The sequence below is a fragment of the Glycine max genome, chromosome 18 (assembly GCF_000004515.6).
Source record: "Glycine max cultivar Williams 82 chromosome 18, Glycine_max_v4.0, whole genome shotgun sequence".
Classification (NCBI taxonomy): domain Eukaryota; kingdom Viridiplantae; phylum Streptophyta; class Magnoliopsida; order Fabales; family Fabaceae; genus Glycine; species Glycine max.
This window is the reverse complement of record NC_038254.2, coordinates 22234906-22306994: the sequence shown is the minus strand read 5'-3', so window position 1 is coordinate 22306994 and position 72089 is coordinate 22234906. Positions and strand designations below refer to the sequence as shown.

The 72089-nt window shown below is 36.5% G+C and overlaps 2 protein-coding genes, 1 long non-coding RNA gene and 1 pseudogene across 3 annotated transcripts; all 4 read left to right on the top strand.

The window, feature by feature from the left end:
• The first annotated feature begins 9497 nt into the window (after window positions 1-9497).
• Window positions 9498-10617, top strand: LOC106796815 (uncharacterized). The gene is made up of 2 exons (XR_001386021.3): window positions 9498-9694; window positions 10201-10617. It is a non-coding gene; the product is annotated as an uncharacterized lncRNA (long non-coding RNA).
• An 8323-nt stretch (window positions 10618-18940) lies between these two features.
• Window positions 18941-19558, top strand: LOC102670120 (uncharacterized). The gene has a single exon (XM_006603267.1). It carries the CDS (start codon window positions 18941-18943, stop codon window positions 19556-19558), a length of 618 nt encoding a protein of 205 aa, XP_006603330.1.
• A 42193-nt stretch (window positions 19559-61751) lies between these two features.
• LOC100775582 (probable receptor-like protein kinase At5g24010) lies at window positions 61752-63098 on the top strand (annotated as a pseudogene).
• A 5616-nt stretch (window positions 63099-68714) lies between these two features.
• Window positions 68715-69575, top strand: LOC121173935 (uncharacterized). The gene has a single exon (XM_041011786.1). It carries the CDS (start codon window positions 68715-68717, stop codon window positions 69573-69575), a length of 861 nt encoding a protein of 286 aa, XP_040867720.1.
• The last annotated feature ends 2514 nt before the right edge of the window (window positions 69576-72089 follow it).

The following is a 72089-nucleotide window of genomic DNA, read 5'->3' as shown; positions in this document are numbered from 1 at the left end:
ATTAACAAATCTAACACAACTAACAAAATTAACAAAACCAACAAAACTAGCAAAACCAAAGAACGCTCCCCCCATATTTAAACAACACATTGTCCTCAATGTGGCACAATTAAAAGATTAAAAGCAATTAAACCATCAAATAGAATCGGACAAGTGTAATAAAAGCAAAGAAGGAGATAGGAAAAGAAAAACTCCCTAAGTCATGGTGGAGGAAGAGTAGGGTGGAGCAAGAAAGTCCCTTCCACCACTACATCCTCTAAAGAAGGGTTTGTGAGGAATGGCTTAAGTCGGTGTCCATTGACCTTGAAGCTCTTGTTTGTGGAGTCACTTTTGATCTCAACTGTACCATAAGGAAAAATATTAGTAACAACAAAAGGACCAATCCACTTAGACCTCAACTTACCACTCATGAGTCCAAGCCTAGAATTATACAATAACACTTCTTGCCCAACCATGAAGTCCTTCTTAATTATCATGCTATCATGGAACTTCTTGGTCTTTTCTTTGTAGAACTTGGCATGCTCATACGCTTCTAGGCGAATCTCATCTAACTCACTCAGTTGCAACTTTCTTTTCTCACCAGCTTGATCCATAGAGAAGTCGCAGGTCTTCACTGCCCAGTATGCTCTGTGCTCAATATCCACTGGAAGATGACATGCCTTTCCAAAGACAACCCGATAAAGAGACATTCCTATGGGTGCTTTGTAGGCAGTCCGATGTGCCCAAAGAGCATCATCAAGCCTGGTACTCCAATCTTTCCTGCTTGGCTGCACAATCTTCTCTAAAATTCTCTTGATCTCCCTATTAGAAATTTCTGCTTGTCCATTGGTTTGGGGGTGGTATGGTGTGGATACCCTGTGTACAACCCCATACTTTTTAAGCAAGGCATGCATTGATTTGTTGCAAAAATGGGTTCCTTGATCACTAACGATTGCTTTAGGTACTCCAAACCTGCAAAACAGATTAGATCTGACAAAATCTACAACAACCTTAGCATCATTAGTTCTAGTGGGCTTGGCTTCCACCCATTTTGAAACATAATCAACTGCAAGGAGAATGTAAACATAACCAAAAGAGACAGGAAAAAGGCCCATGAAATCTATGCCCCAGACATCAAACACCTCATTGAATAGCATAGGTTGCTGAGGCATTTGTTGTCGCCATGTAAGTGCACTTCCTGCTCTCTGACACTGCTCACAAGTGCTACAAATCTTCCACGCATCTTTAGAAATGGTGGGCCAATAAAAGCCACAGTCAAGTACTTTGCGAGCTGTCCTTTGAACACCCAGATGACCTCCCGGTGCGGAAGAATGACAGAACCGCAGGATTGAGTCAGTCTCATGATCTGGAATGCATCATCTAATGATCTGATCACTGCACAATTTCCACAAGTAGGGATCATCCCAAATAAAATGCTTAGCATCACTTTTAATTTTATGCTTTTGAGCTTTAGATGCTAAGGGAGGAAAAACAGAAGCAACTAAATAATTGACAATGTTAGCAAACCATGGAGTAGAGAGAGAATCAGAAATACTATACAATATATACAAATGATCATCCGGGAAATCATCCCGAATGGGTGAATCCTCATTCTTTGCCTCTTCCATTTTTTTTGTTGGAAATTGCTCTTGGAGGGAATGGAAGAGGGATATGCTGCTTCTGTAAATCAGAATTACTAGTGGAAGATTCACCTGCATAGAAATTGTTAGGTAACTTACTCTTTAAATTTTTTTCATCATCTTTTTCTGGAGTAGAGTGAAGTTGGGTAGGTTTATTTGCGGATGAGGAAGATGTTGCTGGTTGAGGTCCTTGACACTGCTTTCCTGACCTCAATGTAATGACACTCACATTTTTGGGATTCTGGACAGATTGAGAAGGTAATCTGTCAAAATTCTGGGACTATTGTTGATTTAACTATGTAGCCAAATGTCCCATTTGATTAGTTAAGCTCTGAATGGAGGCTCTGGTTTCTTTTTGAAACTGCATGTTTTGCATAGTCATTTGCCTCACAAGTTCTTCAAGGGAAGGTTGCGGAGGAGCCTCAACTGTTTGTTGTTTCTGGGGTTGTTGTTGCTATTGTTGTTGCTGGATTGGTGGAGGAACGTATGGTCTGCTTGGGCCAGCAACATTCTGAAAATAAGGTTGTTGTTGTTGTTGTTGCTGCTGTTGTGAAGGATTCGACCATCTAAGGTTGGGATAATTCCTCCACTCGGGATTGTACCTGTTGCTGGAGAGGTCATAATTGTTATGTTGTGGCTGATTTTGCTGTTGAGGTTGAGGAGGTTTATTGTAGATGTTTGCAGCATAAGCTTCAGGCTATTCAATTGCTTCAAATTGTTGCACAAAAGGGCAAAGGTCTGTGTGGTGGTCGGCAGAGGAGCATAAACCACAAAGTCTGGCGACAAGTGCAGATTTTTTATTCATGGCCAGTTGGGTTACCAGGTTAACCAAGGCATCTAGTTTACCTTCAAGCTTCTTAGTCTCAGCTGATGAAGATGAATTCATGGCTACTTCATGCACTCCTCTAATGACAATAGCATCATTTCTGGCACTAAATTGCTGAGAGTTTGAAGCCATCTTCTCAATTAAATTTCTAGCTTCAGCAGGGGTTATGTCTCCAAGGGCTCCACCACTGGCAGCATCAATCATACTTCTCTCCATGTTACCGAGTCCTTCATAAAAATATTGGAGAAGAAGCTGCTCAGAAATATGGTGGTGATGGCAACTGGCACATAGTTTCTTAAATCTCTCCCAATATTCATATAGGCTTTCTCCACTGAGTTGCCTAATGCCTAAAATATCCTTTCTGATGGTCGTGGTCTTGGAAGTAGGGAAATTTTTTTCTAAGAATACTCTCTGGAGGTCATCCCAGCTCGTGATGGACCTTAGAGCAAGGTAATATAGCCAGTCCTTTGCCACTCCCTCTAAAGAATGAGGAAAAGCCTTCATAAATATGTGATCCTCCTGGACATCTGGGGGTTTCATGGTGGAGCAGACAATATGGAATTCTTTCAGATGTTTGTGCGGGTCTTCACCTGCAAGGCCATGAAACTTTGGAAGCAAATGGATCAATCCAGTTTTAAGAACATATGGGACATCCTCATCAGGGTATTGGATGCATAAGCTTTTATAGGTGAAATCAGGTGCAGCCATTTCCCTTAGAGTCCTCTCACGGGGTGGAGGTTGTGTCATGTTCTCAGAATGTTTAAAATCAGAATGCTCAAAATTAGGATGCTCAAAAGGTATAAAATGATGCCTAACTAATCTATGAAATGTCCTATCTATCTCAGGATCAAAGGGTTGTAAGTCAGATGGATTGCCTCTAGTCATATACTACATTCAGCATGCACAACTAGTTGCCTTCTTTTGCAAGTAACAGTGTAGGTTTGAACTACAACCACCCTCAAATGATATCCAAATGACTTGAAATTTTTTGAACAACACCCTAAAATCATGAAAAGATGGCACAAAAAGTTTTAGGCAAAAATTCAAAGTCTAACTATGGAAACTACCTAAGGAAAGTTTAGAAAAATAAAACAATAAAACTTGAAAAATAAAAAAAAAACTAGTAAACAAGCGATTATGGATAGCTAGAGACCTCAGCCGGCCTTTGGCGGGCTGCCAAGATATGGGAAATTTTTTTCTACCCCAAGTACATATATAATAATAGTTATTCTGATACCCGGAACAAAAGTTATGGCCGTTTGAAGTTTTGTTAAACAAAAGTTCCCAAATGTTTTTGAATCTCTCAAATCTGGCCACACCAAGTGTTCCTGGTATTTTTCACACAAAATATGAGTCAAAAGAACCTACCACACCAAAATTCAGCCAAAAATAACAATCCTAACTATCAAAACAAAAATCGCTAATTAAATTGTCAACAACAGTCACTAATTCAGTCACTAATGGATTTGCACCACTACTCCGTTTCCCCGGTCAGCAAAAGTGGTCGCTAAATCCGTCGCAAAGCACTATTCACAGCAAAACAACAGGGGAAGCCCTGAACAGAAAAACTAAAACAAGACACCACGCTAAACAAAATAATAAGACACTAAACAACACTAACACAACACAAAAGCATAAAACAACTAAACATAAAACATGAATCACTAGCTATTATGAACCTTTGGACACTGCTCCCCGGCAACGGTGCCGAATCAAATAAACATTAAAAATGCAGTGTCTAGGAAGTCATCCTAGGTCGTCTCCCAACGAGCAATGGTCAACCAAACGTTCATAACAAATAGTAGGAAAATAGTAACGAATTGGGGGGGGGGGTTGTTTGCTTTTGTAAATTAAACAGCGAATAAATGTGAATTAAAAAAATATCAGAATTAAAATACATTGTTTCCCCTTGATTCACAAGCAAGTCTCTTATCCTCGGTTACGAAAGTTTATCCTTTATCAGTTCAACCACTTAATCCAACCCTAAATTAAATTACTAAGCGAAATTTAACACAAGGCATTCATTATGTGATTAAGCAACACATACACCAATTAATCATGAATGATCATTAAGCATGAACGTAAATTAGACGCAGAGACAATTAATCAAGAACTAAGCATGCATGAATTAATAGTAACAAATACAAAGTAATTGGTGAAGAGGAAAAATTGATCAGAATTTAATAGTAATAATAGAACCTCAAAGAGAACTGTTAGAACCTTAGTGTTGTTATATATTTTTTCAGCCCTAAATCTTACAAATCTATTTTAAATCCAAGCCCATAAATAAAATAAAATCTAGATGAAATAATATCTAGATGAGATCAAATCTAAATAATATCTAGATAAGATAAAATTTGGTAGAATAAAATAGTCTGTCCTCTTCAAGTCCATGCCCAATTCTGGATTCATGCCCAATGTTTCCTTAATTCCTGAAATTAGATTAAAAACATCAAATTAGTTGAATGAGCCCAAATAATAAAACTGCCTAATTAATTTGACAATTAAGACTAATCAATAATTAAAATGGTGCAAAAAGGTTTAAGAAATAGGAGAAAATAATGGCACATTACATACTTTATTTTAGTTGGAGCAATGATTTTTTTTTCGAATAAGCAACAAATTTTTATGTTAACATAACAAATAAACAAAGGTACATGTTCAATCATCATTTAAGTCAACATAGTCTCTTTTGTACGACATCAAGCTTCTATAATGCTGCATTCTACTAATATATGGAGTTGGCCACTACTTCGCCTGAGTATGACAATTGGTGGACCATAACAATGCTATCGGCGGCAAATGACAACGATCTTTTAAATAAATCTGTCATACATGCAAAAATAAATAAGTATTAACTCAATTGTACACAACTGATTGCATAAATATAAAAAAATTTTATATCTACAATGTACCTGAACAAAATGATTGCCATAGACGTGACCGTTACAAATTATGCGATGCACCGAAGGATCTCCTGATGGTTGACTTCTAAGAGGAAAGAACGTCATGCTTTGTTGGTGAGACAAGGATACAAAGATTACATTATACCTTGATGCAATCACATATCCCATGTCGGTTATATCCATCCACTTATCCATAGTGACCTGAATGAAACAAATATAGACGTCAAAGTTTATTTTAAAGTTAAGTCTTAAAAATCAAAAACACAAATTAAATACCGTGGTTAACCCATCAACATGTAGTGACATCCTTAAATCCTCAAATCTATTTGTGCCACCAAAGATCTTGATATAGTCTTCTGCGAATTTGGCAAGTTCTATAAGCAGATGGGTGTGGACCAACGACCAAGAGTCTTCACCCATACCTAATAAACCGGCAACCGCTCGATATCCACAATTTCCATCAGCTTCGACATCAACAATATTATCAATGAGGTCGTGGATAAATGGCTAAAATTGATCCAACACAGGCATCATCCTTCTTGGATTGGGTTGGTCAGAAGATGATGAACTACGCCTCACTGACGAATTGCTATTTTGCTGAGAATGCAAAGCATCTACATACTCCAAGTAAGATGGATCACGCTTTGTTGACCTTGGGTTTCTTTTCATCGATTTCTTCGGTGCACCTTTTGTGTTAACCTTTGCTGGAGGAGGACACATCGAATTTTGATCAGGATACGCAATTCCTCGAAGCTTTGTCTTTAGAGTAAACTTACCACAAACATCAAGTTCATCAAATCTTTTGTATATTGTTTCCATTTCTTCCTTGATGCTCACCTCGGGCTCAGATATCCCTTGATATGAAAAACTGAGTCTCCTCCAGAACATATGGATTGATTCCAATGGGATGCAACCAACAACATATTTGGATAGCTCACAAGCCCAAGGAAGACTGTGTGTCATTTTCAGCACACAACCACAACTGGAAGGATTGTTGCCAGCATAGTGAACACGCACAAATTCAGCAGCAATTTGATTTAAAGCATACCTTAAAACCATTCCAAGAAGACTCTTGTATAAGGTTTTTTTGAATACATGTCCAACGACATGTGTACTTATTTCAAATGATGCTCTAATTTTTTAGTGCTGTAGCATCACCATGTTGTTCATGGAATCCCAGACACTGCATAAGTCTCCAAGGCTATTTTGTAACACTCTTTTTAAAGCCCAGTGAGCATATTCAACCCTACATTTCAAATACACAAATAACAATAAACATATACAACAATAAAAATCCATCAATTGATCAACGTTAATTGAAATAAGTCAACAATTTCATACCTGCTTGTTGTTGTGTTCCTTAAGTGCATCACCTTATTTGTCCACGCGGTAACAAAGTTTTCCTTGTGTGAGATTATCCACGTATCCTTCACATAATCAACAAAAATTGGCCAAGGTGAACAAATCATTTCAAACCTCTTCAGGTACTCATCAAACTGCTGCTCCGAAGGACAATCAACAAGAGTTCCCCAGGCATTCATGACATATTCCCAAGCATTTCTTTGACCAATTAACGATTTACATTTTCCCTTCACGTTCTTGTTTATGTGAAAGGTACACAATAAATTTGTACACTCAGGAAATACAGTTTTCACTGCATTCATCAATGCTATGTCTCTGTCAGTGACAATAACTCCAGGAAGGACATCACGTCTTAAAAATATACCTCGAAAGTGTTCTAAAGTCCAAACCACATTATTAAGACGTTCACCCTCTAGATATGCAAAACCGACAGAGAATGTCGTCCCAGTTGGTGTCACCCCAACAAAATCAAGCAGTGGGAGTCTATACCTATTTGTTTGGTAGGTATTGTTTATCAAAAATACCAAATTACATGCGTTTACTAACTTCACTGCATCAGGATGACACCAAAAATATCATGAACCACGTCTTCATCATTTAATCTGTGCCAATGAATATACTGATCCCGTTCAAGAAGCTTCATTAGGTGTTGCATTTCAGTATCCCTTCCTCTTATGGAAAAACGGTATGCACTTCTTGCATTGTATATTTGTTTGATGGTCGTACAACTATTGTCATTGTGCTCCTTCAGAGTCAGCAAAATGTTTCTTGGTTTGACCATTGACTTCGTCATATCAGCAATAAGTGTCTTTTCAGCTTTACTCAATCGCTCGACATATGGATGTCCAACTAATGACTTGGCAAATTCATGATTATGAATCCCACAAATCAACTTCACCATCCAGCCTTGTCCTCCAACCACTGGCTTGCCACAAAGCTTGAAGGGACACCCACATTTCCTAGTCCCAGTGTCTCTTCTAACGAATTATTTCTTCCTACACCTATACTCGTCACTCCTTTCACACCCAATTAACACAAACAAAGTCCTTCCTCTACTACCTGTGTTTGTGTTAAACCTTACAATCACCGCCACAAATCCATTTTCATAAGCAACAGATCGAGCCCATCGCAGAACATCCTCTCGGCTGTCAAACACTTACAAACCAATCCACATAATTTTAGCTTCCTACGACATATTCATTTTATTAAATCACTCACAGTGATGAACATTATTACCTGAGAAGTATTGAACGCATCTGAACAATCAACATGTGGTTCATTCACACCACATTCTTCTTCATTTTCATAATCCATATCCACTTCTTCAGGCATTATACCTTCATACATCCACTGATCCTCATCCATCTTAACAATAAATCAAAAATTTAAACACAAACATAGAAAAACCCTATTCAAATAAAAATACACAAATGACATAGTAATAATTTAAAAACAAATACACAAATAACATAGTAAAAAGCCAAAACCCTATTTCATTCTACACATATAAACAATTCGAATACAAAATAACAATACAAATAAAGTAATAAATTAAAAACAAAATTAAATTTTACCATTTCAAAAAACAAAGCCTTTTGCGGATCAAGTTGATCCGTAAACTTCTTACGGATCAACTTGATCCCCCCGATTTGCCGTACACCAGAATAGAACACACCCAACACTGTGTACCTCGTATGCTGCCATCAACCACCGCAACGCCTTCACCTTCACCTTCATGGAACCTAACCGTTCACCGAACCAAATCAATCGCAACGAAACGAAAAAACTATGGGGAAGAAGCACTGTGCATGGAGGAGAAAACAACGAAAGAATACGTAAATGAAGCATTGTGCCGTTTAAAAAAGCTTGGTGTCTGATGCAAATTACTGTTCATGACGACACTGTTCATCGACAAGACGAAATGCAGAAGCAACAGAGGAAAGGATATTTTAGTCATTTAGAAAATTTGTTAGATACACCAATAATAATACTAGGTGCACCTAACAAGTCCTTTTTACTTAAAAAAAAATATTATAGCTTATTAATAATCAATAAAACTTATTAAACTCAAATAAAAAGCTTCTCTAAAAAAACTTGAAAAGCGTGAAATTGGATTGGAAAGCGTTGGAATTAGTGTAAAAGCAGAAAAAGTGAGAGATGATGACCGGAATAGTGACATTAAGTTTAAGTCTGTATGCGCGGTTCCCTAGACCGGGTTTGAACCGTTTTAAAACTAATTATTTTCGCGGGAAATGCATTTAAACCGTTTAAATCACTCAATTTGGCTCCAAACCGGTCAAAATCGGTGTACTCGGTCACCGGTTTAAGCAGTTTTCACGGCACTTACTTTTTGCACGCACACTTTTCAATGTCTCTACAATTGGGCCGCTGCAGACTGATTCTACACTCTACACTGACTGCCGCACGCCTATACAATAGCAGTACACTATTGTATAATTTATAATTGTAGAAATTGATTTATTACACATTTTAATAATTAAATTCTGAAAGTCTATTTATTTAGTTTGAGAGAAACATAATTATAAATACTAATTTTTTGGAATTTTAATTTCTGAATATACAAATAGTGTTTCAAATGTTTAGTTCATGTTCAGAAAGAGGTGCGTGTGGCATGTTTCTGAATCGCGAATTTGGAAATTACTTTATGTTAACAGGAGAAAAAGTGTTTTAACAAAAATAATTTTAAAAAATTATATGACGGTGTCTTGAAAAAATAAAATAGTGGAAATGTGAAAAGTAATATAATAAAGAAAACAAGGCGAACAGATCCAAGGGGTCCAGTTTGGAAAGACCAGGTTATTTGAAAACGAAGAGTGAGTGAAACTGAAACATATATGTCGTAAAATCTGAAAGAGGAAAAAATGTTCTAGGATTTAGTGTTTTGACCTTCAAGCATCATAGGAAGAGTGATAAATAAAATTCTATTAGTGTCGATCAAAAGGTAGGGAGCAAGTTCTTTGGTAAGTCACAGCTTCTTTCAGTTTTTTCTTTTTTAGTGTAAAGCTTTCAGTTTAGTTTACTATTCACTTAAGAATGTTGAATTTCAAGTTCTCCCTTGGTTGGATTGTGTCTCAGCTATGCTTTTGGGAACCAAACAGGAACCAAACAGAGAATGGTGACAACATTTTAATGTTTTATAAAAAGGATATCAAATTTTCTTTGTAGAGAGACAAGTTTTCTTACTTTCTTCTGTCTATGACTTTGTTTTTTGAATACTATGCAAATGCATTTTTTTTTTGTATATGCCATATTGCAAATAATTCCACTTTTACATGATTTTGACTATTTTTATGTTGATATTTTTGCTGTCATTTGTGTGCAGTTGTTGTTATATCTATAACAGAAATAGTGCTTATGTATATCCAAAGAAAATAAAAATAAAGAAATAGTGCTTATGTAACTATTGCTTACGTATAATAGTTAACATGGTGTTTTTTTTTTTTTCCCCCTTTCTTTTGTATTTCAGGTATTTACTGGTCAAAATCATAGCAGGGTGAAATTCAGTGACAATGTAGCTTCAACCTTACACAAATGACAATGGTGATGATACTAGCAAGGTAGTTATCACCATTTAGATTAACCCCAGTAGTTCAACGCTCAACATACCTGCATGTTATAGAACTTCATTTAAATTTTAAACCTTTATTTATACTGCCCATACTGGTTCAGGATGGAGGAGGATGAGTTGAACTTTTTTAATCCACCTATAAGCAAATATGTGCTTAGATGCTATTTTTAGAGATGGATTTTATACTAATGGGTTGCATTACAACTTGAGTTGGTTATATTGTAATAAGGTATCATGACAGTAAGCCTTGTTGCAACTATAAGACTGCTGCCTTGTAACCTTATGGTTAATTGGTTTTGGGTTCTAGTTCTAGAATTAGTCTCTTCATTTACAGAGGTAAGCTGTTTACCACTAGCACTCTCCAAGTCCTTAAATGATGGGAATGGGAGCATGGTGTGACTGTGTGTACACTGCACTGGGTCACCTTTTGACAAAATATATCGTGCTTTCAGAGAGAAGAAAATATTACGTATTTGGAAGACATTTACATGAATACATGCATATCATCTATATTACTTATAAGAATTTTGGCAGAACATTCAGCATCACTAGTTATTATTATCAACTATTTAATTACTTTTAATATTTGTCAACTTTACAAATTGATAAGTATGTCTTAATTAGAACCACCACCATGTTTAGTGATTTGAGAGTCTACATGTGCTATTGAATTTCTTCCCCCCCTCCCCTTTACTGGCTGCTTTGTGATTATGCTCTGTACCAAGATAAAAGGAAAAAAGCTTTAAAATTATGTAAAAGAAAAGAGAAAAGCTTTATAAAACGAATCAGTTGCTGCACAAAAAATGTTAGAAACTGGTTCATTTTATTTTGACAGCTTTCACATATTTAAGAGTATCATGATAGGACAGAAAACTAGATAACTGTTTCATTATATTTTTTGACTCATTGTCTAGGTGTTAGTTGGATAGGGTTGTCATTGGTCAGCTGTGATCTTTTTGCTCAGTTCAAAGGTATGAATTGATCATAACCAAATTTTTTAAAAAATTAGTCAATAGAATGGGCCACATAAATTCAGGAATCTTATGTTTTAAAGAAAACTAACGTTTAATCGAATACCATAGACTCTTGCTTAAGGTTTTACACCCTGTTACCTATCGAGCTAATTTTATTGCTTAATGTTGTGTTATTTTTCTTAATAAATGTGAGGAAAGGCATTTGTCCTTTAGGCTTGGTTTAAGTCTTTTCTTACCATCATTTGTTTTTTGATGTGCCATATTTTGCTTAATCCAACTTTCACAAATGTCAAATTAAATATTTTATAAATTCATAAAGTAGAATTACTGAATATGGGATATAATTAATTGGAAAAAAAAATTGGGTGTTTCTAGATTGACAGCCTACTTTTGCCATACACAACATCTTTCATATCAGTTTTTCTATCAATGTCACCAACCCATGTCTATACATGCATGTGTCATCATTATGATAAAAGTATGGTTTATGTAGCTTTAGTTCCTCATGCAACCGTTTCCCTTATCTTCCAATGTTTTGTTCCATTCTTTTCAAATTTCAATTTAGCATCTCTTACTCCATTCCAACAACAATCATCTGGTAAATTTTAAACGGAGTAACATCAACAATAGACATCAACAACATGGATAATCATGAATATACAAACAAGTCAAATTCAACAAAAGCCAGAATGAACATAAAATGTATCATGCAACAAAAATGACATGCTCAAACTTAGCTTCCTGTACACGCAACTGTGCATCCAGCTTCACAATATACAAAAGATCATAGTAAAAAATTATATATACCATGTTTCAGATTGAAATTATCAACTAACATTACTTAAATACAATATTCCAAATTTTGTACCCTTCACCAGGATATTTGTTATAAATTTTTTGTTATGCAAAGACAACCAAACTATAAGTTGCAAGCAACCTAGAACTAGATTTACACTTATTTAAGTTATTATGGTCATGCATGTCACTTAATTATTGTATTTAAATTATGGTCATAGATTTCACTTAACTTTGATTTATTCCTATCTTTAAGTAATTGTTTTTGATTCATCGGAGGATGTCAATTCTGAATCAACACAAGGTATTGCTAAAAAATTTCTCAATCCAATTGTTTTCTCATAATTAACATGTAATAAGTATATCTAACTACAATTTTTGCAGGATCAGGTTCCATTTCTTTTGTTGGAGATAAAAATTGTCAATTCCCAGTTAATGACCCTACAATTAACACATAAAGTAACAATTATAATTCTAAATCACTATGTTAGTAACTTCACCTAGAATGGGTTTAATTTTCCAAAACCATTTGTATTTATCATGTAATAATTTACATGTTTTTCTAGAAATGTTATCAATTGTTATCATCATGTTGTCGTATCTCATTAAACAATTTCAGGATATTTTAAACTTGGTGATCAACTCATGCAATGTAGACATTGTAATGCAAATATGTGATATAATGAAAGAATATCAAAATGTAAAAATAGTTCAAGCCCGAGGTTCAACTTATGTTGTGGAGATGGTAAAGTTGAACTTCCATTATTACAAAATCATCCCAAACATTTACAGCAACTTTTGTTTGAACATCATGCAGCTGATAGTAAAAATTATCAGCAAAATATACGGACATATAACATGATCTTTGCATTTACTTTTGATTGTATTAAGCTAGATAAATCAATTAATGATTCAAGAGGATCTCCTACAATTAAAATTCAAGGCCAATTATGTCACAGGATAGACAACCTATTACCAATGCCTGAAAAAGAACCTTTGCACAATTATATATCTTTAACACAGATAATGAAGTGCAAAATAAAATTAATGTCATAAGGTAATAATTCTTTTATTCTTATTATTATAAAAACACATCATTAATGAAGCATGTTTGATTTTAAAATTTTTTGATTCTTTATTTTTCATTGATGTTCTCTAAATTATATATGTATTTTAATATTCCATTTTACAGTTATCATAATGAAATTGAAGCACACATTGTTTCAAGTTTAAGTCAAATGTTGGATGAACACGACACCCATGCAAAAAGTTTTAGAATGGTAGGAGATAGATTGACACATAGTGAAGTACATAATGTCAGGCTGAAATTGATCGCTAATTGTGAAAAAGATGGTCGTACATATAATGTATTTACTATTTCAGAAGTTGTTGCACTTATTGGAGGTGATTTTGATATGAATTCAAGAAGAGATATTATTCTTGAGACTCAGAATGACCAATTACAAAGGATGCATGAATTGCATTCTAGCTATCTAGGTTTACAATACCCTTTATTATTTTCTTATGGTGAAGATGAATATAGAGTTGACATACTTCATCGTGCTACATCAAGTGATAAAAAAAGAAAGATATCATCTTATAATGCGGGAGTGGTTTGTGTGACATCCTAGAATTTCTATCCGGAATTTTGTAAGTGTTACATTTAAATATATATATATATATATATATATATATATATATATATATATATATATATATATATATATATATATATATATATATTCTTGGTAGAAGTATGTACATTGGGGGAAAGATACGCGGGTTAGACTAATTAACAAAGAGTAACCCATAACCGGACGGTTATAGATCAATTCGCAATTAATTAGTCTAAAAATTATCATTTTGCGTGCAACTTAAAATTAAACAAAATCAACCTTTGAACCACGCTCAGGGTCTCATTCTGAGCGTTTTGATATATATATTGCCTACTTTTGAAAATGGGCTCCGACGAGTGCAGAGAAACGTGAGGAACTGGAATCAGAGAGGCAATACGCAAATCGAGGCAGAATTTCAACATCTAAAAGGTCAAAATTTTTTCTCCTTTATGGATGAGTATGAGGTCAAATCAAAGGAAAGGGGTGGACCCTTTTGCTCCACTTAAAATAAGACATGTGACAATTGCTTTTAGAAAAGAAAATGAAAAAGAAAAGAAAATCAGTTTTCTATAAAAAGCCCAAATCTTCTCTCTCTTCCTTCAGAAAATTTCAGCAGCTTCTTTCTCCCTCCACGTTGCTTTTCTTCTTCTCCACCATTGTTGCCTCCCTTGAAGCTCCAAATTCCTCCTCATTTCTACCCCAAATTGTAAGGAAAAGCTATTTTCGGAGTCCTGGAGCCTACCTCTACTTCGTGGGGCTTTAAATTTCAGGTAAGGGTGGACTTCTTCTCACTTGAAATCTGTGGGTGTTGGGTTTTTGGGAGCTATAATGGGTAGTTCTACTAGGTTATATCCTTAGGATAGTTATTTGTGAAAGAATTTGTTGAAATTATGCTAAACTTGACATGTTTGATGTGAGCAAAACTACCCATGTTGATTTAGGATTTAATAATGATGCTTTGTGATATATGTATGCTTAAAATGTTGATAGAAAACTGGTAGAGAGGATGGGGAGAGTTAACTTAGAGTTAAATGTGAAAATGGTAGTGTTGTAGGTGGAAAAGTGTGAGATTTTGAGGGTTAGAAAAGCCAAACTTGGGGTTAGTGGAAATTGGAGTCTAAAGTGAGTTGATTTTAGTTTAGAATGTCAATTAGGACTTGTAGGAGAGTTTGGTCAGAGCAAATGAGAAAAATGAATGACAAATGTGGAAGAAAAGAGCCATTTCTAGGGTAAATTGGGTGTTGAGAGACCAAATTTTGAATAGGTGGAGATTTCACCTTAAAACCAGTTTGAGCAAGTTTAATTCAATGTTATAGACTTGATGAAGATGAGAGCTTACCCTAAAATTACCCAATTTTCATTTTCACCTTTCAAACCTTGAGAATGCACTAAATTAGTGGGTTTTGGAGACCTATATTTTGCTTTACCTTGGTTTGAAGTTTGTTTTTGGTTTGAACATCATTTATACACGGTTTAGGACTTCTAGGATCCAATTTGAGTGAAATTGGATACAAGCAAGCTATAATTCGAAATCTGCCAAATTATGCAGCAAAAGCTGTCAAATTGTGTAGCAAATTTTGCCTATTATGCAGAAAAATGGTTGTGCAGTGCTAGTCACGGGAAAGGTAGTACATCTCGTGTTCTAGATATTTTCTAGCAGATCCCAACGGTTAATACTTAGATTTCTGTATTAGGAACCCCCAGTTAAATTTTCAAGGCGATCCAATGTTTAACGAATCGGAACGAAGAGAATGTTACTAGGGTATGTGAGTAGGAAAAATTGTGGAATTTGAATGAGTTTTGTGCAGAGTTTTCTGCCTCCACTCTGTTTTTCTTGGTTTAGGGTAGTTTCATGACAAATGAAATTGAATTTTTTGGATATTGTGAAAGCTTGGAGGGGTTGATGAGGACCCGATGCTGAGAGGAACAAGGATAAGGGCTACGTATGAGTGCGTGAGCTCAATTTAAAGGTGGGCAACTGGGGATGGTGTGCTTATGCCTGACTTGTGGAAATGGGAGAGTTAATTTGCGCCATCGCCCGATCGCCACCTAGTACCACATATGACGGTTGCCCCATAATCCAATAAGCTTGATGTGAGAAAACGTGGAAGATTCAGTCTTCGTACTTTTGTTTGTTGACCACAGAGTGGTACCTGGAGATATGCCGCGGGGGTCAGGAGACCTTGGGGACGTTAGGTGGGGTGCTATTGCCCAAAACCAAGCTTGGCTAATCCCGACCCAACCTGGGCATAGTCAGTCAATGAGAACCTGTGACGTACCTAAGCAGGTGAGCTTCTGGAAGTCAACCAATAAAAGAACAAAGTCCACGAAGCAAGGAGGCTTGTGTGGCGGCTGACCAGCTATTTATCTTGGGTGTTATCTGAAAAATACCCTCTGGTAATCGATTACCATTCGTGGGTAATCGATTACAGGGGTTAAAAATTGAGACAGAATGTTAAATGGCTTCTGGTAATCGATTACTAATTGAGTGTAATCGATTACACAGGGTGATAGGGTACTGGTAATCAATTACCAGTTGGGTGTAATCGATTACATAGTGTCACCTGCTACTGGTAATCGATTACCTTTTATGTGTAATCGATTACACAGTGTAATTTTTAGTTTCCAATGTGCAAAGGCTGTGTAATTCGTTTTTGGGCACTGGTAATCGATTACATACTTTGGTAATCAATTACCAGAGAGGAAATCCCTTGGAAAAAAAACATTTTGACTATGCGTAGCCGATATGGGACGCATTGTATTGTTACCTGTGTAGTTAGATTTCTTGTGAAAGAGTCCACCCTCTTTCTTTTATCTCTTGTAGATCGCGATGGCAGCGCAGTTGATCTATGATCGCGTTGTGATGGAGTGCCTAGAGGGTGTTTGGGAGATCCTCGAAGGCAATGAGAGGTGCCGATTCCGTGGCACAATTCGACTCACTGCTACTTCATTAGTACATCCGAAGGAACCCGCACGCACACTTCAGCAGCCTGTGGAGTGGATACTACCTACACCTACTCCATATCGACTAGTTGAGCCGGTTCAAGTGATAGAGGTGTCATCCTTTGAAGAGGATCTTGAAGAGGACCCAGAGGAATTACCTCCTGAACCTGCTATGGACGCCCTTGACTTACCAGAGGATGATGAGGATCCACTCCTTGATGTTGATTCTCCAGGGGACATTATGTCAGCATCTGAGGCAGACTCTACAGAGGAGAATGGCCCTGGAGGGACAGCGAATAGTGACGACTCTTCATCGTAGCAAACGACTCCTTAGACTAGGCGTACATACGTTTTGTAGGTGGGTGTATCTAGTTCAGACTGCTAGGTTTACTCTTTTTGAAATTCTGATACCAATGACAGATGTCGTACCGGATGTCACGACATCACGCTTCAGAACATGCAGATTATATTTGACAGTATGAACAGATTAAACAAGTAAATAACACAAGAGAATTGTTAACCCAGTTCGGTGCAACGTCACCTACATCTGGGGGCTACCAAGCCAGGGAGGAAATCCACTAAAATAGTGTTAGTTCGAAGATCTAACAGCCACTGTTTACAACCTTCTCACCTAACCACTACCCATGCAACCTCTACCTAAGAGCCACTCTTAGATATGAGAACCCCTCTCACTCCCTCTCAATCACTCTCCCGTGTTTACAAATAAATCAAAGACACAACAGAGATTGCTCTCTGAACAATAGAGATCAACTCTACACACTCAGGTCCAACACTTGATGTTAGGGTAACATCAAGGTGGCTCACAAAACACTCAAGTCCCAAAACTCACAAAATAACTCTTCAATCTCGGACTTGGTAGAAAACTCGTGCAGCCTTCATGTTTATATAGCAGTGTGCGTATCTGGGCTGCAACAACTTGCGCTGGATAAGATCTATCATTCTCCTGAAAAATCTGCACTTAAAGATCTAAAAGATAAAGTTTGATCTTTTAGTTTTTATCTTTAATCTTTAATCCCTGAACGAACTATTCAAGTTTGTAATTCGAACTTTAATTATCTTTTAATTCGTTCCTAAAGATAGATCGCCAAATCTGTTGCTAACTGCACATTAATCTGTTAAAGATATAACAGATTTATGTGTCCAGTATTTTCGGGCAGGATGTCCTGGACATCGTATCCGACATCGTGGATCCTGCAGCTTCAATTCTTCATTTGACATTTTATCTTGCCTTGTGCATTGTGCAGCCCCAATCTGATTCCTTGACATAACGTTGGACATCATGTGCAGCAACTCCAGCTTTCCTTCATTGTCTAAGTGCTTATGTTTTAACAAAATTTTAGCCAATCTTTTAAAACTCAGTAAAGCTAAGCACTAACACTTTTGATTTTTGGGTGGATAAACTTATTGTATAGAATTTTTGATGATTGTATATATTGTGGCTGAAGTCACCACAGTTGTTACCTTTGCTCTGGATGTCACTATGTTATTTTGCAAACTCCCATATTTTGGACAGTTTTAGATGATAAAAACAATTATGTTTTATCTTGTTATTTGAAAAGGAAATGTTAACGAATTTTAATTGAAAAGAGTTTACCGACCGCACCTTATTATTTTTCACGTGACGACCTAAAATGATGGCTGGTATATTTTTGAAAGAGAAAAATAGTTTGGAGGTTATGAGTTCAAAAAGAAATGAATCCGAATAGAGTTGTGAACTGGCCATTCAAGACTCTATAGTGATAATTTTCCTTTTGAATTTAATTACCGGGAAATGAATAACAGTGCGAAAAAAAAGAGAGAGAGAAAAGAAAAAAAAAATTTCCCATGGTTTCTGCGATTTGATTTATTACTATTAAACCAGTCATTATTTAGGGACGCTACAATGGGTGGTATCAGAGCCAGGTTGGATTCTAGTGAACCCGTCCATGGTCTTACTGTGTGAATGCTGTGTATCTCTGAGACTTGGAAGTAGGTTTCGGGGAGTGACGTTAAGTCACAAATTGTGTGTAATTCTACTTTCTTGTATTAAGCAAGAATGTGCAATTGATGTAGAAAAATTGTTGTGTATATATATATATATATAGAGAGAGAGATATATTGTTATAACTGTCATAGCCTATATGGTACACTCTCTCAGTAGAATTTCTTGGATACTAATAGTTTCCCTACAGGTTAGGTATGGCAGGGCGTGGTAGGGATCAGAACCGTGATGTCCTAGACTGCATCACAGTTGTGCTGGAAACTCTAGTGCAGGAATGTGATGTGGAGCCGGCAGAGTATCGGGGACTCATGGCTTTCCGTAAAAACCACCCGCCGAAGTTCAGTGGGGACTATGATCCAGAAGGTGCTAGGTTGTGGTTAGCTGAGACTGAGGCGATTTTCGAGGCGATGGGTTGCCTCGAGGAGCATAAGGTTCCTTATGCGACGTTCATGCTCCAAGGAGAAGCTGAGAACTGGTGGAAGTTCGTGAAACCTACATTAGCAGCACCTGGAGGCGTGATTCCTTGGAATGCCTTCAAGGACAAATTCCTAGACAATTATTTTCCACGAGATCTCAGGAAGCGAAAAGCGAGAGAATTTCTGGATTTGAAGCAGAGAAACATGTTCGTTGGAGAATACACGGCCAAATTTAATGAACTTCTACAGTATTGGCCTCAATACCAAGATGCTCGGAACGAAGAAGACTTATGTGCTCAGTTTGAGAATGGGCTTCGACTGGAGATTCAACAGGCAGTTAGCTACATGCAGATCACAAATTTCAATCAACTGGTGACAAAGTGTCGAATATTTGAGGACAAGATGAAAGAGAGGCAAGCCAGAGGCTTTGGAGGACCACAAATAAGCTACCTTTTTAGAGGAAACAATAATAAGAGGATGAAGCCATATTCCTGCAACAAGGGGAAATAACCTATGACTACGTCTAACATGAGCCTGTCAAGGGGGACTGGGGTACAGTGCTTTCAGTGCGGAGGACCATTCCTGCCCACAACTCCAGCAGACACAGGAAAATCGTTGCTATATTTGTGGCAAAGTAGGCCATTATGCTCGGGAGTGTAGAATGACTGGGAGACCGACGGTAACTGCCAATTCTAACACAGTCAATCGTGGATCTACTAATCCCACAAGGAGCGGTAATGTTAGCAACAACAACAACACTAGTGGTGGAAGACCAAAGGTACCCTCCCGGGTATTTGCTATGAGTGGATCAGAAGTTGCTGCCTCCGACGATTTGATACAAGATAAATGTTTGATTGCTGATAAACTGCTAGATGTACTCTATGATTCGGGTGCCACACATTCGTTCATATCTCATGCATGTGTGGAGAGGTTGGGGTTATGTACGACGGAGTTTCCATATGATATCGTGGTGTCTACTCCGACTAACGAGCCTGTAACCACCTCTCAGGTGTGTTTGAAGTGTCCTATAATTGTTGAGGGTCAATCTTTTATGGAGGATTTTATTTGCCTACCTTTAGCTCATCTAGATGTGATCTTGGGAATGGACTGGTTATCTACTAACCATATCCTTCTAAACTGCAAAGAGAAGATGCTAGTATTTGGTGGAAATGTAATTCCAAATGAACCATTGAAAGAGAATGCTGCCAACGATGGAGTGGGGGATGTTCGAACCTACATGGTGTTGTTCTCCATGAATGTGGAGGAGGTCTCTGAAGTTAGCAGTATACCGGTGGTGTTAGAATTCCTAGAGATCTTTCCTGATGACATTTGTGAATTACCACCTGAGAGAGAAGTAAAATTCATTATTGACTTAGTGCCTGGGGCGAATACAGTGTCGATCGCGCCCTATAGGATGTCTTCAGTAGAACTAGCAGAGGTGAAGGCACAAGTGCAGGATCTCTTAAGTAAACAATTTTTTCGCCCAAGCGTATCACCGTGGGGAGCGCCGGTCTTACTAGTTAAAAAGAAGGATGGAAGTATGAGGATGTGCGTAGACTACCGACAGCTGAACAAGGTCACTATCAAGAACAAATATCCCCTACCGAGGATAGATGATTTGATTGATCAATTGAGGGGAGCGACGGTATTTTCGAATCCGAGTTAAGAAGGAAGATATTCCAAAGACTGCGTTTCGGACTCGGTATGGGCATTATGAGTATTTAGTCATGCCATTTGGAGTGACTAATGCTCCAGCTATCTTCATGGACTATATGAACCGTATATTCCATGATTACTTAGATTAGTTTGTGGTTGTGTTCATTGATGATATCCTAGTGTATTCAAGGAATATGAAAGAACATGAAAAGCACTTGAGAATTGTGTTGCATATCCTGAGGGATAGGAAATTGTTCGCCAAATTGTCGAAATGTGAATTTTGGTTAGAGAAAGTGCAATTCTTGGGGCACGTGATTTCTAAAGATGGGGTTGCAGTGGACCCAATTAAAGTGGAGTCGGTTATGGAGTGGCAACAACCGAAAACTCCAACAGAAATTCGAAGTTTCTTGGGGTTGGCCGGCTATTATAGGAAATTCATTGAGGGATTTTCTAAGTTAGCACTACCCCTAACTAAACTGACTTGTAAGAATGAGAAGTTTGTCTAGAATGAGAAATGTGATCAAAGCTTCCAAGAGTTGAAGAGGCGATTGACAATAGCTCTAGTGTTAATTTTGCCCAACCCTAAGAGACCATTTGAAGTGTATTGCGATGCGAGCGGGCAAGGCTTAGGGTGCGTATTGATGCAGGAGGGAAGGGTAGTGGCTTATGCTTCACGCCAATTGCGTCCTCATGAAGTTAACTATCCGACCCATGATTTGGAACTAGCAGCTGTGGTCTTTGCCTTAAAGATTTGGAGGCACTATTTATATGGTACTCGTTTTGAAGTTTTCAGCGATCACAAGAGCCTCAAATACTTGTTCAATCAGAAGGAACTCAATATGAGGCAACGAAGATGGATGGAGTTCCTCAAGGATTATGATTTTGGTCTTTCCTACCACCCAGGAAAGGCTAATGTAGTAGCCGACGCGCTGAGCCGGAAGTCCTTATATGTTGCGACCATGATGATCCTGGAACAGAGATTGATAGAGGAATTTCGAGATCTAAATCTAGCAATCAAGATGCGACCCAAGAGCTTATTTGTGGGAGCGTTGCAGATCACCAATGAATTCGTAAATCACATACGCGAGGCTCAACAGGATGACCAGTTTTTGCAAGGCAAAGTGTTAGATGCAATGGGAGATAAGAATGTGGAGTTTAAAAAGGACACAACCGGGTTAATTAGATTCAAGAGAAGGATATGTGTACCGCCATTAGATGATTTGAAAGTTAAGATCTTGGAAGAAGCACATAAAAGTCGTCTTAGTTTCCATCCAGGGATGACTAAGATGTACCAAGATTTGAAGAGAAGTTTTTGGTGGCATGGCATGAAGAAAGATGTAGCTGAATATGTAGCAAAATATTTGATGTGGTGTCCCTAAATAATGACTGGTTTAATAGTAGTAAATTAAATAGCAGAAACCATGGGGAATTTTTTTTCGCATTGTTATTCATTTCATGGTAATTAAATTCAGAAGGAAAATTATCACTATAGAGTCCTGAATGGCCAGTTCACAACTCTATTCGGATTCATTTCTTTCTGATCACTCATAACTTCCAAACTATTTTCCTCTTTCAAAAATATACCAGCCATCATTTTAGGTCGTCACGTGAAAGATAATAAGATGCGGTTGGTAAACTCTTTTCAAATAAAGTTCGTTAGCATTTCCTTTTCAAACAACAAGTTAAAACATAATTGTTTTTATCATCTACAACTGTCCAAAATATGGGAGTCTGCAAAATAGCATAGTGACATCCAAAGCAAAGGTAACAACTGTGGTGGCTTCAGCCACAATATATACAATCATCAAAATTTCTATACAATAGGTCTACCCACCCAAAAATCAAAAGAGTAAACCTAGCAGTCGGAACTAGATACACCCACCCACAAAAAGTATGTACGCCTAGTCTAAGGAGCCGTCTGCTATGATGAAGAGTCGTCACTATTCGCTGTCCCTCCAGGGCCACTATCCTTTGTAGAGTTTGCCTCAGATGCTGACATAATATCCTCTGGGGAATCAACATCAGGGAGTGGGTCTTCATCATCCTCAGGTAAGTCAAGGGCGTCCATAGCAGGTTCAGGAGGTAACTCCTCTGGATCCTCTTCAAGATCCTCTTCAGAGGATGACACCTTTATCACTTGAACCGGCTCAACTAGTTGGTATGGAGTAGGTGTAGGTAGTATCCACTCCACAGGGTGTTGAAGTGTGCGTGCAGGTTGCTCCGGATGAACTAGTGAAGTAGCAGTGAGTCGAATTGTGCCCTGGAATCGACACCTCTCATTGTCTTCGAGGGTCTCCCAAATACCCTCTAGGCACTCCATCACCACGCGATCATGGATCAACTACACTGCCATCGCGATCTACAAGAGATAAAAGAAAGAGGGTAGACTCTTTCACAAGAAATCTAACTACACAGGTAACAATACAATGCGTCCCCTAACGGCTACGCATAGTCAAAATGTCTTGTTCAAGGTATTTCCTCTCTGGTAATCGATTACCAAAGTATGTAATCGATTACCAGTGCCAAAAAACGAATTACTCAGCCTTTGCACATTGGAATCTACAAGTTACACTGTGTAATCGATTACACACAACTGGTAATCGATTACCAGTGCCTGTTGGACAAGTGGCCTCAGATATCTTAAGAAGGGGGGGTTGAATTAAGATATTACAAATTATTTCCCCAATTAAAAATTCTATTTAACTTTCTATTCAAGTTATAAATTCCCTTAATAATGAATTTCTTAAATGTTGATTCAAATAGAACAATTTAAATATGAATATAAAACAATAATAAATAAAGGAGTTTAAGGGAAGAGAAAGTGCAAACTCAGATTTATACTGGTTTGGCCACACCCTTGTGCCTACGTTCAGTCCCCAAGCAACCCGCTTGAGAGTTCCACTATCTTGTAAATTCCTTTTACAAGTTCTAAACACACAAGGACAATCCTTCCTTTGTGTTTAGAATCCTTTCACAATAAGAGACCCTCGGTCTCTTAATCCCTTTTCAGAATGAAGAAGAAGAAAAGAAGAAATCTCTCTTGAAAGAGATATATTGAACAATTTGAGCACTCAAATAATTCCTTATTGAATCACAAGTAATTTGGCCAAGGAATTTGTAAGAGAAGAAAACGATTTTGCTTTATAAGAGGATAAGACCTTTTTGTTCTGAAAAACTCTTAGCAAATTCGTGTCTCAAGTCACATATATATAGGCCTTTGATAGCCATTCAAGAACCACATAAAAAGATGTGACTGTTGAGAATATTTCCTGAAAATCTGCTCTGGTAATCGATTACAGTATATGTGTAATCGATTACAAGCTTTAAAATTTGAATTAAAACGTTCAGAAACTGCTGGTAATCGATTACCATATATGTGTAATCGATTACATAGTGCAAATTTTGAATTCAAATTTTAATAACTGTTGTAAATCAGTTTTGGCCACTGGAAATCGATTACATCCTCTGGTAATCGATTACCAGAGAGTAAATTTGTTTGAAAAAGACTTTTTAACTTAAAATTCTTGGCCAAACCTTTTGCTACTTCAGTTGGAATTCCCATCCTATTTAATATACCCTTTCTAAGACTCTAGAGACTGTCTTGATCATCCATCTTGAATATCTTTAATTTCTTTGTCTTGAATAAAGCTTTGAGAAACTTTGGCATCATCAAAATATTCAACTTGATCCTTTGTCCACAGTGCCCTATCATACTGTGTAATCGATTACACACAATTGGTAATCGATTACCAGAAGCTACTTAACATCCTGTCTCCATTTTTAAACCCTGTAATCGATTACCCATGAATGGTAATCGATTACCAGAGGGTAATTTTCAGATACCACCCAAGATACATAGTGGTCCAGTTGCCACACAAGCCTCCTTATTTCGTGGACTTTGTTCTTTTATTGGTTGACTGACAATAGCTCGCATGCTTAGGTACGTCACAGGTTCTCACTGGCTGACTATGCCCAGGTTGGGTCGGAATTAGTCAAGCTTGGTTTTGGGCAATAGCGCCCCACCTAACGTCCCCAAGGTCTCCTGACCCCCGCGACATATCTCCAGGTACCACTCTGTGGTCAACAAACAAAAGTAGGAAGACTGACTCTTCCACGTTTTCTCACATCAAGATTATTGGATTGTGGGGCACCCATCATATGTGGTACTAGGTGGCGATCGGGCCATGGCGCAAATCAACTATCCCATTTCCACAAGTCAGGCATAAGCACACCATCCCCAGTTGCCCACCTTTAAATTGAGCTCACGCACTCCTACGTAGCCCTTATCCTCGTTCCTTTCAGCACCGGGTCCCCATCAACCCCTCTAAGCTTTCACAATATCCAAACAATTTAATTCCATTTGTCATGAAACTACCCTAAACCAAGAAAAATAGAGTGGAGGCAGAAAACTCTGCACAAAACTCATTCAAATTCCACAGTTTTTTCCTACTCACATGCCCCAGTAACATTCTCTTTGTTCCAATTCGTTAACCATTGGATCGACTTGAAAATTTTACTGGAAGTTCCTAATACAGAAATCTAAATTTTGACCGTTGGGATATGCTAGAAAATATCTAGAACACAAGATGTACTACTTTTCCTGTGACTAGCGCTGCACAACCATTTTTTCTGCATAATTGGTAAAATCTGCTGCACAATTTGACAGTTTTTGCTGCATAATTTGGCAGATTTCGAATTCTAGCTTGCTTGTATCCAATTTCGCTCAAATTGGATCCTACAAGTCCTAAACCCTGTCTAAATCATGTTTAAACCAAAAACAAACTTCAAACCAAGGTAAATCAAAATATAGGTATCCAAAACCCACCAATTTAGTGAATTCTCAAGGTTTGAAAGGTGAAAATGAAAATTTGGTAATTTTGGGGTAAACTCTCATTTTCATAAAGTCTATAACATTGATTTAGACTTGCTCAAACTGGTTTTAAGGTGAAATCTCCACCTATTCAAAATTTGGCCTCTCAACACCCAATTTACCCTAGAAATGGCTCTTTCCTTTCACATTTGTCACTCATTTTTCTCATTTGCTCCGCCCAAGCTTTCCTACAAGTCCTAATTGACATTATAAACTAAAATCAACTCACTTTAGACTCCAATTTCCACTAACCCCAAATTTGACTTTTCTAACCCTCAAAATCTCAATCTTTTCCACCCACAACACTATCATTCTCACATTTGACTCTAAGTTAACTCTCCCCATCCTCTCTACCAATTTTCTATCAACATTTTAAGCATACATATATCACAAAGCATCATTATTAAACCCTAAATCAGCATGGGTAGTTTTGTTCACATCAAACATGTCAAGTTTAGCATGATTTCGACAAATTCCTTCACAAACAATTACCCTAAGGCAATAACCTAGTAGAACTACCCATTATAGCTCCCAAAAACCCAACACCCACAGATTTCAAGTGAGAAGAAGTCCACCTTTACCTGAAATTTAAAGCCCCACAAAGTAAAGGTATGCTCCAAGACTCCGAAAATGGCTTTTCCTTGCAATTTGGGGTAGAAATGAAGAGGAATTTGGAGCTTCAATGGAGGCAACAATGGTGGAGAAGAAGAAGAGAAAAAGCAACGTGGAAGGGAGAAAGAAGCTGCTGAAATTTTTCTGAAGGAAGAGAGAGAAGATTTGGGCTTTTTATAAAAAAATGATTTTCTTTTCTTTTTCATTTTCTTTTCTAAAAGCAATTGCCACATGTCCTATTTTAAGTGGAGCAAAAGGGCCCACCTTTTTCCTTTGATTTGACATCATACTCAGCCATAAGGAAGAAAAAAATTTGACCTTTTGGATGCTGAAATCCTGCCTCGGAGGCAATATATATATCAAAATTCTCAGAATGAGACCCTGAGCGTGGTTCAGAGGTTGGTTTTGTTAAATTTTAAGTTGCACGCAAAATGATAATTTTTAGACTAATTAATTGCGAATTAATCTATAACCGTCCGGTTATGGGTTACTCTTTGTTAATTAGTCTAACCCGCGTATCTTTTTGCTTTCAATCTTTGTTGGGAGTCCACAGTACATGGATTAATTTTATTTTGATGGTATGACAATATGCAGCCATGTTGGTTTTTCAAATCTTTTTATTACTTTAACCTGTAATTCAAATTGGCCTAAAATTCGTAGATTATTGATGCCATTGAATTTGAAAGCAATAGACAGACCATGCATTATCTCTTGAGTTTTTAAATTGAAGTATGAATAGATGCTTTCAGACCTAACAAAAAATTATTTACTGGGAAAAGTAATTGCATGTAAGTTGATCCATATTTTTACCAATCTAGCTTACAGATCAGTTGATTAGTTTTTCCTTTTGGCTGATCATCTTACATGAGATTTCAATATTTAAATGCAACTAGTAATACTAACCACATAAAAAAATCTAATCACTTTAATGCCTGTTTATTAATACTATTTTCTAACAATGATAGATACGTATACAATAGAATTTCAAAAGTGAGGACTTTCTCATGTCCATCTATTGCTATTTTTACACCTCGACAATAAATATCCATATTCAGATGACATTGATCAAATTATATCAGCAGAGATACTTTCATAGGAAGATGACCTAAAACTGTATACATTACTACAAAGCCATATGGTTCATGGCCCATGTGGAATTCTGCGAACAAAATCTCCATGCATGAAAGAAGGCAGGTGCAGTTGTTTCTATCCTAAAATGTTTTAGCCCCATACTCTTTTAGATGCAGATGATTATCCGGACTATCATAGAAGAAATAATGGTCGGACAATTTCCAAAAATGGTGTTACAATTAATAACAGATATATTGTATCTTACAATCCAAAATTGCTCAAAAAATATCAAGCCCATATCAATATTGAATGGTGTAATCAAAGCACTTCTGTTAAATATTTATTCAAGTACATAAACAAAATATATGATAGAGTCCCAACTGTTATGGTTCATGATGATAATGATACAATCCACCATGCTACAACCCAAAATGATGAGATCAAAGAATATCTAGATTGCAGTTATTATTAATTTGTAATGTCTAATTGATCTGACCAATATTGTTTTAATTCATGGATCTTTGTGCCAGATACATTTCTTCCTGTGAAGATACTTGGAGAATCTTTGGTTTTCCAATACATGGAAGAAAACCTGTTGTTGAAAGATTACATTTGCATCTTCTAGGACAACATAGTATTTTTTACCAAGATCTTGATGATATTAACGATGTCTTGTCTAAGCCAAGCATCTTTGATTCAAAGTTTATTTCTTGGATGAACAACAACAAAAACTTTGCTAAAGGAAGAACTCTTACTTATGCAAAATTAGTTTAAGTTCGTATATAATTAAAAAGAAAGATCTTGGCAACTTAGAAAAAAAGGATACACTATTGAGAGGCCATTATGGGTCCCACCAACTACAGGAGAATTATTGTACTTAAGGATGATGCTAACTGTTTGCAAATGATCAATCTCATTTGAGGATATCAGAAAGATTGCTAATGTTCAATATCCTATATATAGAGAAGCATGCTTTGCTATAAGTTTTTTATAAGATGATATAAAATTTGTTGAAGCAATCAAAGAAGCGAAAGACTGGGGCACAACACATTATTTGAGAAAACTATTTGTGTTAATACTTTATACAGGTACCATGAACAAACCTGAAGAAGTTTGGGACCAAACTTGGCATTGGTTAGCTGATGACATTGCATATCATGATAGGAAAACAACAACAAATACAGGTTAGTTGAATTTTTTTTATATCAAATACCATCAATAATAATCATAATTTAACAATTTATTTTTGACCTGTTAGAGATACATCTTAATGATGATCATTTGAAAAATTTGGTGTTGCTTGAAATTGAACAACTGTTGTAAGCCAATTAAAAATCACTTAGAGACTATCCTTCAATGTCATATCCTGAAGATGAAAATTGGGCAACTTGTCTAAACAATAGCCTAATATTATTAGAGCTAAATTACAACAATGATGAGGTCAGATCGGAATTTCTACATCTTTTTTCTCAGATGACAGGTAATGTACCTATCCATATGTAAATCCTTTACCTACAGATAAAATTAACTAAAAAAAACATAACAACTCACTGTACCTTTTATTTTAAGTTCAAATTTTTTATACTCATTTTCCTATTATGTATTTGTCATTAGAATTATAATCTGCTATTAATCAAATTTAATTTGCATTTAATTAATTCTTTTTTTGACATCTGACAAAAATATATCCATAACTACATATCAACAAACATCAATTTATAACCAAATTATTCAGGCTGTCAATAAGGATGAAGGTGACATTTTTTTACTATATGGATATGGAGGTACAGGAAAAATATTCATTTGGAAAACACTAGCAAGTTCATTAAGAGCAGACAAAAAAATTGTTATTATGGTTGCTTTTAGTGGCATAATTTCTCTATTGTTGCCTAGAGGTAGAACTGCACATTTCAAATTCAAGATCCCTATTCCAATTTTTGAAGACTCAACATGCAATATACACCAAGGAAGTCAATTAGCTGAATTTCTAAATCAAATAAGTCTAATCATTTAGGATGAAACACCCATAGCTCAAAAATTTTGTTTTGAAGTGCTTGATTAAAGTCTAAGAGATATTATTAAAGGCGAATTCATTTCCAATAAAATTTTGGGAGGTAAAGTCATGGTGTTCGGTGGAGATTTCCGGCAAATTCTACCCGTCATTCTTAGGGGCAATTGCTCTAACATTGTTAATGCAACAATAAATTCCTCTTATCTATGGGATTATTGTCACGTATTAACAACAACAACAACAACGCCTTATCCCACTAGGTGGGGTCGGCTACATGGATCAACTTCCGCCATAATGTTCTATCAAGTACCATACTTCTATCCAAACCATTAATTTCGAGATCCTTTTTTATAACCTCTCTTATAGTCTTTTTGGGTCTTCCTCTGCCTCGAATTGTTTGTCTTCTCTCCATCTGGTCTACTCTCCTCACTACAGAGTCTACCGGTCTTCTCTCTACATGCCCAAACCACCTAAGTCTATTTTCCACCATCTTCTCTACAATAGGCGCTACTCCAACCCTCTCTCTAATAGCTTTGTTTCTAATTTTATCCTGTCGAGTCTTACCACACATCCACCGCAACATCCTCATCTCCGCTACACCGACTTTATTCTCATGTTGGCTCTTGACCGCCCAACATTCTGTTCCGTACAAAATCGCCGGTCTTATCGCAGTCCGATAAAACTTTCCCTTTAGCTTGATCGGTACCTTTGCATCACATAACACCCCCGATGCTTTTCTCCATTTCATCCATCCTGCTTGAATGCGATGATTCACATCCCCTTCAATTTCCCCATCATCCTGTATTACAGACCCAAGATATTTACACCGTGTGACTTGAGGGATAATATGGTCTCCTATTTTCACCTCTGAGTTAGAAACCCTCCTTCTTTTGTTGAACTTACATTCCATATACTCCGATTTGCTTCTGCTTAGGCGAAAGCCATGTGTTTCTAGAGCTCGTCTCCAAGTTTCCAACCTCTCATTCAATTCCTCCCTCGACTCTCCAAGGAGGACTATGTCATCTGCAAAAAGCATGCATCTCGGCGCTATCTCTTGGATTTGTTCCGTGAGAACATCCAGAATTAAGGTAAAAAGGTAAGGGCTAAGGGTTGACCCTTGATGTAAACCAATTGTGATGGGAAAATCGTCTGACTCTCCACCCTGTGTCCTAACACTAGTCGATACCCTATCATACATATCTTGGATAGCTCGAATATATGCAACCCTAACCCCTTTCTTCTCTAGAGCTTTCCACAAAATCTCTCTAGGCACTCTATCATACGCTTTCTCCAAGTCAATAAAAATCAAGTGCAAGTCTTGTTGGGCCATGCGATATTGCTCCATCACCCGCCGTAATAAATAAATCGCTTCCATGGTCGACCTTCCCGGCATGAAACCAAATTGATTCTCAGTAACTTGAGTCTCCTTTCTTAATCTCCGTTCGATCACTCTTTCCCATAATTTCATGGTATGACTCATGAGCTTGATTCCCCTATAATTTGCACAATTTTGTATATCCCCCTTGTTCTTATAGATTGGCACTAACGTGCTTCTCCTCCATTCCTCCGGCATGCGTTTTGACCTCATAATTTCGTTAAAGAGTTCGGTGAGCCACTCAAGACCTCTATCTCCAAGAGTTTTCCACACTTCAATAGGTATGTTGTCTGGCCCCACCGCCTTACCATTACTCATTCTTTTCAACGCTTCCTTTACTTCCTGTTTCTGAATCCGACGATAGTACTTATAGTTCCGGTCCTCTTCTCTTGTGTCTAGACTGCTATTGTCACGTATTAACACTGACAAAAAATATGCGTTTACAAAACAACATACCAACAACAAATCAACAAAAGATTGCCACATTTGCACAGTGGATTCTAAACATTGGAGATGGAATTATTGGACATCAAAATGATGGCTATGCTACAGTGGAAATTCCACAAAATCTGTTGATAACAGAATATGATGATTCAATCCATGGGATAGTTAATTCTACATTCCCAGATTTATGCTAGCATCACAACAACCCTAAATTCTTCCAATCTAGAGCAATATTAATTGTCTTCTTAAAAGCTTAAAAGGCCATGGTGATTGAGAAGGGGACATGGACATTCTTGGAATATAAACATTATGACCAACATTTTCCCCAGAAATTATCTTAGTTGCAATAACCTGTTTTGCTAGTCTTGTAACAATTAATCTAGTGCCATTACACAACCCTTGAGTTTGATCTAAGTTTCTTAACAACATTATAGTCGATCCAATTTTTAGTTTGATACAATGATTGGGCAAACCAAATGTTTTCAATGAATTAAGGAATTCAGTAGTTAGTAAGCAGAAATGACAACTTTCAATGGTTTCTAATTTGTCTACTGAGTCAGAACTTAGATATTCCATGTGTTCACCTATGATCATTTTTGTAATTAGTATATCAAGTTAATAATAACCATTTAGAAAAACAATAAAGATACTACATAGCTGGTAATTCTGCATAATGGGAAATGAAGTAGGGACAATTTACATTCAGGGGAGGGTAAATTAATTAGATAGAAATAAAGACAATTATATAAGTGATGGGATGATTACCTAGGATCAATGATAGTATATAATCATTGACTTATTGGACTGTTTCATTTGTTGAAGCTAATATTGCTCTAGATTGGAAGAATTATGGATTGTTGTGATGTTGGCATAAATCTGGAAATGTAGAATTAACTATCCCATGGATTGGATCATCATATTCTGTTATCAACAGATCCTGTGGGATTTCCATTGTAGCATAGCCATCATTAGATGTCCAATAATTCCATCTCCAATGTTTAGAATCCACTGTGCAAATGTGGTAGTCTCTTGTTGATCTGCTGCTTGTATGTTGCTTTGTAAACACATGTTTTTTGTCAGTGTTAATACGTGACAATAATCCCATAGATAAAAGGAATTTATTGTTGCATTAATAATGTCGGAACGACTGTCCCTAGGAATGATGGGTAGAATTTGCCGGAAATCTCCACCGAACACCATGACTTTACCTCTAAAGATTTTATTGGAAATGAATTCTCCTTTAATAATATCTCTTAGACTTTAATCAAGCGCTTCAAAACAAAATTTGTGAGCCATGGGTGCTTCATCCCAAATGATTAGACTTGTTTGATTTAGTAATTCAGCTAATTGATTTCCTTGGTGTATATTGCATGTTGAGTTTTCAAAGGAACATGGACCTTGAATTTGGAATGTGCAGTTCTACCTCCAGGCAACAATAGAGAAGCTATGCCGCTAGAAGCAACCATAATAACAATTTTTTTGTCTGTTCTTAATGAACTTGCCAGTGTTTTTCAAATGAATGTTTTTGACTGTTTTCATGTACCTCTAGGAAAAACATGTCACCTTCATCCTTATTGACAGCCTGAATAATTTGGTTATAAATTGATGCTTGTTGATATGTAGTTATGGATATGTTTTTGTCAGATGTCAAAGAAGAATTAATTAAATGCAAATTGAATTTGATTAATAGCATATTGTAATTCTAGAGACAAATATAGAATAGGAAAATGAGTATAGCAAATTCGGACTTAAAATGAAAGGTATAGTGAGTTGTTATGTTTTTTTTTTGTAGTTAATTTTATCTGTAGGTATAGGATTTACACATAGATAGGTATATTACCAGTCATATGAGAAAAATGATGTAAAAATTCTGATCTGACCTCATCATTGTTGTAATTTAGCTCTGATAATATCAGGCTATTGTCTAGATAGGTTGCCCAATTTCCATCTTCAGGATATGACATTGAAGGATAGTCTCTAAGTGATTTTTGATTGGTTTGCAACAGTTGTTCAATTTCAAGCAACACCAAATTTTTCAAATGGTCATCATTAAGATGTATCTCTAACAGGTCAAAAATAATTTGTTAAATTATGATTATTATTGATGGTATTTAATATAATTTTTTTTTCAACTAACCTGTATTTGTTATTGTTTTCCTACGATGATATGCAATGTCATTAGCTAACCAATGCCAAGTTTGGTCCCAAACTTCTTCAGGTTTGTTCATGGTATCTGTTAAAAGTATAAACACAAATAGCTTTCTCAAATAATGTGTTGTGCCCCAGTCTTTCGCTTCTTTGATTGCTTCAACAAATTTTCTATCATCTTGTAAAAAACTCATAGCAAAGCATACTTCTCTATATGTAGGATATTGAACATTAGCAATCGTTCTGATATCCTCAAATGAGGTTGGTCCTTTACAAACATTTAGCATCATCCTTAAGTAAAATAATTCTCTTGTAGTTGGTGGGACCCATAATAGCCTTTCAATAGTGTATCCTTTATTTCTAAGTTGTGAGGATCTTTTTTTCTAATTATATGCGAACGTAGAAACAAATTCTGCATAAGAATTCTTCCTTCAACAAAGCTTTGGTTGTTGTTCATCCAAGAAATAAAATTTGAATCAGAGATGCTTGGCTTAGACATGACATCATCAATATCATCATGATCTTGGTAAAGAACACTATGTTGTCCTGGAAGATGGAAATGTAATCTTTCAATAGCAGGCTTTCTACCATGTATTGGAAAACCAAAGATTCTCCAAGTAGCTTCACAGGGAGAAATGTATCTGCCACAAAGATCCATGAATTAAAACAATATTGGTTAGATCAATTAGACATTACAAATTAATAATACCTGCAATCTAGATATTCTTTGATCTCATTATTTTGGGTTGTAGCATGGTTAATAATACCTATCATATTGATGTGCCATCATTTTCTTCTATTTTCTAAACCCTTTTTGCACCATTTTAATTATTGATTGGTCTTAATTGTCAATTAATTAGGCAGTTTTATTATTTGGGCTCATTTAGCTAATTTGATGTTTTTAATCTAATTTCAGGAATTAATGAAACATTGGGCTTAATCCGGATTTTGGTTGTGGACTTGAAGAGGGCAAATAAAGCAGCGCTTACCTTAGTTAATTTCTAATTAGGAAATTTCGCAATTTTATTTTATGTTGTTCAGTGTTTATTTCGTTTTGGGCCAGAGTATTGTAATAGGGCCCAGTGACTTTGAGTGACTCTTTTTAAATAGCTGCCTTGGGATTCGTGCAGTGCATTCTATTCTGCTATACTATTTTCATTATTCAGAGCTTTGGTTTTAGGTTTTCACGTTTTTCTGTGCCCTTGTTACAGTTTTCGTTCTTAATGCAAATTTCCGTTTTCTGCTTCTAATTACGAGTTCATTCTTGCTTCTTCTTCTACTTTCATTTACGTTTCTGTTCATTTACGTTTCTGTTCATTTACGTTCTTGTTCATTTACGTTTCTGCTTCATGTTTCATTTGCGTTTTCTGTTTGAATCCATGGAAGGCTAGATTTTCTGGTGTTGTTTCCTTTTGAGGACGAAGCCCAACTCTCTTTGAGGTTTCGTTTGTAATGTGGTTTCCTGGCAGTTTTCCCTTCACCAGTTATCCCAATTTCGTGAATATTAATCAGTGCACGCTTCGTGTTCGATTAATTGCCTCTGAGCCTAACTTGCGTTCATGCTTAATGGACGAAGGGCTAACTGGTGTATGTGGTGCCTAATCACGTATTGAAAACCCTAAGTTGATTTTCGCTTAGTAAATTGAAATAGGGTTGGATTAAGTGGTTGACTGTTAGGGACGAATTCTCCATAACCCAGGATAAGAGAGTGGCTTCTGAATCAGAGGAAACAACCCGTTTTTAATATTAGTAGTTTCGTATTCCATTTTATTTGTTCTACTCTTTAATTACCAAACAACCAAACGGCGCCAAATTTGATCGAGGCCGTACCCGAATCAAATAAACATGAAAATGCAGTAACTAGGAAGTGATCCTAGGTCGTTTCCCAACGAGCAGTGACAAGCCAAATGTTCATAATATACTTGCAGTAACAGTAACGATGGGGGGGGTTTGGTTGTTTGGTAATTAAAGAGTAGAACAAATAAAATGGAATACGAAACTACTAATATTAAAAATGGGTTGTTTCCTCTGATTCAGAAGCCACTCTCTTATCCTGGGTTATGGAGAATTCGTCCCTAATAGTCAACCACTTAATCCAACCCTATTTCAATTTACGAAGCGAAAATCAACTTAGGGTTTTCAATACGTGATTAGGCACCACATACACCAGTTAGCCCTTCGTCCATTAAGCATGAACGCAAGTTAGGCTCATAGGCAATTAATTGAACACGAAGCGTGCACTGATTAATATTCACGAAATTGGGATAACTGGTGAAGGGAAAACTGCCAGGAAACCACATTACAAACGAAACCTCAAAGAGAGTTGGGCTTCGTCCTCAAAAGGAAACAACACCAGAAAATCTAGCCTTCCATGGATTCAAACAGAAAACGCAAATGAAACATGAAGCAGAAACGTAAATGAACAAGAACGTAAATGAACAGAAACGTAAATGAACAGAAACGTAAATGAAAGTAGAAGAAGAAGCAAGAATGAACTCGTAATTAGAAGCAGAAAACGGAAATTTGCATTAAGAACGAAAACTGTAACAAGGGCACAGAAAAACGTGAAAACCTAAAACCAAAGCTCTGAATAATGAAAATAGCATAGCAGAATAGAATGCACTGCACGAATCCCAAGGCAGCTATTTAAAAAGAGTCACTCAAAGTCACTGGGCCCTATTACAATACTCTGGCCCAAAACGAAATAAACATTGAACAACATAAAATAAAATTGCGAAATTTCCTAATTAGAAATTAACTAAGGTAAGCGCTGCTTTATTTGCCCTCTTCAAGTCCACAACCAAAATCCGAATTAAGCCCAATGTTTCATTAATTCCTGAAATTAGATTAAAAACATCTAATTAGCTAAATGAGCCCAAATAATAAAACTGCCTAATTAATTGACAATTAAGACCAATCAATAATTAAAATGGTGCAAAAAGGGTTTAGAAAATAGAAGAAAATGATGGCACATCACATATCCTTTGTTTATGTACTTGAATAAATATTTGACAGAAGTGCTTTGGTTACACCATTCAATAGATATGGGCTTGATATTTTCTAAGCAATTTTGGATTGTAAGGTACAATATATCTGTTATCAATTGTAACACCATTTTTGGAAATTATTCGATCATTGTTTCTTCTACGATAGATCGGATAACCATATGCATCTAAAAGAGTATGAGACTGAAACATTTTAGGATAGAAACGACTGCACCTGCCTTCTTTCATGCATGGAGATTCTGTTCGCAGAATTCCACATGGGCCATGAACCATATGATTTTGTACTAATGTATACAGTTCTAGGTCATCTTCCTGTGAAGGTATCTCTGTTGATATAATTTGATCAATGTCATCTGAAGATGAATATTTATTGTCGGGGTGTAAAAATAGCAATAAATGGACATGAGGAAGTCCTCACTTTTGAAATTCTATTGTATACATATGTGCCATTGTTAGAAAATAGTATTAATAGATAGACATTAAAGTGATTAGATTTCTTTGTGTGGTTAGTATCAATAGTTACATTTAAATATTGAAACCTCGTGTTAGATGATCATCCAAAAGGAAAAAATAATCAACTAATCTGTAAGCTGGATTGGTAAAAATATGGATCAACTTACATGCAACTACTTTTCCCAACAGATGATTCTTTGTTAGGTTCGAAAGCCTTTGTTCATACTTCAATTTGAAAACTCGCGAGATAATGTCTGGTTTGTCTGTTGCTTTCAAATTCAATGGCGTCAGTAATCTACGAATTTCAGGCCAATTTGGATTACAGGTTAAAGTAATAAAAAGATTTGGGAAACCAACATGACAACATATCCTCATACCATCAAAATAAAGTTGATCATTGTACCGTGGGCTCCCGACAAAGGTTGAAGGCAAAATGACCCTTTTACTTCTATTTAAGCCTTTGGTGGTACCAACATCCAATGACTTTTGCAAGCTGCAAAACTTGTCAACTCTAAGTTTTTTTTGGTTGTTTCTGATGAAGGAAAGTCTTTCTGGTTCAACCATGGTATACCCTTCGACAACAAATTGCTGGAACAGTTTCCTAGAATGCAACAAAGTTTGTGCTTCATTTGACTTGCATTGTAGTCTAAAAGCAAACCACTCCCTCATTGTAAGATGATTTCTTTCTTTTTTGGCCACTTGATGTAGCACGATGAAGTATGTCAGCTATATATCCATCTTCACCATAAGGAAATAATAAAGGGTATTGTAAACCTAGATAGCTAGAATGCAATTCATGTATCCTTTGTAATTGGCCATTCTGAGTCTCAAGAATAATATCTCTTCTTGAATTCGTATCAAAATCACCTGCAATAAGTGCAACAACTTCTGAAACAGTAGGTACATTATATGTACGACCATCTTTTTCACGATTAGCGATCAATTTCAGCGTGACATTATGTACTTCATTATGTGCCAATCTATCTCCTACCATCCTAAAACTTTTTGCATGGATGTCGTGTTCATCTAGCATTTGACTTAAACTTGAAACAATGTGTGCTTCAATTTCATTATGGTGACTATAAAATGGGATATTAAAATGCATATATAATTTAGAGAACATCAATGAAAAAGGAAGAATTTTTTTTTTTAAAAATCAAACATGCTTCATTAGTGATGTGTTTTTATAATAATAAGAATAAAAGAATTACTACCTGATGACATTAATTCTATTTTGCACTTCATTATCTGTGTTAAAGATATATAATTGTGCAAAGGTTCTTTTCCAGGCATTGGTAATAGGCTGCCTATCTTGTGACATGGTTGGCCTTGAATTCTAATTGTAGGAGGTCCTCTTGAATCATTAATTGATTTGTCTAGCTTAATACCAGCAGAATTAAATGCAAACATCATGTTATATGTCCGTATGTTTTGTTGATAATTTTTACATTAGCTCCATGATGATCAAACAAAAGTTGTTGGAGATGTTTGGAGGGATTTTGTAATAATGGAAGTTCAACTTTACCATCTCCACAACGTAAGCTGAACCTCGGGCTTGAACTATTTTTACGTTTTGATATTCTTTCATTATGCCACATGTTTGCATTACAGGGTCTACATTGCATGAGTTGATCACCAAGTTTAAAATACCCTGAAATTGTTTAATGAGATACGACAACATGATGGTAACAATTGATAACATTTTCAGAAAAACATGTAAATTGTTACATGATAAATACAAATGGTTTTGGAAAATTAAATCCATTGTAGGTGAAGTTACTAACATAGTGATTTAGAATTATAATTGTTACCTTCTGTGTTAATTGTTGGGTCATTAACTGGGAATTGACAATTTTCATCTCCAACGAAAGAAATGGAATCCGATCCTGCAAAAATTGTAGTTAGATATACTTATTACATGTTAATTATGAGAAAACAATTGGATTGAGGAGTTTTCTAGTAGTACCTTGTCTTGATTCAGAATTGACATCCTCCGATGAATCAGAAACAATTACTTAAAGATAGGGATAAATCAAAGTTAAGTGGAATCTATGACCATAATTTAAATACAATAATTAAGTGGCATGCATGATCATAATAACTTAAATAAGTGTAAATCTAGTTCTAGGTTGCATGCAACTTATAGTTTGGTTGCCTTTGCATAACAAAATTTTTATAACAAAGATCCCGGTGAAGGGTACAAAATTTGGAACATTGTATTTAAGTAATGTTAGCTGATAATTTCAATCTGAAACATGGTATATATAATTTCTTACTATGATCTTTTGTATATTGTGAAGCAGGATGCAGAGTTGCATGTAGAGGGAGCTAAGTCTGAGCATGTCGTTTTTGTTGCATGATACGTGATGCAAACTTGCTTGTGGGGCTTCTATGGAGGCTGGATCTTTGAGCTTCAATGAGGTCCTTTAATGGTGATTTTCCACCATGGAGATGCAGTGGAAGACAAAGGAGAAGAGGTGAGAGGAGGCGTCATCCACTAGGGAATAAGCCATGGAAGAAAGAGCTTCACCACCAAGATGAGCCTTGGATAAGAAGCTTGGAAGGATGCTTCAATGGAGGAAAAGAAAGAGGGAGAGAAAGAGAGGGGGGGAGCACGAAATTGAAGGAATAAAAGAGGGAGAGAAGTGGAACTTTGAAGTATGTCTCACAAGACTCTCATTCATCCAAGTTACAACAAGTGTTACACATGCTTCTATTTATAGACTAGGTAGCTTCCTTGAGAAGCTTTCTTAAGAAAACTTCCTTGAGAAGCTTCTTTGAGAAAACTTCCTTGAGAAGCTAGAGTTTAGCTACACACACCCATCTAAAAACTAAGCTCACCTCCTTGAGAAGCTTCCTTAAGAAGATTCCTAAAGAAGCTAGAGATTAGCTACACATACCTCTCTAATAGCTAAGCTCACCTCCTTGAGATGAAAAGCTAGAGCTTAGCTACACACCCCTTATAATAACTAAGCTCACCCCCATGACAAAAAAAAAAACATGAAAATAAAAAAAAAAGTCCTTACTACAAAGACTACTCAAAATGCCCCGAAATACAAGGCTAAAACCCTATACTACTAGAATGGCTAAAATACAAGGCCCAAACGAAGGAAAAACCTATTCTAATATTTACAAAGATAAGCGGGCTCATACTTAGCCCATGGGCTCAAAATATACCCTAAGGCTCATGAGAACCCTAGGGCCTTCCCTTGGATCTCTAGCCCAATCTACTTGGAGTCTTCTACCCAATGCCCTTGCGGGATAGGATTGCATCAATACGTTTTCTGTTCATTATGGCTTTTGTTGAATTTGACTTGTTTGTATATTCATGGTTATCCATGTTGTTTATGTATATTGTTGATGTTGCTCCGAGTTTAAAATTTATCAGACGATCGTTGCTGGAATGGAGTAAGAGATGCTATATTGAAATTTGAAAAGGATGGAACAAAACATTGGAAGATAAGGGAAACAGATGCATGAGGAACTAAAGCTACAGTTCAACATTGACAGCTAGTTAAATGGACCACACTTTTATCGGAATGATGACACATGCATGTATAGGCATGGGTAGGTGATGTTGATAGAAAAACGGATATGAAAGATGTTGTGTATGGTAGGAGTAGGCCGCCAATCTAGAAACATCCAAATTTTTTTCCCAATTAATTATATCTCATATTCTGTAATTCTACTTTATGAATTTATAAAATATTTATTTTGGCATTTGTGAAAGTTGGATTAAATAAAATATGGCACATCAAAGAACAAATGATGGTAAGAAAAGACTTAAACCAAGCCTAAAGGAGAAATGCCTTTTCTCACCTTTATTAAGAAAAACAACGCAAAACATTAAGCAATAAAATTAGCTTGATAGGTAACAGGGTGTAAAACCTTAAGCAAGAGCCTATGGTATTCGGTTAAACGTTAGTTTTCTTTAAAACATAAGATGCCTGAATTTATGTGGCCCATTCTATTGACTATTTTTTTTAAAAAATTTGGTTATGATGAAACAAATAACATACATACAAAACCATGATGTTAATTTCAAATGACAAAAATGATTAAAGCCCAACACAATTTGGTAATAACTTCCTATAATTTACTTGAGAGCCGATTAAAAATAGAATTTAAATTGCACAACATTCGGATACAAAATGAGTTGCAAAATAAAAAGTAATCTTTACATCCCACGTTGGAGAGCCATAACATATGGCAATGTTTACTAAATGTTAGACATGGATACTATAGGAAAAGAAGTAAAATATGAGAGTTTTTTTACAACTTGCAAGTAACAGGAAAAATAAGAAGCAATTTTGACAACTTCCAAGTAACCATATTCATTCAATTTTAGCATGTTTCCCTTATTTGTTAGATGAAAGTTGCGCGAGTGAAATCTGAGAGCTTCTTGCTTCATCATCACATTCCGGGGATGTCTGCTGCTTTGTTGGTGTTAAGGGGAGTCCGAGAAGCGGATCATGATCTGCTGTTCTAGACAGGGATTGCTGCATAAAAGATACTCCAATTAATAAGTTGAATTGAAATTTGACATTGGTGCAGTTTTAAAATGGGATAGTCGCAACAAATATCAGATTGAAAAGTGAGCATCATAATTTCAGCTTACAGATTCATGTTGGGGAGGATCATTGGAATCAAGGATTGGAATATGGATCTTGGAAGATGCCTGCATGAGATATACAACAACAGTAACGCAACCCGGAAAAAACAAATGAACATAGGTATAATATATGGCTATCCCAATAACCCCTGAAATATACTTTACAAATTATTACCTCAGCATCAGGCAGTAAGTCCATCACAGTGTTAATCAAACTTAAGTCACTTGAGTATTTCAGAACAACAACATTCCTGAACTTTGGTTGAACCTTGACTTTAAAGGCAAGCACATAACCCAACAAGTTATTAAGCGCTTCTAGCGAAGCATTTAAATCGATATCACCATCCTTGTGCAAAGATAATCAGTTTGTGCATTAAACATCTGTTCTGAGATTGGATAGTAAACAAAAAAAACATAATTTAAAGATTCAAGAGTGATGTTTGATAATGTAGGGACGTACTGCTATTTTTAGCCTATTAACTTCATCAGCTGATTGCCCAATCAAGTCAGTACATTCACGATCCCAGAGTAGAAATTTTGTGCTTTCCTCCTTGTGGTTGACCATCACCTCAAGTCTATACCTGACAACATATATAATAGCGTCAAAATAAGGCGTAAATGAAGGCCACACAAATTTAAAAATGACTCCAATGACCTCAGCACAACTCGCTCATTATATTTGCCACATGCGCATGTGAACGGAGCGGTGTCTATATCAATTTTTGTGTGGCATTGAATGCAAGCTGGATAACACCATGAATGATTTTCCATAACAATTCTGGTAATCGTGCCAATGGTAACACAAACAATTTCCTGGTCAAAACAACATAGTGATTACAATTATCACCAACTAGTTGAGGAGTTGAATAAATAGTAAACATAAATAAGATTAGTACTTCAGAAATGTTGTTAATCTTAGAAATGCTCTTTGCCTCAGCCTTTGAAAAAGATGCATCCTTTGATGATAATTGGGTAGAACCTGAAAGCTGTGAACTGCCTTGACCACGAGGTGTCAAAACTGACCGAACCTTAATGCCTAATTCAGAAAGCCTACACATATAGAATCAATATCAAAGGCTAGGAAAAAAATAATCAAACTATATTAACCACACGAGCAAAATACCTCTGCTTGAATTCTTGAATTTCAACCACCAGTTGATTAATAAGTAACTTTGAAGCCTTCAAAGAATTACTCACTGAGGGTGGATAGGATCCTACATTTGTCAAAAATAGGAACATAAGATGCCATTTAATAAGCTGAAGAATCGACAAATTCCACATGAGACTATACCATGGGCTTCTTTAATTCTAGCATGAGTCAACAAAACAATTATGGGGCCATCATTTTCAAGCTCATTTAAGTATTCTAAGAACTGCAAGCAATAGTCTTCCCAGAGAGTGCAAGATAGCAATTGGTCACTATTACAAACAAATGATGATGACAATATTAGTTTATAATAATCCAACATGGACATAACATTACAAAGCAGGAAAATTAAATTGAGTCAACCATTAATAAGATAGGAACCAATTTTAAAAATGAATGGGTAAATTGGACAACGTAACATCAAGCCCTTCAGTTTAAAAACAACCCTTGTACTCCTTGATGAAACATGGTGAAAGACCACCTCATCAACGACACCAATAATGTCTTAAGAAAGTAGAAAAATGAAAGACATGTTATAAAAAGATGGCTGCAATTTTATGAACAAAGTGAGCGGCCAAATTGTAGCTGAACTTACCAACCAACAGGTCAGGTTTGAAGCGGCCAGTAATGACATTGGCGAATTCAGAAAATTTGAATTTTTTAAAAGGAAGACCATCCAAATCAGATTGGCTAACAACAGTAACTCCAATAAATGCTAATTTATATTGGTGGTCACAAACTCTATACTGACCGTCATTCTTGATGACTTTAAAACTGTGCATGACATAAGTACAATTTTCCTTCAAATCCATCTTACAAACAACATGGATTTCATCACCCTGGTCATGGGCAAAGTATATAACAAATTGTTAGAATGGTAAATAATGGACCAAACACAAACATAAGATAAAATCATACATCGGAGTCCACTATAACCATCTCATCTTGTTCAGACTTGTCAGGCGTCCCAACAAACCAAAGATTAGTTATCCTCATAGCAAGTTTAAGGGTTTCTTTAGATCCATTGATGTCCTTTATCTTATCCGGAATGTGAGCCATAATTCTGCATAAAACTAAAATAACAATGTATAATTTTGACCACAAAACAGACAAATAATACGACAACAACTAACACAATGACGACGCAAAAAAACAACAACAATAATGATCGAAAGAAAAAAGAAAAACAAAGATCAAAGAACAAATGGCATTCCTCAGCTATTAAGAACAGTTTAAATCAATTGATCCTTTCATTTATCGATGCTCACTAAATGACAACCAACACAAATGTTGAGTAACATTAGGCAACAAATTGGAAAACACAAAAAACTTTTATAAACATAATGAAGTACATCCTAAACGTTGAATAAGACATGTCAAAAAGGGTTTGGACTAAAACATTTATGGTCAAAACCGCACTGAATATCAGTGGCAAAATGAACAAAATAACGAAGAAGAAAATATTTAATAGAAAAAGAATATCGTATTAGGCATGTAAAAACAGTTATGTATGCTTCTTCCCGGATGATCTTGTAAATGGAAAAGTGTCACTACTGGAAACAAACAAAGTGAGGCTATTAGTTACAAAGCAAACATGCATGACAACAGACAAAATAAAAACTTGTCTGTTGTATACTTCTTCCTAGATGACCTTGTAAATGAAAAAATGACTAAGGAACCAAACATGCATAAATATGAGTCAACATTTCAGGTATGGGTGTAACTTACCTGCTGTATGCTTCTTCGTGGATGACCTTGTAAATGGAAAAGTGTCACCACCAGAAACAAACAAAGTGAGGCTATCAGTTAAGAAGCATACATGCATGACAACAGGCAAAATAAAAACTTACCTGTTGGATGCTTCTTCCTAGATGTAGTTGCAAGTGACAAAATCAGTAAGAAAGAAAACATGCATAAAAATGAGTCAATGTCAGTGGAAAAACGTCACTACCAGAAACAAGCAAAGTGAGGCTGTCAGTTACGAAGCAAACATGCATGACAACAGACAAAATAAAAACTTGCCTGCTAGATGCTTCTTCCTGCATGTAGTTGCAAGTGAGAAAATCAGCAAGAAAGAAAATGTGCATAAATATGAGTCAATGTCAATGGAAAAGTGTTACTACTGGAATCAAACAAAGTCAACAGGAAAAATAAAAAACTTGCCTGCTGGATGCTTCTTCCTAGATGGCCTTGCAAGCGGAAAAATCAGTAAGGAAGCAAAAACAAAGTGGAAAAATCAGCAAGGAAGCAAAAACACGAAACAAAGAACTATAAGTTACCAAGAAAACATGCATAACAACAAACAAAAGTAAAACCTTGACTCTGTAACCAAACATGCACAACAACAAAGGGGCAAAAAAGGATGACCGAGGGCAATTGAAGAACGAAGTAAATTGAAGAAGGAAGAGATTGTAGAAGCAAAGCTTCCAAGATTATTTGGGTGATGCCAAAGATTTTTAAAAAGATACATTCAAACAAGATTAAAGAAATCAAGAAGATTAAAGTGAAGATTCAAGAGAAGACTCAAGATATGCAAGAACCTTAAGAAAAGCATCAAGATAGGTATAAAAAGAATTTTTCAATGAAAAGATTGAATAGTACAATTTGTCCAAAAGAATTTTTCAAAGAAAATTTTTTTTACCAGAGTTTTTACTCTCTGGTAATCGATTACCATAAGGCAGTAATTGATTACCCGAAGCCCAAAACAGTTTTATAACTGTTTTACAAAGTAGTAATCAATTACCATGGGCATGTAATCGATTACCAATGTTTTTGAACGTTGAATTTCAAATCTCAAGAGTCACAACTTGTGACAATATATTTTCAAAATAGTGTAATAGATTACACAATATTTGTAATCGATTACCAGTGGTTCTGAATGTTGGATTTCAAACTTCAACATGAAGAGTCACAACCTTTGATAAAATAAACTGTGTAATCGATTACACCATAATGATAATCGATTACCAATGACTGGTTTTGAAAAATAAATTGTCAAAGAGTCACAAATTTTAAAGTGATTAGTTTTTGCCAAGAGTCACAACTTTTAATATGGTTTTTCAAGAGCCATCAACTGACTATAAATATGTGACCATGGCACGATTTTTAGGATACTGATTAACGCTTATTCTCAACATTTTTCTAAGAGTTTTTGTTCAACACTTGCTTTGTCAAGAAAAGTTCATTGGGCAAAAAATTGTGTTATTCTATTTTCTTCCTCTCCTCCATTCTTTAAAAAAGCTTTTCAAGAGACCTACTCTTGGTGACTATTTTCAAGATAAGGTCTTCTTGGTTGCAAACACTGAACACAAGGGACCAACGTTCCTTGGGTTCATTGCAAGAAGCAAGATTTGCTTCTTGGTTGATCACTGGACACAAAAGACCAACGTCTTTTGGGTTCATTGCAAGAAGTGGGTATAACTTCTTGGTTGTTATCACTGGACACAAGGGACCAACGTTCCTTGGGGTTCATTGCAAGAAGTGGGAATAACTTTTTGGTTGTAATCACTGAACACAAAGGAGGGAATTCCTTTGTGGTTCATTTCTTGTAAAGAATTTTACAAGGATAATGGAAATCTCAAGCGGGTTGCTTGAGGACTGGACGTAGGCACGGGTTGTGGCCGAACCAGTATAAATCCGATTTTGCATTCTCTCTTTCCTTAATCTCTTTTACTTTCTGTTGTGTTTATATTTCTTTAAGTTACTTTCCTTCATTTATTATTTCAGTAACTTGTTAACAAAGAAATAATTGAATCTAGGGAATAATAAAGAAAGGGAAATTTTTTAATTAGGAAAAGTCAATGAAATCTTAATTCAACCCCCCTTCTTAATATTTCTGAGGCTGCTTGTCCAATAGAGATAAATGATGATACAAAAGTGGAACGGGGTTTTTTTGGATGGGACATGGGAGGAAGCGTGTTGCAGGTACACAATGACATGACCGGAGAAGGTTAGACAACAAGACACGTGGGAGAACCAACAGAGGAAAAAATGGAGGGGCAAAAAGACTAAAAAACCGGGAAAAGTGCCAGGTGTCAACATTTCAGGTATGGGTATAATAGGGTTTTCATTGGGCTTCTCTTTTATTAGAGTTATTATATATATATATATATATATATATATATATATATATATATATATATATATATATATATATATATATGTATGTATGTATGTATATTTTTTTTCTTTCTTTTTGTAAATACTCAAACTTAGAAGTTGCATACAAACTACAAAAACCCCACCTGTTAGTTCTTATTCCACTTCAGTCCTGGCCTATCAACATTTCTAAGGTAGTTTTTCTCAAGTGAGAGGAGATGCTGATAGTTTCTATTTGGACCAATGTTTTTAAATTTAACTCGAATTGGCTGGTCAGATCAGTTCAACCAAAAATTGGTGATGTAACTAGTTTGAATTGGTTACTTGATCGGCTATGTATGTGAACCAGTTTAACTTAGATGACACGATTGGTTATGAGAAGACTAGTGACTTGTCCGATTATTTGTGAACTAGATGAGGTTGATCATTTTTTTAATAAATACAAAAGTGACATAGTTTCAGTTTTGAAAATATAAAAACACAATACAGTCTCATTGTTTTGTTAAGTCAATTCAATCAGTTTGTTGCTAAAAGGAAACACCCACTAATCCTTAACTAAGAGAAAGAAACACACACACAACTGTGTCTTGCCCCTGTTTGTCATCTAGTTGTTCAATCTACTCCATTGCTGTTGTTTGTTATTTCATTGGAGCTTGGCCCTGTTCATCATAGTTATGCCTTACTATGGCACTACTACAAAAGCATCATTCAACATCGGTTATGGACGACATTCTAAGTTGGTTAACGACCATCGTCATCTCCAACATAGTGAAAGTAGTGACGATGTCAACGACAGTTGCACATGACTGTCATAGAAATCAACAAATTCTAAGATGGGCACCTGGACAGGCCCGTCTTAGAATGCACCGAAGTCTACAATGATCATGACAACACGACTTTCGTAGAAAGCATTAGATTCTAAGATGGGCACCTGGACAGGCCCGTCGTAGAATGCACGGAAGTCTACAACGGGCACTTCGACACCATCGTCGTAGACTGCATCGGATTCTACGATAGGCCTGTGTAGGTGTCTGTCTTAGAATCCAATGCAGTCTACGGCGGTCGTGTCCCCATGATCGTCGTAGACTTCGGTGTATTCTACGACGGGCCTGTCCAAGTGTCCGTCTTAGAATTTGTTGCTTTCTACGACGGTCATGATCAGAACCGTCATAGAATGATGGTTTTTTTTTTAAAATACAGCAGTTTAGCCTATACTTGATTCAAAAAATCATAAGACTACATCAATGTCAAAAGAAACCAATTAGCTATATTGTAAAGCACAATCCAATACCATATCAATGTCAAAAGATCACGATTAATTAGGTTGTAAAGCACAATCATTCAATTAATGCAGCAGAACTCCATGAAGCATTTAATCAAAGGTGATATCCTCAATTCTCATGTGTTTCTCATTAGAAAAAAATCTCAAACTAACAAAATAAATGGACAATCTGTGAGAGGTGCTTTCAATTTCAATGAAGTAGTTCAACAATGAAATGATATACAACAAAGCAAATTTACTTATGTTACAATTAACAAAAGCATCAATTGATTAAAATAATCTATAAAGAATAAACCTGCTCTTTATTAGCAAGTCGAATATCAGTTGTAGCATGTGGGGACTCCAAATATTCCAACAACTTTGCAGATAGCTCCTCCTGAAAGCATGTTTCATTTAGTAATTTAATTTTAAAAAGTCCTAAAACTCTATTCTCAACAACTTTGCAGATAACTCCTCCTGAGTGCATTATTAACATTCCTCTTCATCAGTTCATCTTAATAGTTCAGGAATTAGAAGAGAAGAATAACATAGTTCTGTAATAAACACAAAAGTACCTCATTTTCAGTCCACACATAACCAGAAAACTGGCCTATATTTCTCTTTAAATTTTGTGCCTACAAATCATTCAGGAATATAACAATGGTGTTAAAGGGTTCAAGCACCCTTAATTGACAAAAACAACACAAACAATCTAAGGAACATCACCTTTGTTTTCTTTCCAAACAGCACAAACAATCTAAGGAACCATGAAAGAAAATGGAAATTAAACTTCATTTAATCCTTACTATCGAAGTCATGATACAAGTCTAAACTCCTAATCTATGGCTATCATCTGAATTCCTACCTTTGAAGCTTTGTTATATTCAATGTCATTGGTAATCTGATCAACTATGAGGAAGCAATTAACCAAGTAAGGGGAAGCTACTGCTTAATTATTACTAGACATACTTATATGTAGACAGTGTGAAAATACACTGCAAGCTCCACCATTATTTTTCCTTCTTACTCATTTTTTTTCGGCTGATACAAATACAAGAGTCCTCAACATTTTTGCCTTACAAGGTTAATATTAATGTACAAGTAAGCATATTAGAAATTGGAAAATATAAGTAACCTTGGGTATGGACTATTCTTGACCGCTTTCTGTCTAGATTTTGTCCATCTGTATCCATGTTGAAGGTGATATATCTCTGTTTTATCATAGAAGACAAAGCAAGACTCTCTTTACTTTTTCTCTTTGTTTTTGGGTTTGTTCCTGAAACGGACCAAAACATCAGTCAAATTCTCCTCAAGATGGTAGATAGTACAGACTGCAAGCTCCACACTCCACCATTTTAATCAAATATGGGCAGAGCATATATGATTGCATTAGTAAAGACTACTAAATAGTAATTCAAAATTCTACATACCCTGTAGAAAATAACAGTTAATAATTAATGAGATCATCAAATCGTATTCAGGAGCAATTAAAGGAAGAAATAGAGAAAGTCTATAAGGAAATTAAAATCTTCTTACCCTCCATTGATCTATAAGAAATGAAAAAGACATGCAGTGCACAACCACACTCATTGATAATGTAAGAGATGCAATGCACAACCAACTCAACCAGATATCATAAGTCCCCAAATTCCAAAATTCAAATTTTAGTCACAGTGATTAATACGAAAAAAGAAACAACTAACAACAGCAACATAGAGAAGCAAACAGGGGTGCAGAAGTAGAACCATGAGGTGCAGATAGTAGTGAAGACAAAGAGGACCCTCACAAGGCCCTCTTACCTCAGTGACTACGTCTAAGGTAGTATCATGAGGAGGAAGCTAACCTGAATGGCCAAATTGCTATCGGTTGTAATTGTTGGGTATTGGGGGAATAATGTAATCATCATTTTGATTATCCAATGATTGCATAGGGATTCTCCTTGGTACAAAATAACAAAAGCCATTAGAAGCTAGGAGACTAGTATAAATAAAGCAATCTATAATTCAATCAGATATATGAAAATTTATGAAGCTTCTTCCTCGTATTCCTCTTCCTTACCTTTTGTTTATCATTTTGGAGGAACTAGCCTCGATTCCAGTGTTCTGCTGACAGTGATGTTGATAAGGGATGCAGTGCACAACCAACTTATAAGTTATTCATGTGTTCTAATCACCTTCTAACGTACCAGGTTTGGGGATGCTTTCCTGAATCAGAAGCATTGACACCAAACGCATTCCATCTGATGAAACTAGGACACCAAATCACAGGTGTGGACAACAAACACCTTGAGCCATAAACAACTGGAAGCAGGATCAACCAAGGATCTGAAATAAACCACCAAAACATGAAGGTTGCAGCTTTAGTGCAGGATAAGAAATGAATGACAATGTTCATGCTGACTACAAATTGTACTGATCATGATGATGTTCCCTGCAGTGACCATATGCATTGTGTCTGTAAAAAGCACAAGTAGACTACAACAACAATTGTATATCCATTGGTTAGTTGTTCGTATAGTCAATTCACCCCTTTGGTACATTAATTGGTCTATTTCAAATGCAACTTACATAGAGCCACTCAATAGCTTATAAATAAATTTGGATATAGAAACAATGAACCATGATGTAATGTACTGTTCATACAACAAGCCCACAACTAAGAGAACTCTTTAAAATTGGTTTGATGATCTCAACTTTAATCATAAAACAACTATCAATGACGAAAATGTCATACTCAATAAAAAAAGTTTAGGATGAACGATAAATGTTCCTAAGTTAGCTAAATTTTTCTAAGTTCTGAGTTCTTCATTTGGAGAAAATATCCCGCCCATTTATGCCAGAGTGTTGTCATGGTCTCTTTTGTTAGCGCTGTTCCATCAGAAAACCACTGCACATTTGTAAATATGAAATTAGTAATTGACATACAAACATGTCAATTAGTGACGTCTAATGACATTAACAAGTAAATGAATAATAACAAACATACGCGAATCCATTCATCCTTCAATCCGGCGGTTACAATGCACCATATCCAGTGCATGACATAGTATCCACACTCGTAGTTTCCCGTTTGAACATGACTCTACAGCCAACACGTCCACATAAGGTTCTTATTTCATACAAGCACACATCATCGAAAGATATATATGGATATATTATTTTATTATAATGACGTACCTTTGCTTCAATCCACTGAGGCACAGGTTGAGCTGGCTTTCCCTCTTCAGTTTTGTTTAGTGATTTCATTGCACTATTTTAAATTCAAACGCCATTAGAAATAATTATTGTTAGTGTGATGTACCATTGCATTAGGTCAGTTAATATAGCAAAGGCAACACTAACCTGTTCACTGCAGCCTTGATGGCAGCATCAGACTTCTTTCACAAAGAACAAAACCAAACCACTATATTGTCACCTGGGCAGATAACAAGCAGTTGCCAATGGGCCCTGAAGACATAAAGGAACTTCATTCAGCCAATAATATGTAACAACAAACCATAGTTGAAGAACGTTAACTCAACTTACTAATTTAAATAAGGTGCTATGTAAATTTGTTTTTGTGATTCCTTTATCCATCTTGCAATGTAATTTTCACAAACTTCACGCTTGTTCTTTGCATTGTGGATACACTGAGGTTCAAGGAAACCATACAGTGCTCCATAACCTATGCTTGTACTCAAATCATGCATAAACCTGTTTCAAACATTCGACATAAAAGTTGTTAGTGGGTTATTTTAACTAACTTACATCCGCAGTGTACACATATTTGACCTAATAAACGTATTTTACTTACATCAGCCACAACTGTAGAATGGAGATGTTCAAAAAATTGTCACCTAAAATTATCTCAGTGACATCAGTGTGTGTGATGAAAAAGACATCTTTGACATTATCGATCCCAAATTTAGTGCCATCCCATGACAAGTCAATCGGCTTTTGGTAAATTTCAAGCAAGTTCTTCCCCAAATCTCCCAATAGATCAACTAGCACCAATGCGTTGTCCTCCTCAGCGATCTTAAATGGTGTGTTCATAGGGTTCTTTGCATCCTACAGGGATAAAAAACATAAACAATTGGTTCTTAAGTAGCCATTTTACAAAGTCAATAATATTGGTATCCATGACTATCGTAATTACCTCATCCAAAATGGGTTTCACCAAATGTCTTGGCCATCCCACCAAAGTCCCAACAACTTCTTTCACAAACTTTATTTTTGCTATTAGGAAAAGGACCTATGCATCACCGTTGAAAAATTTGACAACACTCACTTGAGCCACATCATCAGCATAAGGCACGTTGTGTATGGTGCCAAACTGTCGTACAGTTTGCCCAATGCCTCTAATTTGGTACCATTCTCGGCAATTACATGCAGCCCGACGCTATCACCATGCATATTAGAGGTTTTTTTACCTATTGCATTTGCCTCCGGTGCTGCACAGCTCCCCTTGGTGCTTACCCTTGCTGCTAATAGTTGTATATCATGTGCCTGAAGTGGGGGTGACTGTTGTGATGCAATTTGTGATAACTCCAACTTTATTGCTTGTTTTAGTTCTCCTTTAATTGAGTCCATAATGCGTTGTTTTTCCTCTTCTACCCTCCTCAACCATGCCTCCTCTCTTTTTATGTTTTCTTGTTCTACCTCTCTTCGTCATTCTTCCTTTAAGTTCCCAATGATTTCAGCCAGCTGTTGTGGACTGATTGAGTTAGATGAAGTTGTAGAGCGATGTGATGCTGGAACAAAGTACTGGCTAATTGTCACACCTGTCCCAGCCACACGTACACGACCTGAATGCTCCGGTCTTCCAATAGCCGTGTTCAAAAAATCGTCACGTCCTGAAGGCACAAAGTTGCCCTGTGTGCTTTGTTCTTCCAAAGAGTCTTGTTGAAAATACACAAAAAATGTACAAGCTACAAAGGAACTTGTTATTGGAAATAAATTTTTAATTGTGACTATCAAACACTAAGTTAGTTGCTCACAATTTTGTTAACTATTTCTTTGGCGGTTGTAGAGGTCATCTGGCCATATTGCTTTGTGTTGGCCATCTTCCACTTCATGTGTCTAGAAATTGGGGATGGTGGGAGGTACAATGAAGGTTCTTTAGTAAATTCTACCTGTTCTTCTCGTGTCTTCCTTTTTTCATCCATTAATTTTTTTTCTAGTAGCTCATAGCCTCCCCTTGACAACAAGTGCGAAGAGTCATTGTATTTTTTAATCTCCTGTGCCTTTTTCCGTATCCCCTTACAAAAAAATGAGCAATTGTCAATGATTAAGAAAAACATTTGTTCAAAACTAATTGAGAGGATGTTTATACAGCAATATAAGTAGTGAAATAAACCTACCAACTAGGGGTTTGCCGCATTTTTGCAAATCCAGCCCAATCTTTTGCATCAATACCATATTTAACCGAAGGATCATCTTTTGGTTGCCGGTCACTGTTACCATAGACATATTTTGTTGTCAGCGAGGACTTAAATTGCCTCCATCGCGTTGCCACTGTTGACATGACCTTTTTTTAGCATTATCACCCTCGGGGATGTCAAATTTCGCCTACAAAACATTTGTGTAAAAATAACATGTACTAACATATCAATGTTTGTAACAAATATTATATGAGCAAGAAAATGGACTTACCAAAATGTCACCCTATATCATGTTCTTTAGCGTTTCTGGTACATCATTCCAACTGGAGTGCAAATCGGTATCTTGTCTCGTGCTACAACTCCAAGATAACTATGAGACTTTTCATTATGAGGTCCTGATCCTATCCAGTGGCTGGATTGACGTTAACTGTTGGTCTTGGCTGATCCATGCTTCTTGCAGTCAACCTTCTGAGTCGAGTGGATTGTCTACTTTTCCTAGATGTGCCATTGGAAGGAATCTTTGGCTGTGTAGGTGACGATGGGGGTGTTGTCATTCAGTGGATACAACTGAAACAAAAAAATTGAGCCCAACAGTCAGCAAGAGTAACATAAACCTTGGTTATGCACAATGTATGACATTTTTAATTTGCACAAAAAAGTCAAATGTTAAATGACAATTGTATCATATTGAAAAACATAAATGTATTACTATTATGCAATAGGTGTTATGCATTACCAGAAAAATCAAAAGCATTTAAGTTTCATTATTCTCCTATAACCCTTCATGATGATCATTTCTAGAAGCATGTTCAACATCATCCTGATCGGTGGCTGAGATCATGGGTAGTTGTTGATTGACAGGTGGCATGTAAGTCACATCAAATGTTGCACCATCACTATAGTCAGTCATTTCAAATTTTCTTCCTTGTACAACCATTGACCATGTCGGGTCAGACGGATCTTGGACATAAAACACTTTTCTAGCTTGCACTGCCATTATGAGTGGGTCGTCATTGTAACCACCCTTTTCGAGGTCAACTAAAGTAAAGCCCATTTTGTCTCTGCGTACCCTGCTATTTGCATTAACCCATTGACAATTGAACACAAGAACTCTAAATTGACCGTAATCAAGCTCCCAAATATCTTCAATGACCACTGGTAAAAGTTGTTGCATTAGTACGTGGCAATCATGGGATTTCAGCCCAATCAATTTCAATTCCTTAATTGACACAAGGATCTTGATATTTGAAGAGTCCTTGGGGAACTTTCACATTTAGTAGACAATGACAAAAACTTTTTTTCTCTGTTGTTGACATTGTGTAACATGCTGGGGGCAAATATGTTCAATTTCCACGTAAAACTGGATGTAGTTGTTGTCGTATACCCAACTCAACCAAATGAGATTTCACACCATCATTTGTCTTGCCCTCAATGTTAAGAAGGATGCCAATAAAACTATCACACACATTTTTCTCCACATGCATAGCATCCAAACAATGCCGAACATCTAGATTGCACCAATATGGGAGATCAAAGAATATCGACTTCTTCTTCCAAATGTTCATCGCAGACAAGTCCTTTTTTTTGTCTTACTAAAGGTAGTTACTATGTCTCTGACCCGATCATAAACATCATGTCCACGTAATGGTTCAGGCGCATTTTCAATCTCATTATCTCCATTAAATGCTTTCTTCAAACGCCGATATAGGTGATTATGGCTTAAAAATCTTCTGTGCCTTGTATAGACCGTCTTCTTCCCATGGGTTAGTTGGATGTAACAAGTATTTTTTTTCACAAATAGGACATGCGTGGTGTCCTTTCACACTATATCCGCTCAAATTACCATAAGCGGGAAAATCGTTAAGAGTACAAAAGAGCATAGCATGTAAGTTGAATGATTGTTTTTCATTTGCATCATACACTTCAACGCCATCTACCCACAATGTTATCAGGTCTTCAATCAAAGGAGCCAGATAAGCGTCAATATCATTTCCAGGTTGTTTTGGACCAGCTATCATCATAGACAATAACATGTATTTTTGTTTCATGCACAACCACGGAGGAAGGTTGTCACGAACTATGATTGGTGGTCAAGTTACCAAAAGGATTCATTCCATCTGAAGCTAGCGCAAGCCTTAGGTTTCTAGGCTCCTGTGCAAAAGTTGGATACAAGCAATCAAATGTCTTCCATTGTGTACAATCTGCGGGATGTCTGATCAGCCCAACGATTCTTCTTTCATCTACATGCCACCTTAAGTTTTTTGAATCCTGGGCACTAACAAACAATCGCTTAAACCTATGTATTATTGGAAAATACCAACAAACCTTTCCTATACGAATACTAGTGGTGCTTGAACCTTCATTGCATTACCCATCGTTAGCCTTGTAACGTGAAACTCCACACGTGGGGCAGAATTGCATTTCCGCAAACTCATTTCTGTACAGAATGTAGTCATTCGGACATGCATGGATTCTTCGGTATTCCACATGATGTAAGCTCCATTGGAGCTTGTAGGCCTAGGATCTTCTTCATCAATGGATTCCTTTGCTTCTTGGAATATGAATGGCAGTGGAATGGAGAAAAGAAGAGAGAGAGGATGTAACATCCTGGAAATTTCTACCTGGAATTTTTGAAAAAACGATGTATTTTGAATGATTATATATATATAAGTATTATTCAGTGTATATGTCTATATGTTCTTGGTAGAAGTAGGAATAGTGGGGGCAAGATGTGCCGGTTAGACTAATTAAGGAAGAGAAATCCATAACTGGGAGGTTATGGGTTAATTCCTAATTAATTAGTTTAAAAATCATCATTTTTCGTGCGACTTAAAATTTAACGAAACCAACCTCTGAACCACGCTCGGGGTTTTATTCTGAGCGTTTTGATATATATATTGCTTGCTTTCGAAAACTGGCCCCGACGGACGCAGAGAAACGCGAGGAACTGGAACCAGAGAAACAGCACGCAAACCGAGGTAGGATTTTAGCGTTTCAAAGGTCAGATTTTTCTCACTTTTGTGGTTGAGTGTGGGTCATAGTAAAAAGGGAAAGTGGGCCCTTTTGCTCCACTCAAATAGGGACATGTGGCAGAGCTTGAATAAAATAATAGAAAAAGAGAAAACCCTTTATTTAAAACCAAAAAGCTTTTCTCTCTCTTCACTCAGCCCCCACACTTTTTCAGACAGCTCTCTCTCTCCCTCACGTTGCCATTTTCGTCTTCTTCATTCTCCATTGAAGCTCCACACAAAGCTCCAACCTTTGGCCATCATTTCTGCTCCAAATCGCGAAAGGAGGGCATTTTCGGGGTCGTGAAGTGTGTGGCTACGAGTGGGACTTCGAAAATTCAGGTTTGGGTGGACTTCTTTCTCCTTTGATTTTCGTGGGTATGGGGTTTTGGGAGATATGATGGGTAGTTTTGTTAGTTTTCTGCTTCATGATGGTTATTTGTGAAGACTCTTGTTGAAAGTTTGTTGAAATTGCCATGTTTGGATGAGTTAGACATACCCATTTTGTTTTAGGGTTTTTGTGATGATGTTTGTGATGTTTATATGCTGAGATTTCTTATTGAAAACTGTTAGAGGTGAAGGGTAGAGTTAACTTAGGGTTAGAAAGTGAGAATGTGATGTTATGAGTGGAAAAAGAGTGAGGCTTTGAGAGTTGGAAGGTTAAGTCTGAATTCTGTGGTAAATGGAGGTTAAAGTGAGTTAATCCTAGCTTGAAATGTCATTTAGGACTTATGAGAAAGCTTGGACTGTGCTAGAGAGAACAACAAATGACCAAAGTGAACCAAGAGCCATTTCTAGGGCAAATTTGGGTGTTGAAGAGTCAAATTTTGATTCGGTGAGATTTTAGGTGTAAATCCAGTTTGAACAAGTCTAAATTGATGTTATGGACTGGTGTGAGGTGAGAGTTTGCTTCAAATTTACCTCATTCTAAATTTCACTTTTCAAACCTAGAAAACCCATTGAATTGAGGGGTTTCGGACACCTAGATTCTGTGTTGATGTGTTTTGAAGCTTGACTTTGGGTTAGACATGATTGATACATGATTTGGGACTTGTAGGAATTGATTTGGGCAAGATTGGATGAGAGGAAGTGTGATTTTCGAAATCTGCACTTATGCAGAATTTTGCTGTCAAAATGGGTGCAGCAGAATTTTGGCTATGTGCAGAAAAACGCTTGTGTGTGGTTGACTGTGGGAAGAGTAGTACAGAATGAGTTCTGGATGTTTGCTAGTAGATCCCAACGGTCACAATGTAGGCTTAAGTACTAGAGACTTCCAGTAAAATTTTCGAGTCGATCCAACGGTTGATGAACCGGAACGAGGGAATTGTTACTGGGGTCTTTAAGTGAGAAAAGCTGTGATTTGGTTGGTGTTTTGGCAGAGTTGTCTGCCTTTGCTCTGTTTTGCTTGGCTGTGATAGCTTGTGCTGTTTGAATGTTGTTTTTCTTGGATGTTGTGGAAGCTTGGGAGGATTGATGGGGACCCGGTGTTGAGAGAAACGAGGATATGGGCTACGTGGGAGTACGTGAGCTCAGTTGGAGGTGGGCAACAGGGGATGGTGGGTTTATGCGCGCTTTGTGGATGTGGAAAACTTGTTGTGCACCATCGCCCGACCGCCACCTAGTACCACATGTGATGGGTACCCCATAATCCTACAGGCTTGAGATGAGGAAGTGTTGAAGGGTGAAACTTCCTGCTTTTATTGTTGACCACAGAGTGGTACCTGGAGATATGTCGCGGGGGTCAGGAGACCTTGGGGACGTCAGGTGGGGTGCTATTGCCCAAAACCAAGCTTGACCAATCCCGACCCAACCTGGGCATAGTCGGTCAGTGAGAACCTGTGATGTACCTAATCAGGCGAGCTCCTGGCAGTCAACAGATAAAAGGAACAAAGACCACAAAGCAAGGAGGCTTGTGGTGGCTGGCCAGCTGTGAAACTTGATTGATATGTGAGATATGGTCTCTGGAAATCGATTACCAAGGGTGGGTAATCGATTACAAGGCTTAAAAATGAAGACAGGAGGCTAAGATGGTCTCTGGTAATCGATTACCACGGGGTGTAATCGATTACCAGGCTTGAAAACGAGGTCAGGAAGCCATGAGGGCTTCTGGTAATCGATTACCAAGGGGGTGTAATCGATTACCAGGCTTAGAAAGGGGATTGGAACATTGTGGAGGCCTCTGGTAATCGATTTTCAGCCTGTGTAATCGATTACACAGAGGAATGGGTCACTGGTAATCGATTACCAGGCATGTGTAATCGATTACACAGTGCATTTTTGCATATTTCATATCCTGAGGCTGTGTAATTCAAGTTTAGCCTCTGGTAATCGATTACCAAGGTTGTGTAATCGATTACCAGAGATGGAAAGCCTTAAAATACCCCTTTTTCTTGCATGCAGTAGTTATGAGACAAATTGTGTGCAGCGCAGTTAGATTCTTGTGAAAGAGTCTACCCCTTTCTTTTCTTCCTTGTAGATCGTGATGGCGGCGCTGCTAATCCGTGATCGAGTAGAGATGGAGTGCCTAGAGGGAGCTTGGGAGACCCTCGAAGGCAACACGAGGTGCCGATTTTGAGGATCTTGAGGAGCTACCTCCTGAGCCTGCTATGGATGCTCTTGACTTTCTATTGGGCGATGAGGATCCACTTCTTGAGGTGGATTCTCCCGAGGAAGTCATGTCGACATCAGAGGCAGATTCTACGGAGGATAGTGGCCCGGGGGAGATGGCGATCAGTGGAGGCTCTTCATCATAGTGGACAGTTCCATGGACTAGTTTATATACTTTTTGAGGGTGGGTGTATCTAGGACTGACTGTTAGGTTTACTCTTTTGTTTTTGTATGGGTAGACCTGATGTATAGGAATTTGATGATTGTATACATGTGGCTGAAGCCACCACTATGGACACCTTTGCTCTGGATGACACTATATATTTTGTAAAACTCCCATATTTTGGACAGCTTTAAATGACGAATGCATTTATGATTCAATCTTGTTATTTGAAAAGAAAGCATTAGCAACTTTATTTGTAAAAGAGTTTATCGACTGTATTTTATCCTTTTATTTTCACGTGACGACCTAAAGTAATGACTGGTATATTCTTCCTTTGAAAGAGCAAAATAATTTAGAGAATTATGAGCGGTAAGAAAGAAATGACTCCGAATAGAGTTGTGAACTGGTCATTCAGGACTTTATAGTGAGGATTTTCCTTCTAAACCTAGTTATGGTGAAAAGAGAAAGAAATGAAAAAGAAAAAGAAGAAAAAAAAATTACCATGGTTTTTGTTATTTAAATTATTACTATTAAACCAGTCATTAATTTAGGGACGCCACAGAGGAGACGCCACTTCAAGGAGAAGATGAGTCTAGAAGAAGCTCACCACCATAGGAGGCCATGGATAAGAGCTTGAAGGAAGAAGGAGATGAATGAAGGGAGAGGGAGAGAAGAGCATGAAATTTTGCGCTCTAAATGAGCTCTGAAATCTGAAGTTTAATATTAAAATGATCAAAGTTGAAAAAAATGCACACACAAGGCCTCTATTTATAGCCTAAGTGTCACACAAAATTGGAGGGAAATTTGAATTTCTATTCAAATTTCACTTGAATTTGAAATTGAATTTGTGGAGCCAAACTTTGGAGCCAAAATTTCACTAATTATGATTAGTGAATTTTAGCTATGGTTCAGCCTACTAAATTCAAGATCAAGTCCAAGATTCTCCACTAAGTATGCTTAGGTGGCATGAGGCATGTAAAGCATGAAGCACATGCACAAAGTGTGACTATATGATGTGGCAATGGGGTGTAGCAAGCAAATGCTCACCTCCCCCTCTAAAATTTAATTGGATTGGGCTTCTCTCAATTCAATTAAATTTATTTTCCAACACACACATCAAATATTCACTTAATGCATGTGAAATTACAAAACTACCCCTAATACAAAAACTAGTCTAGGTGCCCTAAAATACAAGGATTGAAAAATCCTACATTTCTAGGGTACCTTACCTACATTATGGAGCCCTAAATACAAGGCCAAAAAATAATGAAACCTTAATCTAATATGTACTAAGATAAGTGGGCTCATACTTAGCCCATGAGCTCGAAATCTACCCTAAGGCTCATGAGAACCCTATGGCCTTCTCTTGCATCTCTGGCTCAATCTTCTTGGAGTCTTCTATCCAATGCCCTTGCGGGGTAGGATTGCATCACCATGTCAATGGGACATAATATCTTCTTTGTCTCATAGTAACTCTTGGGTAAGTTGTTATCTTCCGGAAGCATATTTTTCAATAACAAAACCAACTTAGTGAATCTTTTGTCACTCCACCCAAATCTGGCCTTCAAGTTAACCAAAGCAAGCATAGCTGATAACCTACTGAAGCTTTTGCATCCAGCATACAATGGCTTCTGCGCATCTATTTTGAAATCATCATAAATATGTGCATGAAAATCCCGAAAGCCCTCTTGCCCTAGATCATGTATCATGTCTTCCATTCAATCTCTGCTTTCTACCTGAACCGGCTCAGGTTGAGATGTTGTTGTATGAGCATGCAATTCATCATGTCATATCCATTTTGTGTAAGTAGGACTAAACCCATCACATATCAGATGCGATCTAATGTCATTCAAGGACTGACGCCTCCCGTTGACACATTTAACACAAGGGCAAAAATACTTTGCATCTGAAGCTGGTGCATTTAGTTCGGCAAATGCCAAAAACTCTTCAATCCTGTTTTCATACGCTTCGCTTATGCGAGGTGTTGTAATCCAACTTTGATCCATGGTCGTTGTTCTATAATACTAGCTACGTCATACTCAATGCATGCCAATATCTTTTTTTTGTCATTCAAAGGTGTGGTCCTATCCCATTCAAGAACTCTATTTTTTTACTCATTCTTATGTACAAGTTAAGTATGATATAGTAAATTTGGTTAAATTTTGGCAGCATTTCGCATTGGTCTCCAAGTGCACAAAATGTAATAGGTCATCTCGGTTGACCATGTTCAAGTATGCACCTGGAGAACAAAGCCATATGCAGTCAACCGAAACTTAATCAAATTCACCAAAACGCATGTAACATGTAACTGTGAATGAAGTAAAAAAAAATAGATGCTCCCAAACTATCCAAACGGACAATTCAAGATCCAATAAAGTGATTAATCCAAACTGTCTGTATTAATCCTTTTTTTGAATCTTGAACGGGAAACTAAGGCTCTCTCAGCATGCACTACAAATTAATATTTAACAACTTACATATTGGTATAACTGTTTAGTAGCTTATGACCATAAGTATGACATACGTACCTGGAAAGATACGTGTAAGAATCCTAGATATGCGATGATGGGAGGGAGTAGAGCAACAGGTTATTACCACAAAATCGCCAAAAATTCCTTGTTTGCAATACAATTTCCTACAACCAATCATAAAAGAACCAATATTTATAACAAATGGACAAAATGTTAAACAATTAGAAGGTTCAAATTATAATAGCAAATGATAAGCATCTATTGGGCATCAGTTTTATTTGGGGCTATGACATGAGGTTTTGCTCTAGGACTGTTGTCCAACAACCAAGTTGATGTTGAGGTTTTTCTTAAAGCTAGTGAATGTTGTGGACTCACATGTTGTTCCTAGGAAGAAGAGGTTGTGGGTGTTGGTGAGTTCAGTTGTTGGAGGAATTGTTGTTTTGCTTTTTGTTATAGCTGCTTTGCTGCTTTCTCTCAAATGCAGGAAGAAGAAGAAAACGCAAAGAACAATGGAAAGTGTAGAATGGACGCTTTTATGTGTGTTCGGAGGGAGTTCACTTAGTAGAATGTCTGAAGGGACAACTTTTGCCTCTCTTGGTTCTTATGGTTATTTTGGCTTGACAATCCCTTTTGCCGATATACAATCAGCAACAAACAATTTTGATAGAAGTCTAATTATAGGGTCTGGTGGGTTTGGTATGGTTTACAAAGGGCTCAAAGACAACGTGAAGGTTGCAGTCAAGAGAGGCATGCCTGGATCCAGACAAGGGCTTCTAGAATTCCAAACCGAAATAACAATCTTTTCCAAAATTTTCCATCGCCATCTTGTTTCACTAGTTGGATATTGTGAAGAAAACTCAGAAATGATACTTGTCTATGAGTATATGGAAAAAGGTCCACTCAAAAAGCATCTATATGGCTCAGCAGGACAAGCACCTTTGTCTTGGAAGTAGTGGCTTGAGATATGCATTGGTGCAGCTAGAGGTCTCCACTATCTACACACTGGTTTCGTGCAAGGAATCATCCACTGTGACATCAAATCAACCAATATTTTTCTCGATGAAAACTATGTGGCCAAGGTTGTAGATTTTGGTCTTTCAAGATCTGGACCTTGTCTCAATGAAATCCATGTGAGCACTGGTGTGAAAGGTAGTTTTGGTTATCTTGATCTGGAGTATTTTCGAAGGCAGCAGCTTACAGATAAGTCAGATGTTTACTCATTTGGGGTGGTGCTTTTTGAGGTTCTTTGTGCCGGACCTGCTATTGATCCACAACTTGATAGGGAATAGGTGAACTTAGCCGAATAGGCGCTTGAATGGCAGAAAAAGGGCATGCTGGAGCATATTATTGATCCCTATCTTGTTGGGAAGATAAAGCAAAGCTCTTTGAAGAAGTTTGGTGAAACAACAGAAAAACGTCTGGCTAAATATGGTGTTGATAGGCCAACAATGGGTGCTGTATTGTGGAATTTGGAATATGCACTTCAGCTCCAAGAAAGTGAACAAGAAGGAGAGCCATATGATGATAGCAATGCTCAGGAAACAGTGAATGTGACAACTACAATAATTCCTGGGAGTCCTTCTAGTAACGTAATAAGAGAGGGAGATAATGGTAATGTTTATTCAGACATAAGTGCTACCGAAGTTTTTTCTCAACTAATGAACAGTGAAGGCAGATAGAGATAGAAATATCCTGCAAATAGAGGCTATTCTTGCTGATGCATAAAAAGTTTCACATGGAAATAAATGAGTACACAGATCACTAGATTGCCTCTTTGCCTTTGTTTTCCTTTTATTTTTCTTCATCCTTTCCTGTTATCATTTTGACTCAAATTCTTCCAAAGATTAAAAAATCAGAATGCTTTTAGAGTAGGTAGACAAAGTCTAGATGTCACTCTATTTGCAAATCAGGTAGCAGAAGATGTAACAAATAGAAGAAATTGGGCTTTGAGTAGGGTTCTTGGAAAAGGATCTTGATAGAAAAGATTTTGATGCTAAATGTATAGAAGGTGGATTTCCTGCTACTTTTTCTATGATTATGTATAACAACAAAAGTATATTATGATTTAGGAAAATTAGAAAATAAGGAGTTAGGGAAGGGGAATGTTTTCTATATTTGTAATTCTGTAACTGTGGTGGAGAGCTCATAAAGGTATCCAAGTTGGTTTAAAGGAAGTTAAGGTTTCACACCTTCACTTCACTGATGATTCAGATCTCTTCTTCGAGGAGTATAATGATCCCTTTGTGAATGTTTTATTTTTTATTATACTAAGTCCTAGTTTATGCAAACTATACATTACAAGAAACATTTAGAAGTGGGATGTTCAAGTTATGAGTCTGCTTCCTAACAAAAATATAGTATGTATTCTCAATCAAAATATCTCCATCAAAACCACAAATCTAGTACACAACAACAATTAAAAGGATTTGAATTAACATTGAAGAAGAAATTTCCACATTCAATCTAATGTAAACGACTTTAGACAGTTAAAAGTTGAGGAATAATACAGTACTTAAGTATTTGAGATAAAATTATTTGAAAAAAGAAATAAAGTCAATGAAAGTTAACATGAAGTAGTATGTTCAACCCCTGAATAGAGTGTGAAGCTCACTTTGGTAAAGGAACATCATATTATTAGATAAAATATTTCAATCACAAAAAATTCAAAGAATCACCGAAATTCTTCAATATATGGAGATGGAAGTTCTTCGTCTGTGGCAGGTCTCACCTCTGTACAAACCTGAGATATTGAGCACACTATCATAAGACAATAAGCGATACATGTTGGAACTACTACACTATTGCACTTAAACCTATTCATCACAAAAGTCATAACTGGTTACAAAAGCAATTTTTTCATGATTTGCTTAATTCCCTAATTTCCAATTAAGTTTCTTGTGATTTTGATGTCTTCACTGAAAACCCATGCTACAATAGGCAAGTTTAATAAGCAGACTTGAACCTTATAATGCTCTTCAGTCCACATCGATACTAAAGTTCAGATCAATGCATGAAGATCCAGATTACAATCATTATAACTTTCATTGCAACTAAATGAATTGAAGAAATTAAAATAGGTGATTATAATAAACATCTAGTTTTACTTCTGATTATACTAAGTCATGAAGACTATTTATGTTTAATAATAAGTTTGATTAAGAGAGGACTAGCGGGTTTGAATGGTGATAACAAAATTCTTTTACAAGCTCTTGCGGCTGCTTCTCAAGGTTACAGGCTTATAGAACCCTCTTTTTTACTTTATCACACACACATATAGTCAAAGGAACAAAATACACATAACCACATGTGTGCACATGGACACGCAGTCACACACACACAATTATATTAAGTTGAAAGGTAACAATTAGTAATCCACAAGGAAAGCAACAAATGCAACTAACAAAGTGAAAATGAACAATTATCTTGGTATGTGAATACACCTCTCTCATTGTTACTGTTAATTATATTAAAATTTGTAGGCTTAAAGCATTTGGAAAGTCAACTTGTTACACTTTGATAGGGAGCTAGTTTCTTTGTGTTTTGGATAAGGGGGTTGGGTGGGTTATGGATGGAGAGAAATATGTCTTTAGGAGTTTGGAGCATGGTCTACTACTCTGGTTTGAGTGTCAATTTGGTTGAAGCAAATTGAAAGCCTGGCTATATTGATTTTTTCCTGTCAAGTCTGATTCTACTCACATTGTGTTGGATAGTTGAAGTGAGGATTAACATATATGAATTTGGGTATTCAATTCTAGAGCAAATTTGTCTCTACTCTCATAGATTTACTTGAATTATATTAAGTTCCTATTCTTTGTCTGCCTTTAATTGTAAACATTAGTTGTATACCACTTGCATTTTGTTAGATTGTACCATTTGCTAATTGTGAAGCTATGACTGTGTGTGTTTAGATTAGCTTGTTTTAGTTGACATTAGCTCTATTTTTTGGTTTTTTTAGCAATTTCTCAAGAGGTTTTATTTATTTATTTTAAAAAACAATTATTTCTCTTATTTTATGCTTCCCAAACACACATCTCTTGCATCATTTTGATTAGTTCTGGATCTAACAAATATTTGGCTTTATGAATTGGTTGTGATGCAAAGGTTGCTTTGGACATTCATAATCAGCGTGAAGAGAATCCAGATAAGTTTTATAACCAGCTATTTGGTGTCTAATAGGAACTCAATTTTTAATTGATTGTCTAGTTGTGTATTAATAGGAGGCTAGTTGTATGGTATAAGATTATTTTTATTCTTTTTGTTGGATGATATTGCCATATAAGATTGCTTTCTCTTTCAGTGAATGGAAATTTAATTACATTACATTAGTTTTAGCATAGTATTAAAATTAGCTCTTGGATTAATACATTATGAGTTTTAATATGTCTCAGTTATTATGACTAATATTTTAGTTTATGTATTGCAGAAGAGGTAGCAAAAATAGAGCATGAAAAAGAACCAAACAAGGAAGAAAGAAGAAGCTCAAAAAAGGGAAATGTACAAACCTCAGTACCTGAAGGACTACACAATGAAGTAAGGATGAGCTAGCACTGAATTTCTAGAAGCAGAATATCCCAATTATCACGGTTGTTAGATATTGTCTCCAATTAGCAATCCGTTTTGCAATTTATCTTTCCTCCAAGGCACTAGCTGCCAAAATCTGTTAAGACATTTCATCCACCATTGTATCAGAATATCTATAAATTTGTGAGGGATGTAATTGAATACATAGACAATAATACAAAATCTCTTTCCTTTCCTTGCTCTGTTCTGGAGGTTCTAGGCCTCAAATCCTATAATTGCTTGTCATCTATCAGTGTGTCTATGTGGTTGTGTGTGTGTGTGTGTGTGACTCAGTGTCTTGTTCCACACTCGGGCAACCCTTATGGAGGCAAGCTAAAGGAAGAACAATTAAGTGTTCAAACTAGACCTAGGTCCTAAAATCATATTGTCGAACAATAACCAAAGTAACAAGCACAAAAATTAAAGAAGACAACAACAAAAAGCTTTCAACTGTGCATAGAAACATTAAAAAACTACAATGTTATAAACGTTACCTTTAATGGGGCTCAGCTTCATGACAATGTGTGGCGGAGATGAGAACAGTATGTGAATGAATGAATGAAGCAATATAAGCAATGGAAATGAACATTACCTAAATGTGGCCTCAGCTTTGTCGGTGGTGACTACAGACGGAATAAGAAGCAACGCCGGAGCTCGGACCAAGTGGGATTTCAATGGCACTATCTTTGTCGGAGACGATATGCTATGTAGCTGTGCTACCTGCTCGAGCTCGTAAGCACCAAAGAGTTAGAAAGGAAAAATCACGTGCCCGCCATGTGAAACAATTTAGGATACAAAGACGGGTCTCAGTCAAGAACGTGGCAATAAAGTGGAACATTAGGTGTTCGCCACGTGTGACCAGTAAACATACAAAGACGGGTCTCAGGATAAGACCATCTTTGTATTTTATATGGGAAAATCACGTGTCCGCCACGTGAAACCACCAACGATACAAAGACGGGTCTTCCCACAAGACCGCCTTTGTATGCTAATGATGAAAATGACGTGTCACTGCACCTTGAAACCAGTAATGATACAACGACGAGTCTGCGGATAAGACCATCTTTTTATTTTAAAGGGTAAAATCACGTGGCCGCCACGTGAAACCACTAACGATACAAAGACAGTCTCACGACAAGACCGTCTTTGTATAGTAGTTGCGACAGTCACGTGTTAGGCACATGTAACCACTAATGATACAAAGACGGGTCTAACCACAAGATCGTCTTTGTATGTTAATCACATAATTACAATTTGACATGCCGAGAAACGATGTGGTTGTCTCCTTCTTAATTACGAATATGTCACCGCCTCACATTTTACGACGATTGCCAACAATCGTCGTCGAATCAGCGACGTAAAAAGCACGTTTTTTAGTAGTGTGGTGATGGTTTTGATTCTTTTTCTATTTCTTGTTCAATCTTGATAAATACTGCAACTGATGCTTGTGAGTTGTAATAGATACTACTGGCTACTGTTGTTACTTTGCTTGCTATATTTCCACTTTAATCTTGATTTTTTAAGAGAAGACAGTCTTACACGTGATTTGGTGTTTGTGAACTAAATGACATATGGCAGTGCTATTCGACTATTCTACTTAAATGTAATTGTTATCATTCAACTTAATTTTAACTGCTATTGCTTTTATTATACTTGATTGGATGAAGATAAAGTTTTGCATTGGCTAATAAATTAATAATGCTAGGGGTTATCTATTTAGCGATTTCACTATTGTTAGTAAGTTAATATTATCTATCAATTACATTCTTAAATTCTACATCATTACAATCTTAAATAATCCACTGTTTGCAATTTAGGAATGTTCAAATATTTAATCCTAGCATAGTATTGGTTCCATTTCAAATATTTAATTATGACGTAGGACTTCCACTGGTAGTATTGATTCCATTCCAAATATTTAATCATGATGTAGGAATTCCACTGGGTGTATTGATGGTTCCATTTCAAAATTCTAATATTTAACCATGCTCATTAGTAATAAGTAGACACTCTTTTAATTGAGCTTTCACACCTAATTATTAATTAGGAGTTAAGTTAGTAGTTATTAATTATTTCTCATCTTTTCTTTGCTTTTTAATTTTGCAGTTGAACTTGGAGATGTCATCTACCACAGCCCCATCATCACAAGAAACGTTCACTCAAAATTCATCTCAAACTCAGACACATTAGAGTGAAAAGTGATCTAGCTTGGGGACATTCTAAAGTTGCTGAGGAGAATGAAAAAAACTATTCTATTGTATCTCTATTGTAATACAATTTTTAGGGGAGGTGGCATTAATAGGTTCAAGAATCACTTGGCTGGAGAAAAAGGGTAATGTGAACAATGTAAGAATGTGCCTGCAGATGTTCGATTTTAAATGAAGCAAAATCTTGATGAACGTAACACCAAGAGAAGTAAAGTCCGAGAAGAATATGTGTATAGTGGTCAATTTGGTAAAGATCGAATGAGAATAATTGTGGATGAAGTGCAAGAGCCAATAAGAGTATGTAATGTCAATCAACCTCAAAAGGGGAAGAACATCAATCGCTTAGGTCAGTATTTCATGCCTACAACAACCCCTAGAGCTCAACCTACCTTAAAGGGTGTGTTGCAAAGTAAGGAAGTCATAGAAAAGTGTGGCCTTGCCATTGCAAAGTGGATGATTGATGCTTCTGTGCCATTTAATGCAATTAATTAAGCATATTATCAACCTATGATTGATACTATTAGTAGCATGGGTCCAAGTTATGAAGCTCCAAATTTTCATAGAGTTTGTGGTTATTTGTTAAATAAATGGGTTGATGATGTGAGGAAGCTTGTTGATGGTTATCGAATTGTTTGGAAGCAAATTGGATGCACTCTTATGGCTGATGGGTGGACTGATTGTTGTAGGAGAACTTTCATTAATTTTCTAGTTTATTGTCCTAAAGGAACTGTTTTCTTAAGGTATGTAGATGCTTCTCATGTTTCCAAATCTGCTGAAATGTTGCATAAGCTTTTTAGGGAGAAGGTGTTATTAGTTGGGCCTGAGAATGTTGTTCACATAGTGACAAATAGTGCTGAAAATTATGTTGTTGCTGGTAGATTATTGGAAGTTGACTTTTCTAAGTTATATTGGTCTCCATGTGCTACACAGTGCATTAATTTGATGTTGGATGACATAGGGAAATTAGAGGAAGTAAGTGAGATTGTGACACTTGCTTCAAAAATTACCAAGTATATTTACAATCATTGTTATTCATTATACTTGATGAAAAAATATACAGGTGGAAGAGATATACTTCGTCCAGCTCCAACTCTGTCTGCCACTAATTTCATTGTCTTGCAAAATATATTGGCTCATAAAGATGCACTAAGAGCCATGGTAACATCTAGAGATTGGACAAGCTCAGCTTATGCCAAAGAATCTAGGGCAAAAAAATTTGCGGAACAGATCTTAGACTCCAGGTTTTGGAAAAAATGTGTTGATATTGTGAAGCTCATGGAGTCATTGGTTTGTGTTTTATATATTGTTGACGGCAAAGATAAACCTGCCATGGATTGTTTTTGCCAAGCTATGTATAAAGCCAAAGAGGAGATGATCATGAGGTTTTAGAAAAATAAGAAGGCAGAGCCTGACTTGAATATCTTGGATAGGCATTGGGATTTTAACTTTGTACAAGTATACATGTTGCCGATTATTGGTTAAATCCAGCTTGTCAATTCAATGAAGAATTTGCATAGCATATGTCCACAACATCTGGCCTTTTGGATGTCATTGAAAGGTGTGCTCATGGAGAACTTGATTTGTAGTCTAATTTGACAAGTGAAATGAGAATATTTAAAAATGCCGAGTTAGATTTTGGGAGACTAGTTGCTACACATGAACGGAATACGGTGATGCCAGGTATGTTGATAACTTTTTTTTTGTGATTCTTAATCTTTATTTTAGTTGACTGATGACATATTGATTTATTTTATCATATGTAATATTTTAGATGAATGGTGGGAATCTTATGGATGTAGTGCATCAAATTTGTAAAAGTTGGCTATTCGTGTTCTAAGTCAAATTTGTAGTGCTTCAAGTTGTGAACGAAATTGGAGTATATTTGAGCATATTCATTCAAATAAAAGAAATAGGTTAGAGCATCAAAAGCTTAATGATATTATTTATGTTCGTTACAACTTGAGGTTGCAACAAAGGTATTATTATATTCATTCTTTTTTTTTGTAATAAAAATAATATTTTCTTTTTTGATTGTATATTTTTTGTGCTTGGATTTTCTAATGTCTACTTATGATCAATTTGATAAAATTAGGAATTGTCTAAGGCATCAAAATTATGACCCAATTAATTTTTAAGCATTAGATGATCATTTTAATAGGATATTGGAGGAGTCACCACCATTCTTAACTAATAAAGAGGTGGAGGCTTTACATAATGACCTTGCAAATATGTCCATCCAACCAATTTCTGATGACATTGGTATGTTTCTTTGTTACACTGTACTTATAATTTCATTGTCTGATATTTGGTATCACCATAGTAGTCAATCGTGCACGATAGTGCTGCGATCGTCCGGTTGCAGAGCGGCCCCTTACTGCTCCAAAGACACTCGTTGTGGAGCGCCTGGTTCTAGTGGCTGTCGCGACGCTATTAGCGGGGCAAATAGCGAAGAATCGCAGCAATTTGTGGGTTTTGCATGCGACCCTCATCGTCGTTGGACAAGGCGTTGCGACATTCACCGTTGCCAGCGACAGCTTCTGCTGCTTCCGTCATGCCGTCGTTGGCCTTTCACACACCCATCTGCGTTGTCTTCCTCCTCCATAGGAGCACTGCATGTTAGTGGGCTCGGTCTTGGGGTTTCATTTCTGGGTGTTCCTTTTATTTTTTCTCTTGTCTGTTTTGAGTTTTTGGGCCTCAATTTGAGTTCATTAGCTTTATTTTTCTTATGTAAAACATAACATACTACTAATAAATAATAATAACAACAACAAATATAACAATATAATAAAATATAAAGAACTATTTAAAGTATATATAACATAATGAACTAAAGAATAATAATAATAAAGATATAATAGTTTTAAAAATTATAAAAAATATTTAAAGCATAATATAATTAACTACATAATAATAAGAATAATAAATTATATAATGAAAATATGTGATATAATAAATTAATAATTAATAACAAAATTTCTAAATAATTTAATAATAAGTAATATACGTAATAACTAAAAAAAGAATAGCAGTCATCCTACTACCTGTATCCCGCTATAGCGTTTTTTGGAGGTGGCTGCTTCGCGCCGCCATATGCTATTTAACTACTATGGGTATCACTTGATGTGAATTGTTAAATTCTTTTTTTATCATTAACGATGTTGTCATAGTTCAATTAAATTTGGATTAGGATGATGATGAAGATGGTGCACAAGACAACACTATGGACAATGATGATGATGCCCAAGAAAACACTATGCAAAATGTGAATATGTGAATATAAATGAAAGCAATATTGATGAAGCTTCTCATTTCTTGTGAATGAAGAAAAACCACCGGTTGATCCAACTTCGGCTCCTTGAGTATAGATTCCGGATTTATGTCTTCTTTAATGTTATTTATGAGCTTATGTTTATTTATAAATCATTAGCTGTTTATGTGTCTTCAGCTTATTTATGGACTTGTTACAAACATTGTCATTTAGGATATATTAGGTATTTTATCATCACAATGATTTTAAATTTGGAGTACGGATTGGTTAAATTATGTTTGCTTTTAACACGAAAATGTCACTAATTTTGGGTCATTTACGTGCGTGCATTATTTTTGGTTCATATGCAGCGTGCTTTTTAGCTGATGACATACTCCACGCAGAGTTCTTCTGAAGCACTTTGGTATTTTGCCAACTCAGCAATCACCTCCGATGCACTTAGACAGTATATACTCCATCTTTTGGGGATTGTTAAAATGCTTTGAGTATTTGTGGCTTTGTGCTTCTTCCTTGCTTATATTATTCCATGATGACTTATATGAAGTTATGTAGCGTAGGCTCTAGGATTTGAATTTTTCCCTTCATTTAATTTCGGATGGGTTTTATGCTACACTACTTTTGGATATCAGAGTAAA

Bases quoted from the DNA above. Each gene is read 5' to 3' on its own strand.
- LOC102670120 (XM_006603267.1), top strand. From the start codon at position 18,941: ATGGCTTTCCGTAAAAACCACCCGCCGAAGTTCAGTGGGGACTATGAT.
- LOC121173935 (XM_041011786.1), top strand. From the start codon at position 68,715: ATGGGTCCAAGTTATGAAGCTCCAAATTTTCATAGAGTTTGTGGTTAT.